The 54,394-nt window shown below is 39.8% G+C and overlaps 7 protein-coding genes across 14 annotated transcripts; 2 read left to right on the top strand and 5 right to left on the bottom strand.

Annotated features, from left to right (window-relative positions):
* Nucleotides 1-2,588: 2,588 nt before the first annotated feature.
* On the bottom strand, nt 2,589-17,886 carry LOC129093221 (up-regulator of cell proliferation-like). 2 transcript variants are annotated; one of them, XM_054601161.1, is made up of 5 exons: nt 17,798-17,886; nt 13,847-13,906; nt 13,603-13,717; nt 13,426-13,485; nt 2,589-8,498 (listed from the first exon to the last, which is right to left on the bottom strand). In XM_054601161.1, exons 2-5 carry the CDS (start codon nt 13,850-13,852, stop codon nt 3,817-3,819), a joined length of 4,863 nt encoding a protein of 1,620 aa, XP_054457136.1. In that variant the 5' UTR covers nt 13,853-13,906; nt 17,798-17,886; the 3' UTR covers nt 2,589-3,816. The 2 variants fall into 2 exon arrangements, with proteins under 2 accessions (XP_054457136.1, XP_054457135.1); XM_054601160.1 differs by lacking the exons at nt 13,847-13,906; nt 17,798-17,886 and having other exon boundaries at nt 13,603-13,744.
* On the top strand, nt 12,858-23,317 carry pop7 (POP7 homolog, ribonuclease P/MRP subunit). Of its 3 annotated transcripts, none has more exons than XM_054601162.1 (2): nt 12,858-13,016; nt 22,131-23,317. In XM_054601162.1, the coding sequence occupies exon 2, from the start codon at nt 22,184-22,186 to the stop codon at nt 22,637-22,639; it is 456 nt and encodes a 151-aa protein (XP_054457137.1). In that variant the 5' UTR covers nt 12,858-13,016; nt 22,131-22,183; the 3' UTR covers nt 22,640-23,317. The 3 variants fall into 3 exon arrangements, with proteins under 3 accessions (XP_054457137.1, XP_054457139.1, XP_054457138.1); XM_054601164.1 differs by lacking the exon at nt 12,858-13,016 and adding an exon at nt 13,710-13,747; XM_054601163.1 differs by lacking the exon at nt 12,858-13,016 and adding an exon at nt 20,994-21,139.
* A 113-nt stretch (nt 23,318-23,430) lies between these two features.
* On the bottom strand, nt 23,431-31,177 carry epoa (erythropoietin a). Of its 2 annotated transcripts, none has more exons than XM_054601624.1 (5): nt 31,068-31,177; nt 26,232-26,362; nt 26,001-26,087; nt 25,646-25,810; nt 23,431-24,900 (listed from the first exon to the last, which is right to left on the bottom strand). In XM_054601624.1, exons 1-5 carry the CDS (start codon nt 31,078-31,080, stop codon nt 24,748-24,750), a joined length of 549 nt encoding a protein of 182 aa, XP_054457599.1. In that variant the 5' UTR covers nt 31,081-31,177; the 3' UTR covers nt 23,431-24,747. The 2 variants fall into 2 exon arrangements, with proteins under 2 accessions (XP_054457599.1, XP_054457598.1); XM_054601623.1 differs by lacking the exon at nt 31,068-31,177 and adding an exon at nt 30,646-30,822.
* Nucleotides 31,178-39,777: 8,600 nt separating this feature from the next.
* On the bottom strand, nt 39,778-43,113 carry LOC129093588 (zona pellucida sperm-binding protein 3-like). 4 transcript variants are annotated; one of them, XM_054601649.1, is made up of 9 exons: nt 42,774-43,113; nt 42,460-42,590; nt 42,220-42,323; nt 41,551-41,755; nt 41,215-41,332; nt 40,853-40,944; nt 40,571-40,689; nt 40,363-40,478; nt 39,778-39,980 (listed from the first exon to the last, which is right to left on the bottom strand). In XM_054601649.1, the coding sequence occupies exons 1-8, from the start codon at nt 43,095-43,097 to the stop codon at nt 40,390-40,392; spliced, it is 1,182 nt and encodes a 393-aa protein (XP_054457624.1). In that variant the 5' UTR covers nt 43,098-43,113; the 3' UTR covers nt 39,778-39,980; nt 40,363-40,389. The 4 variants fall into 4 exon arrangements, with proteins under 4 accessions (XP_054457624.1, XP_054457625.1, XP_054457623.1 ...); XM_054601650.1 differs by having other exon boundaries at nt 39,778-40,478; nt 41,578-41,755; XM_054601648.1 differs by having other exon boundaries at nt 39,778-40,478.
* A 376-nt stretch (nt 43,114-43,489) lies between these two features.
* On the top strand, nt 43,490-44,762 carry ufsp1 (UFM1-specific peptidase 1 (non-functional)). The gene has a single exon (XM_054601760.1). It carries the CDS (start codon nt 43,806-43,808, stop codon nt 44,553-44,555), a length of 750 nt encoding a protein of 249 aa, XP_054457735.1. The 5' UTR covers nt 43,490-43,805; the 3' UTR covers nt 44,556-44,762.
* Nucleotides 44,763-45,435: 673 nt separating this feature from the next.
* si:dkey-85k7.10 (endonuclease domain-containing 1 protein) lies at nt 45,436-46,862 on the bottom strand. The gene is made up of 2 exons (XM_054601082.1): nt 46,539-46,862; nt 45,436-46,017 (listed from the first exon to the last, which is right to left on the bottom strand). The coding sequence occupies exons 1-2, from the start codon at nt 46,860-46,862 to the stop codon at nt 45,436-45,438; spliced, it is 906 nt and encodes a 301-aa protein (XP_054457057.1).
* A 1,830-nt stretch (nt 46,863-48,692) lies between these two features.
* On the bottom strand, nt 48,693-53,454 carry LOC129093165 (uncharacterized). The gene is made up of 4 exons (XM_054601083.1): nt 53,161-53,454; nt 51,710-52,256; nt 49,462-49,703; nt 48,693-49,283 (listed from the first exon to the last, which is right to left on the bottom strand). The coding sequence occupies exons 1-4, from the start codon at nt 53,452-53,454 to the stop codon at nt 48,693-48,695; spliced, it is 1,674 nt and encodes a 557-aa protein (XP_054457058.1).
* Between the last annotated feature and the right edge of the window lie 940 nt (nt 53,455-54,394).

A 54,394-nucleotide genomic window follows, 5' to 3' on the forward strand; every position in this document is an offset into this window, starting at 1 on the left:
ACATAAGAAGCACAGGACTAACTTAAAGTTACAACATTGTCATGCCCAATGACAGCCAATGACAATGATGTAACTTTAAGTTAGTCCTGTGCTTTTTATGTTAAAACTCCTAAAGTTGGGGGCGGCTGTGGCACACCAGGTAGAGCGCTCGTCCCGCAACCACAAGGTTGGTGGTTCAAACCCTTCTACAGTCAACATGCCGAGGTGTCCTTGAGCGAGACAACTAACCCCCGGGTGCCTCTTAGCAGCCCACTGCTCCTCTGGGATGGGTTAAATGCAGAGAATTGTAATTTCCCCATTGTGGGACTAATAAAGGCTTAATTATTATTATTATTATGTTACATCATTGAATATGTGTAAATATTAATAAACAAAATATGCATATACATGGTAAGTTAAATCATTAATATCAGAGGTAATTGTTCTTACTGAAGTTACTGTAGCTATTTTCTGGTGGATGAACTTCCAACCAGAGACTCATTCCCTAATATTCAAATCCTAACTGTTCATGCAAGATACATTATTTGTCTAACAGGGTTCTGAGTATAACAACACTGTTAATATCAAACTTGATAACATAACGTATAAAGGTGTTCATGATTGTAATTCAATTGTTAGTTGTTTTTATTATGTGATCAGAGAAAGCATGCTCCTATTTATATGGGGACAAAACGTTTTTACTGTTATTCACAGTGTGTTACAACCAAGAATGGTAAAAGATTTCAAATACAAGTCGCCAGACAAGAAACATGTACTGTGCCTATGATATTCTATTATAAAAGGTTAAAAATCAAAGATTGAAGATTGTACAATAGGAGTTGTTTACCCAATCTACATTACATACTTTAGTTATTTAATTCTCCACACATCTGACCCAAGACTCCAACATGCTGAAAGTAACACACTTTTTAATGAGATTCATTGTTTTTCTACAAACAAAAACTTGAGCCACCAGAATAATTTGGAAGATCCTTTAATCAAATAAAAATGATACGTAAAGTGTCTTTATTGTAGTTATACTGTACAGTGCTACTATTGACCCTTAATGTGTAGGTGGAGGAATAAATGAGACAACATATTTAATACAATGTCAAGCTGCTTGTTTCCTGTACTTATGAAAGTACTTGTACTTACAAACCTGCAACTCTAAAACCCTGTTCTTCTGGATTGCTGCAGACAGGTTAACATGTAGGAGAGATTTTGTAAGCCCTCTGAAAGGGAAATTTGCACAATGTAAAACACCAAACAACTGATTTGGGTCTTCTACAGGAGGATAAATGCTGTGGAACAGAAGATGGACAGTATGCCAAGGAAAGGTGCACGCTGTGGGAAAGAGACTTTGGGAGGGCAATGGAAAAAGACTCACAGCCTTAAATGTAGAAATCAGAATCAAAAGAGAGGATGAACTAATCACGAGCAAATGAGGACATTCAAAGGCATGGCCGTCTTTCTACCCACAATGTTTGCCAGGAGGATACCTTGCTTATCTGACCTACGGAGGATCAAACATGTCTGATCAGACCCATATTAACCCTTTTGTACTCACTCTTGTGGATAAGGAGGCAGTGAAGGGTTGTAACGTCTTGCCACTGATCATTTTTCATGCCATTACAAAATTACTCTTTTTCCACTACTATGACCATTGCCCATGATCATGTGGGCATCATGTAGCACCATGATTCCTAACCAGGAAAGTCACTGTAGCAGAAATACGTCTTCACTGCACACCCCACACAACAGAGAGCCTAAAATTATGGAGTTAACTTTTACTTGTTTCCAATTAATATTAGGTATTACAATTTAAAGATTATAATTTAAGTCTGTGGCTTTATTGCTCGTTGTTTTGGGGTTGCAGTGGATGGAAAAACTTCTCTGTTTCTTTTTCCCTGCTTTTTTTCCCTTTTATTTTGAAATATATCTTGTGATCCAACAATACTGCGGATGAGAGGCTAGGAGCCCTGATAAAGTCAGCTTTGACCAGCTGACTGATGTAATGGTGTAGGGACTCGGCCTGTGATTCATGGTCAGGAATCTAAACTGAGACACTAAACAAAGTGCAGCCAATTAAATATTCAGCCACCTCACATGTAGCAGTGTTTACATGTAGCTACTTAATCACATGTGGGACAGACATGAGGGCTTTGATACCATACATGCCTCATAGAGAAATGAGATCACACAGGTGGTCTGACTTTTTCCCTCCGCACACTGTGTTGCATTGTGGTTATGGAGGTTGTGTTGACCTTACAGTGATGTGATGTAGCAGTGAAGAGCTCAGTGAAGAGCTTGCTCTAAACAGTTGAGAGATTGGTAAAATGTTAAGCAAATCTGATAAGTCCAGTGCACTTTAAGAGTCTGAAGGTCTGTTGTCTTGTTTTTTCATTCTTTGTTGGATTCAGAAACCCAAGACTTGAGACAAAGAAAAATGTTAAATGAAGGAATTTAAAAAAAGATGATTATTAAAAAAAAAGTATAGTAAAACTATATAAATAAACGCGGTGATGATATTTCTGTTTACTTTAGAAGTTATTATACACTGTATGCTGTGATTCTGAACTGGGAAACATTAAAGACATTCATAGCCAGTCTGACAGTTTTGTCTCTTTATTGAAACAGTAAACAGGAGTAATTAAGTATACATGTTAACAAGAAAGAAAGAAAGATATTTTGAATTATTTTAAAATGTAAATATGGGCAATCAGATACTTCAAAAAAACGTAAACAAAGCAATTATTGAGTAAAAAAGTTAACATATCAGACATGATAAAAAAAATTCTGTCCACATGAAGCGACCCCACACGAAAACACCCGCTTTTTTTAAACGGGTGTTTGCATTTTTCAACAGATAATTTACTGAAACAAAGATATTCTAAGTTCAGAGTAAAAATAATTACATATCACACAAAACTTTATCAATGAAAATCTTTCTGTCATGTATAAATGTAAAAAAAAAAGATGTAATGTAAAAAACACATAAGAACCAAATGATTCAAATATGTAAATATGTGGCTGAAACAAAAAAAAAAAGAAACATTGTACATTTGTTGTGAAAGACATAACATGAACTTAAAATGTAATATTTGGAGCCAAATACTTAAATGAAATTAAAAAAAAAAGACTTGATAAGCTTAAAAAGTTGAGATAAAAACATATTATACTCAATTAGATGAGAAAGACAACTTCCACCTTTGATCTTTCAATAGATTGAATATGTAAATGTTTTCATTCAGATACTTCATAGAAAGAAACAGCTGGTATCATACTTAATCAGATAAAACCTCTTTTTTATGATATTACGACAAAAGACTGAGTGGTGTTTTAAAAAAAGTAAAAGAAATGTTAGTACTTGAGATTGGATAATCAACAGAACAAAAACACTTAATAAAAAAGGTATTACTTTTAAATCACTTTGACATCTTTTCAGTGACAATATAGTGACAATCATCTTCCACAAAAACATTTAATTCAAAGTCTGATTAGTATGTTTCTAACTTGTGCCCCTAACATGTATATTGACTCAATATACCTATGTATAACGAAGTATTTACATTTTTTCTGATCAAAATAAACATAGTTGAAGGAGATTATTTTTATTAAACATGTTAAATGTGTCTTATATTTTCCTATTGTAAGCTATTGTGGTGAAATATATTTGTGTACTTACAATATCTTCAACCTTGATATCTCCTTATGTCATGTTCGTATTTGTGATTCTCCTCTAAATCATATAAAACAAGTAAGATCTAAATATCCATGAGAGGATAATGAATATGTATGAGTATGTGCACCTCTAAAACCACAAAGCATGAAGTTCTCTCACTTGATGTTAAAAGAGACTTTGATGCTTTCTTCTGCTTGCTTACATGTGATTTTTTTCCACGTTGCAGGAATGTCAGAAGGCTTTGCATTGAATGCTTGGGCAAAATGCTCGTTGAACTTCGCCAATACATATTTCCAGTAGTCTGATGCCTCAAGGCTTACATCTGGAACAATTTTCCAGTTTGGGTAAATGTCTGTGTAATTCTTGTAGGGGTACCATTCACCTTTTGTAGCTTTGCACCGAAAACGGTTGTCACTGATCACAGAGGAAGAGCATACGTCAGTGACAAGTTTTTCCGTCCCATCCCATCTGTATCTACCCAGAGCTTTTGGCCGATGTAGTGAAGTCCAGTGCTGAGTGTGGAATTTTCCTCCTGCCTCACAAGGCGCTGCGCAGAATGGACACTGTTGACCACATCCTATCAGTTTGGTGAAAAGCTCGTTCTGAGGATTTACATTTAGTTTTATTAGTTTCATTTGGATGTTTGTTTTTTTAAACTTCACTCGAAGCACTTGTGCCATGTCCTTCACACACTGAGTCAGCCAGTGAGCAAACTGTTCCTGGTCGGCGTTGTTCAGGATCATGAAAGCACCAAGAGCATCTTGGGAAATGACCAGTTTATCACCAAGTTCCTGACAGACATTTTTAATGAATGACTTCAAGTTGCCACACTTTTCTGTTTTAGCTTTGTTGACAGCATCATTTATGCTCTTGATGCTTGACAGAACATGTTTTTCCTCAAACTCAAACGTTGTAGACCCATTTGAGAAGCGCTCCACTATTTGGTTGAGTATCCATTTCTTTACATACTCCTCATAAGAGCTAACGTAGCTCAGATAGTTTTGAAAGTCATCCTTTGCTAGCAACTCCAGTAAAATTGAATACTGGAGGAACATTCGTGTGCTGAAATTCTGTTTTGTCAGCATTTCACCAATGATATCAGGACCCAAGGAACGGTTGACAAAGTCTTCGACTGCAGGCCTCAGGCAGCGATTCGTGAATTCTTCTGCCTTCTTTTGACACTGGTCTCGTTTATGGAACACATCTTTAAAATCAGTGCGAAACTTTTCCTTGTTTTGATTCAGACATCTGTAGGGATCATTTGCATGTATGAAATCCTCATGCATTTTCTGAAACTGTCTGGCTGCAATTCCACAGATGTGCTGTTTCAGGGAGACTTCAAACTCGATCTCTATCTTAACACTCTGATTGTTTTGCAGCCTTTCGTCAATCATGTGAAGGATCTCCTGGATGTAAGTGCCATGGTAATTGTTTTTTCTATCCATTTTTTCAGTCACAAACTGTGTGCAATTTGCAATGATCCAGTCCGCTAGTTTTTGTAAAGCCATTACCTGATCTTCATAGTTGATGAGCTTGCTGACTTTGTGTAGAAGCCGGTTGAAACGTCCATCCGCAGTACATTTGAAAGGCAACAGTCCACAATCTTTCAGCTCTTTTTGACTTAACAATTGACATGCATGACTTCCTTTGTGTGATAGATTGTCTCTCAGGCAGTGGGACACATATGTGGTGACATTTATGGTCTTTTGTTCAGGAAAGGAGAGTTCATTTACTGTTTTTTCCCACATCTTATCAAATTCTATGTCGAGCTCTTTGTCTGCCATCTTGACTTTTTTTCCCCGACATTCGTCTATCAATGCACACACTCTGTCTTCTAATTGTTTTGTGTGGTTCTCCTTGATTCTGTCAAGTTCTGTCATTCCCTGTCTGATGTCAGCTGCTACTGTGAGCTGATTGAACACGGAGCTCTCCATTTCTCGTCGAAGACTCTTTGCACTGCTTGCAAAGTCCTCTCTGTATCCTTCAACTAGATAGACATGACCCTCTGTTTGCTTGAAGTACTGTGCCAGATTTTCAAGAAGTTTTGTCTCCCATTTAGACAGCACTGTGCAAGCTTCCCTTTTTAACTGTGTGAGACATTCTGACATGTCAGATATCTCAGATTTCCCAGCAACTGTACCAAAGTTGTGAATCCTTGTTTCTGCATTTGTAACCCACGTGTACATTTCTTTTTTGAATTCCCATTCCCACTTGTTGAATTCTGTGCACAGCCTCATGTAGGCATCAGCCACCAGGCTGTTTCTGAAGCTGAAGATGAAGTTTTCATGCTTTACTGCATTCCAAAGACTTTTCATCCACTCTGTAAACTCCAATATATCATTAGCAGATGATTCACAACTTCCCAAAATGTGGATAATGTTCTTCTTGAGCTCATACACAGCTTCGCTGTACCCTGCATTGACTGGTGCCATTGGTGGGTTTCCATTCCAGAGTCCAGGAATGTACCAGTTCCCAGTGTCTGGATTGTACTCCATCACATCAGTGAAGCTGTTGTTCTCCTCTTTCTTTTCCATTTTGGCTGCTGCCTGGGTCATCTCGTTTAACTGTTGCAAGAGCAGTTTCCTGTCTCGTAAGTTCTTCTCATGGGCTGAAACGTCTGACACATTCTGGTGAACAAACTGACATTTGGGCTTTTTGCCCAACTCTTTCATCCTGAGGAAAGCATGCACAACTATCTGTAGGATGTCTTTCATTTCTGTTGAATTCTCCATTGCAATATTGATGATAGTGATATCACTCAGCCCCACAACAAGTGTTGCAAGCTCATTGTCGTGCTCATGGCTATTGTCTAGTTGTGCAAGCTCTGGTGACTTCAGGCCCTCGGTGTCAATGATCACCATGAAGTCACAGTTGAGTTCTTTTTTGACATCTTCATTGATTTTGATGAGCAACATAAAGGCACCACGAGTGCATCGACCACTGCTGACTGCAAACTGCACTCCAAACATGGTGTTGAGGAGAGTGGACTTCCCTGTGCTCTGAACTCCAAGAACTGTGACAACCAGTATCTTGCTCTTAGGAGACATCAAGTCATTGAGCTGAGAAAGAACGTCACTCACCCATCTGAGAGGTATGTTGGATGCATCTCCATCTACAAGCTCAAGGGGAAATCCATCAAGTAACAATTGTGCACATAGTTCGGGCAGATGCTGTAATTGTTGACGTGATAGGTTTGTTTCTGGAAGGGAAAGTGAAGCTTCATAGATCTGACCCATTTCACGGAAGAAGTGTTCAGTCCCCAATGAGCTGTTGGAGAGTTGTCTGTCAATGTCTTTGATTTCTTCTTTGTTTTCAGAATTTTTGCATTTTTCTTTGTACTGCTCCCTGAGATCAGACAATTTCTCTCGGGACACGTTATCGAGGTTCATTCGCATCCATTTCAGGAAATAGGACCTCTCTGTCCCTGGGCTTGATATTGCATTGATGAAATATGTCATTGCATTTGATATGTCATAAGAGTTTTGTTTTTGCCGAAGTTTTTTTTTCTGCATCTGAAGATCACTTTTGTAGTCTTCTATTTTTTCAGACCCAACATTTCGAAGCCGAAATTCTTCCTTCTCTAAGCGAGTCAGTTCCTTCCATATTTGGCCTTGCAAGGGCAGCTGAGCTTCTTTGTATTCAAGGATATCTTGAATTTCAGCAGTAATGGCATCTGCCTTTTGCTTGGCGGCCTGGCACTCTGAAGAATCTTCATCAACCCAGATTCCCAATTCATGCGCAATGTCAGCCATCTGCTCAATCCCCATCTTCTTTTTTGCGTCTTCAACTACACTGCTTACTGTTTTCTCCATTATTTTTACAAAGTCTGCATCATTCATTTGTTTAGTCTTCAAAAGGATGTTGCTGTTTGTCAAGCCCAACTTGGTTGCTACCTTTATTAGAGCATCTTTACCAGAGTGATTCATTTGATGATTCCCAACCAAGAAGATCTGTGCCTTGTGTTGTTGGTTGGTAAGCAGCTCACACTCAGAGTCCAAAGTGTCAAAGAACACAAAAACTGCTGCAGATGTCTGACACAAAAAAGAATATTGTGTTTCAAATGAAGCAATGTCCCCACGAAGGTTAGCTACAGCTACTGGCTCACTGAAGACATCCATGTTTTTGTTCCCACAAGGAAGATACCATGTGATTTCAACCAGTCCATTGGATATTCTCCTTGGACTGTCACCACACTCCATGTTAGAGTGAACAAAGGTATCATGGTACTGCTGAGAATTGCTCAGAAGCTTATTGAGGATCTCTGACTTGGACAAGGAGCACTCACCCAGTCTCACAAAAGATATCATTGGAAGTTCAGAGAGAACAATTCTGTCTTCAATAAACCCTTTGGATTCTGAAAGTGACTGAGGTCTGTACTTTTTAACAATGTCTCTCATGGCCCAAAGCATGAGTGTGCACTGCTTTGTGTCACAATTAGGAAGTAACAGAGGAACAGAAAACTGACACATAGACATTTTGAGTGCCATTTCCTGCCGCACAAAACCATCAGAACACAAAAAGAGAGCAGTGATTATGTCAAGGGGGTTTAGCCTGTCACCTAAATTTAGACTTTCCAACAGATTATCAAAATTTAACTCTGTCTTTCCTGATGCAGCACCAAAGTTTGACTCACATGCAGATGTACATTTTGAATTTCTAGCTGTCACATTAACCATCATTAGCTTCTTCAGAAAATACCATGGAAGATCTGAATTACACTTGGCAGGTTCATCAGTGACGGTCTTCTGGTCAATCTGAAGTATTGTGCTCAGGGATAGCTTCTCAGGGTAGAGCTGCTCCAAGCCCAGATCTTCCATTAAGGTCTCTAGTTGTGTCTCTGTGGATATGAAGATTTTTGTTATTAAAAACAAATCCGAAGTGTTTCCACAAAACATGCATCCAAAGTACATTGACCCATAGAATGTATGATGACATTTCTGGTAATGCTGCAAAATGCACAATTTTGCATCCTGCCTTTTCATTCAAGCTGAAGGAAACTGCAAACCTCCTCCTTGTTGTTTTTTTGTTTGTCTTGTGTGCACAAGATTAAGATAAAGTATTATCTTGTTTGGGCTTCGGGGGCTCCACGGTAGTCCACTGTTCTCCTATGTACAAACTTAAGTGTCACATATATATATCAACATAAGGTTAAAGTTCAACCATCAAATCATGCGGAATTGTTCAAATTGAATTCAGTAAATTGTTCATAATATTCAGTGTCTTTAGCTTAAAATCTAAAGCCCAACCAACAGTTAACTTTTTAAAAGCAGTGTATGTGAAGGCAGCAAATTATGCAGATAGACCAACAATTCATGTTATGTTGCACAGCAACATGTTGGTCAGTCAGTTGAGCAATTTTTCTGCCAATTGTATTGTATCCTCATGTATCGTAGACATAGTATGACCAACACATTCTCACACCCAACTTGTCAAGTACCCAAGCTTGATCAGTGCCCCTAAGCTTCCAACTATCACAGGCAGGTAAGTTTAGGTACAGAACTAACAATATTAGCTAGTAATGTGTCTAAGCTAAGAACTGACAAAATACATCAACGTTGACTTGTAGTTTCACACGGAGGGCGTACTCATGGGTGACGGTACTTATCTTATGTTTGTTTGACCCATTCGCAGCCCTCCCACCTGCCTGAAGCGAACTATCGCGCAATTTTAACAATGTCAGTTGCTTTGACTGCTTGGCAGGTGACTATATCCTTCTGTTGGACCTTCAGCCCAGCTGTGAAATCTGCCACAGCAATGCCTACGCCAGGCTAGTGCTGACTACGCAGGCCTCATGCCAATTCTTTGCTAGTTTGAGTACGGAGGAGCTCTGGCGAGAGCGGAGGCCTATACAGCACTTTGTGATGAAGGTGTAGTGGACGGATTTCTCCTTCTCTGCAACATTTGCCAGCAGCTAGAGCACTTTTTTAGGTCCTACCGGGCATCATTAAAACGGCGGCAGATCTGTGAGGCATCGAGATGCAGCTCAACACTTCATAGACATACGCTGGCCACACAAAACAAAGGCTTGTTCAGCACAAAAGGCAAATGCTGGCCATCCCTCCATCACTGCAATCAGACCTTGCATTCTGTTCCGTTGTAGGGGGTTTCCCTACAACGACATTAGCGTATCAATAAACACTGTCACGTCCCTCTCTTGATGCGGTGGGATCAGCCAATGTCAAGTTTTGGGTGGAAATTGGGGAAATCCTCTATTCCTCTACATAAACTGTTTGGAGCTGTCCACGTTACTGAAAGAGCTGAAGCACTTTGCCCCTCTGGGGAAAAACTGTCATGTCAGGGTGGGAGCAGCGTAAATCAACAGCTAACGATTTAATTGATTGAGTAGTGTACATCCCCAGGGTACAGAACTGTGTGGTGGACTTAATGTCTCTCGGAGGGCCATACCAAAACGAGTGGAGTCCATAACTTGTTCAGATGTTGGGGGACAGGTTAAGGCAGGTGATAGTGAATCTTTTCACCTCATGATGGAATGCACTGTGCATGCTGTGGTTCTCCATGAACACACAAGACCACCTTCCACCTAGAGTGGATACCTTCTCTAACCGACCTTGACCCAGACCTCTCCTTTGTAGGTTTAGCCCTCTGATTCCTCACCCATTCCTCACATTCAGGAAGAGAATTCAGGAGGAGAAAATTAATTCTGGTGGCAATGGCTGAGGGTCTGGCTGATGAGCAAGAATTCAGAAGTCCAGTCCACATGTCAAAGTGTCCATCGGGGAAGATACTGAACCCCAAATCTCTCCCGGATATAAATATGCGTGAATGTCTAGATCATGTTGGGCAGGTGGCAACATGTACAGCAGCCTCTATCAGCAGTGTATGTATATGGGTGAATGTTAACATGTGTTGTGTAAAGGGCTTAGTGGTCGGAAGACTTTAAAGGCGCTTTTTAAATGCATCATGTTGTAGGTGGACATCACAAGTGAGATAAGGCTGTGACACTATTTGAAACTTTTCTTGAACTTTTTATTCAACTTAGTTTTTTATGTGTTTTTGCTCTTTGTTTGGCAAATGAATTGCACTCGAAATAGTGTGGGGAGCTGGAAAGAGAATCTGTAACCATTACTGTACAAAAGCATAATTTAAGAGTACAGCCTGACTGATACAGTATTTTCTGGGGTCATAGGGGAAAAAAACCTTTAACCTCATAAAATGGCCACATGGTCGCTCTTCCTGAACACAGGTAGGTATGCTTCTCAGTAGTCGTGTTTGAATGGCGTGTAGCAGGGATCCGGAGTGTATATATTTTCCTTGTGGCTCTGTGAGTATGTTGACATAAGTCAAGCATAATGTGCGACCTGTGAGCGGTCGAGCCAGAAGCAAGATACACGATGGGCCTACCTGCCTGCTTGGTGCTGGACCGAGTAGTTAGTAGATAATAGTTTGGGTTAATTTTTTTTGACGCTGTATTTTCATTATGGTGACTAGTTACTGTACACTCTATTGGACAACGCTGGTTACTTTTTAGGAGCAATAGATTATTTACATGTTTGTATCATACTGTATGTGGATTATTTATAAAATATCAATATTTCATTCTTTTAATATCACGTCAATACAGCTATTCATTCAAAGGAACTTTTTATTGGCTGTAAAAAAATGATTTTCAGTGAAAATAGTTTTTTGTGTAGAAACTTTTCTATTTTGGCAGTCTTTTAAAAGTTGTGATGAACATTTATGTCACCAATCGTTGTAATTTATTGTGTTGGAAAAGTTTTTTATTCAAAGGTTGTGCAAACTGTAACTCTGAACAACCCATAATCATCTTAAATTTCCATTCCACCTCATTTTCGTCAGCACTAAAGAACTTATTTTGTTTTAAGCAATATGTACAGGTCAAAACCTGCCATTATCTATCGAAATCAAATTGCACATATAGCTTGCGTAACCCGACATCAGCCAATTTGTGTTAAATTAGTGGAAGCTGGTAAAAATTGCCGACAGACAGTTTGATATTTTAACTGGTATAAGTGATGGCCAGCGCAGGCTAAAAAGAAGGTCCATGTATCATCTGATCATTCAATTATTAATTAAATCCGGAAAACAAAAATCTGAAAAACTTTAAAACTTCATAATTACGCTGATTTTTTTTCTGGTTTTGTAGGCTGTAAAAAAAATTATTTGACGCTGTGATTTCTTGTTTTAGTCTTGAAATAGGTAATCTAGTGAACAAGAACACAAAAAACAATAAACAAGTCTTAATTATTTTTTTCTGTTATTTTGTTTTGTAATATTTCTCCTCTGTGCCCATGAAAATTAAGGTAAATATGAAGGAATTTGAGAAAAATACATTGGAAAAGTTAATCAGGTGTTTGTTGCCTTTGTGTGTGTGATGTTTGTTTGTGGTGACATTTAGTTTAGTATTTACTAACTCCCAATATTTTCTCACTTCCAGAAGACTTCCTACTTTAAATAATCCCTGTACAGACAACTACGATTTTGGGTAATTTACATAATCCCTTGCAGTGTGGATTTATTTGTGGTCATGGTGCTGACTAGTGATGGTTAGGGTCACAAATAGAACTGGTTCACCAAAAGTTCTTAGGCTTTGGAAAGGCATCCAGGGTGGGTTACTATACTCTCTCACCAAGTCATGCAGAAATTATTTTACAGGTATAAAAGGAGAAATATACCATATTCATAGCATTAACATAGCAGAAAAAAAGTACTAGGTATGTAAATATATAGTGGAGTAATGTCTACCTGTGCAGAGAGTGAAGTCACTCTCCCTCTGTGTGTGTTGTAATCTGATCTCTCCTTGCTTTGTTTTATAGCCTGGGCGACCAAACATGCTTTTAGTGCATGTGATCGTACATGCACACCAGAGAAACATTACAAAACAAAACAACAGAAAGACTGAATTAAGACTTGTTTTTTGGTTTTCATTTTTATTCGATTACCTGTTTCAATAACGTTAACAATAGTAATTTTTTTCATTTTTTTCAATTAACAACTGGGCTTTTTTTGACTGGATAGATCATGTTAGTTCCTACTGTGAGATTTCCTCATGGTTTTCCAACATATTTTGTATAGTGTCCCAAAGTGTTCTGTCTGTGTTGGTCTGTTCTGAAAGGACGGTTTGGAGAGCCTCTCCAGGTTGAGTTCAAATGCAGTTTTCAACCTACAGCAACTTCAGAAGTCTGGCTTCATCATAAAACCTGCTGTGAATTCCATTCCTTACATGGCCCTCCTGATTGGAGTAAGTGACTCCAGGTGTGCTCAGGTATACACAGGTGGAGACTGATTACTGCAGCTCAAGTTCAGCCAGTTTACAGGAGACTGACCTGGCATCCAAATGTCTCTGGTGCTGCTTCCATAATGAGTTACTGACAATGTAAGTCTCTTTCTGTGAACTACATTGTGTGATAAAAGCTGTTACCATTCATTTGATAACATAACTATCTTATCTATGGATAGTTTGATATACTGTATTGTCCTTGGATGTATGCTGTTGTTTCCTTGATTATACAACAGATACCATGAGATGAATGGCGATGGTAATCGGTCAACTTTACCGCATGCATTCAAATGGCAACTCTTTTTATATTTTTATTTGAGGCTCTTTAGCGGTTAATCTACCCCATAACCAGATATCATGTAAAAAATGACACTTTGATTAGGTATATGTCAGTAAACAATGTATGGCCACATTTCAAAGTCCACAGAATGAGTGTAATTTAGTTGGTCACAGATGATTTCAATAGATTTTACTTGGCGATTACAAATGATCAGCTTTTACTTACTTGTGTGGACAGGATTTATGTTGACATGGCAGGCTGCCATCTTCACAGTGGGTCTTGGCCCTGTGGAAATTAAAACAATAATAATAATATAATAACTAATTGTTTTAATTAAAGCCACTTATGGACTGCACATCATTTAGTGCTTTGCTGCTGAACAGTAGACAGTTTAAAGCTGACCTTTAGTACACTTGTTTTGTTGACCGTCACCCTCGCTGTTGGACCATTGCATTGATGGAGTGTCCTCTTCTCCTGCACGGTAAAGATCATCAGATGAATCTTCATCACTGGGTCCCTTGATGAATAAGAAAACAGACATTTTCAGGTTTGATGAATCAACTCATAATCCCACACATATCGGTTAATAAGATAGTATTTCCATTTAATTTTCTTATTGTTGTAGATGTACAAACAGGCTATGTACCTCCATTGTGGGTTGTCAGTCACCCCACACTTGGTTTGGGATTATTCAAACGGCTTCTCACTGAAAGTAAAAAAAGAGACAAGTATTTAAGGCTTTATTGGCCGAGTACTATAATAAAGTTTAAAACACCTTGCGGCCTTCTTGACTGCAGTATGTAAGAGTAACTGCACACTTTAACATGATTTTTGTTGAGTCGACGTGCAATAAAAGAATATCCGGCCCCACCTTCTCACCTCTTCCCACAGCGCCTATTGTTTTTATATCGTGAGGTGTTTGAACAAACAAGTAGCATACATTAGACTGCAATTTAAAGAAACATTTTGCAGTTGCAGACTTTACTTTTAATGATTTATTGGGAAGATTCTTCATAACATTTACAACACCAACTATACTGTGGTTTGGCAATAGTGTTGTAATTAGTTCTCAGCGCTCCATCTTGAAGGATGTCCCAATTTCTTTTAAATGCTTATAGAGGAGCAAGGAGGCTAACCGGAGGAGCAATAGGTGAGGTTACACCAGCGTGATCTTGTGTCTTTGGCACCCATGACGTATAAAAGAGGCGTTGGCATAATGAAAAGCATCCTTTGTGTCTCACTTCCTCGTTATTGCTTGATGGCATGTGGATATATGCACTTGAAATATTACTACAATAATGATAATAATAGCTTACTTTATTTAGTTTCTCAATCAAAATGAATGAATATATCATAAATTGGCTATCCCTTGTACTGGCTACTGCGGTCAAAAAACCCAGTCAAGCCCTCCATGTTGGTTTGCAGTCGTGTATGTACTAGGCATTACGGTAAGTCCTTGTAAGAACTGACTTTAAATAAGAGCAAACTTCCTGGGAAGGTGTTAGGGCCTTTAACATTCATTCAGTAAGTCAGTCAATAAATCTGTCAATAATATAATTGGATAAGTTAAAACAGAAATGCATACATTAATAAAACAAAATGAATGAATAGAAAATAATACATTTAATGAATGATAACTCAAAAACATGAATAATGACCTCCTGCAAACTGATTTTCAGATATGTAATTCCAATTGTGTGACAACTTACTCAAACATATTAATAAAGGCTACTTTTCCAAAGACCAATATGACTTGAAAATGACAGTACACTACATCAAATTTAGGAAATTCAAGGTTACACCGAGTGAATAGTTTACCTTGGGATTAATAGTAGACCACCTCAGTTTCACAGAGATACTATCAGGACATCCTGATTTTAGATTTTTTTTTAAAAGCTGTTTAAAATCTCAATCATGAGCCAACTTTTCAAATTGAATCATTTCAGATTAAATTTAAAAAGAAATGGCCTATAGTTAAGAACTGATTTCCCTTCCGATTAATACCAGAATCCCTCAGAGTAACCCTCCGAAATAATCAGGACATTCTGGCGTTGATTTTCAAAATGAAAGCCCTTTAAAATCTCATTCATGAGATAAAATCTCTCTAAATTTAACATTCGATTTAAAAGGAAACCGCCAAAAGTCATGGACTGATCTCATTTCAGATCTATATCAGACCACCTCAGTGTCACCCAGAGAATATTATAACATTCTGATGTAGGATTTCAAAATTAAAGCCCTTTTTAAAATCGCAATCATGAGCTAATTATCCTCTGAACTGAGATTAGAATGAAAAGGAAACAGCCTATTGTCATATACATATATAGTTGAGAATTTTTTAATAGAACCATTTGAAGATTATGCATTATTAAATAACATAATCTGTCTGCATCACTCATGCAATTTTATTTTTATGAATAGATAGCATTCATCCAGTAGGCACATTGCTTTTACATTGCTTTTACTGCTGGGATTCCTCCTTAAATCCAATTGATCTCCACTGCCTTTTGCACAATTTGTGGGGAAAAAAGCTTGTTAAAATAGTTGCAACTTCCTTTTAAATCTGAACTAAAACTAGAGGTAAATTGGCTGACTAATGAGATTTTCAATGGCTTTGATTTGCAAAAACTACATCAGAATGTGCTGGTGTTGCAAAAGGTTCCTTCCGAAGTGGTCTGCTATCATTCTCAGTTGAAATTAGATTGTAACTATTGACTATTTCTTATTAAATGTTATCGGAAATTAGAGATAAATTGGCTCATTTATGTGATTGAAATTAGCTCATGAATGAGATTTTGAAGTACGACATACGACAGAATGTCCAGTATGTCCAGATATTCTCCGAACTACACTCTGATGTTGTCTATTATTCTGAAAGGAAATTAGTTTGGAACTAAAGACCATTACTTTATAAATATAATCCGAAATTAGGAGGAGTTTGGCTCATGGATGAGATTTAAAAGGGGCTTTTATTCTGAAATTGTACATAAGAATGTCCTGATATTCTTAATTGGTCTGCTATCAATTACAAATGTAACCTTGAAATTGCTTGTTGAGTTTGATGTAGTGTACTGTCATTATGTCTTTGTAGTCTTTATTAATATATTTGAGTATTCACACTTAAAGTATTATTGTTTTATTAAGTTATCATTCATTAAATGTGTATTTCTTCATCTATTCATTTTGTTTTATTTATTTGTTTTTAAGTATCTAGCAATTGTAATGTTATTGTCAGACTTATTAACTGACTAATTGTATAATTGTGACATGTCCCATCACCTTCACCGGAACGTTGCTCTTATTTTAAAGCCAGTGTTGACACGCTCTTACCGTAATGCCTAGTATATACGCGTACCGCAAAACAACGTGGGGCCCAGTGTTGCCAACTTAGCGACTTTGTCGCTGTATTTAGCGACTATTCAGACCCCTCTAGCGACTTTTTTTTTTTTTTTAAAGCGACTAGCGACAAATCTAGCGACTTTTTCTGGTGTTATTGGAGACTTTTGGAGATTGACGTGACAGCACGTATATGAAAGCCGCGAGGCTGCTGTGAGTCTCATGTCAGAGCAGAGAGGGGACACACAGAGCAGAGAGGGGAGCACCAGAGGGGCAGAGCAGAGAGGGGGACACACCCCGAGCAGAGAGGGGACACAGAGCAGAGAGGGGACACCACTGAGAGCAGAGAGAGAGGGACACAGAGCAGAGCGAGCAGAGGGGACACACCAGAGCAGAGAGGGGACACAGAGAGGGGACACACAGAGCAGAGAGGGGACACACCGAGCAGAGAGGGGACACACCGAGCAGAGAGGGGACACACAGAGCAGAGAGGGGACACACAGAGCAGAGAGGGGACACACAGAGCAGAGGGGGACACCCGAGCAGAGAGGGGACACACAGAGCAGAGAGCAGAGCAGAGAGGGGGAGCAGAGAGGGGACACACAGAGCAGAGGGGACACACAGAGCAGAGGGGACACACAGAGCTGGGTCCCAATCCAGCGGCTGCATCCTTCGGAGGGTGCATTTGTAGACCGATTACGTCACAGCGGCCGCGACGGGGCAGTCCCATTTCGTCGACTCCTTCTAATGCGGCCGACAAATGCAGCCTACTTCTACCAGATTCGGAGGATACAACTGATTCTTCGCGGCCCAACATATCCCAAGATGCATTGCGTGCCGGTGAAGTTTTTTAATTTTTTATTTTTTTTTTTTTTTTTTAATCGACATGGCGACTAGTGCACCAGCAGCGGGAGAACGTCATTTAGCGATTTTTAGGACAGCCAATAGCTACTTTCATTACTGGGGAGTTTGCAACACTGGGCTCGACCGCAGTTACTGATTGGTGCTGACAGTAGGCCTATGGCATGAATAATCTAATTAATGTATTTAAAGAACAAATGGCTGAATAGCTCGACATTCGCTCGTGTGTGAACGATTCAGTGTTAGTTATTACGTCAAAGGTTTAGGTTGATCTGTCAAAAAAATACACAACGTTTCATCTATGTCTGAGTCTGCATTATAGGCTGAGGTTGTCTCCGGTCCTCTCATTCGCCACATCCCGTTAAAATCACTAACAAAACAAAAGCAAAGAGCCACCCACCTTTTGTAGAAGACATGTGTCCATTGCAAAATATCAACCTTTCTATGCAGAAGTTTCTTCTCAGAGCAGTATTTCAGCGTGTGCCCGGCACGCGGAGAGCCCGAGTGAATAAATGGACCGTTGCAGACCTCGTTTTATAGAGCTGGGTGAAGTCACTTTCTCTTTCGGTTTCCACAAATATACAGTTTCATGATCACGTGGTTTCTCGGAATCGAAGATTCTGCAGTAGACTGCATTATAAAACTTGAGCACCACCTGAGACTGCTTCAGGCACATCGTTGTTTTTCCTGCTCTGCTGCACAGTAGACACATTGTTGGGAAATAAATGGTGAGTCCATGAGAATCACCATGTTTACACATTTTCCTCATAATTTTTTTTTATCATGCAGATTTCAGTATTACATTAAATTACATTGCACATATTTTATTTAAAATAGTTATATTTTGTTTGTCTTATTTTCCTTTTTAATCTTTAGTTGTTGTTTTTTCTCAGTGCTTTCCCCTCTTTGGCCACACCCAGGCCCTTGAGAGGAAACAAAACAACCCCAAAAAAGAGATATTTAGTTATTTTGAATAGCTATTGGTCAATTACCAGGGAAGGCATTGTTTATAGTTTTTCAAGGTTTTTTTTATTTTTCCAGTAAAATGTTTTTGTAGTTTCATTAAGTGGGTTGAACCATGTGGAGGGAGGGATGGGTGATAATAGGGCTGCCAGATTCCAGATCTCTTTTTGGAGAGTGGCAGTAGTGTTTATGTGGCCCAATTAACGAAGTAGTTTAAGATTTTAGAGACTCTTCTGAATAGTTTCATGTTCTCTACTCGTGAAACTTGTGGGTTCCGTTAAGTAGTGATTGACTCTTGGAGTCCAAGTTCATGTAGAATAGCAAATGAAAGGATCAATAGCCATCTCTGCATCTTTTATAGTTTCCTCATTGTTGAGTTAAATGATGAATATGTTTAATAGCATGTGTGTGATTATATATGTGTCTGCCTGTGATGAAAGGTATTTGATCAATATGTTTTAGAGATGGAGAGACTGCTGTAGATGATGACTGTAATGTTTGCAGTGTTTTCTAAAGTGGAATTTTACTAGATTCTACGGGTTCTTTGTCATTCTGAAGAACAGAATGGTGGTGGAGGACTGGAAGTACTCCAGGACCATCCTATTTAAAGGGCCATCACTGGAGGAGGAACCCTGTGTGGTTGGGAACCTCATTCAGTTAAGAAGGACAGGTTTGGGACCCTGGCCCCAACACTCTCAATTTGGATGCCAATATGACCCCTATAGTACACTAAAAGCACACAACTATATTTAAGCATCAATCTGACAATCTGAGCCGGCCGCATTAGTGAATAACGTAACATTGAACAACACTACTTTAACCTTAGCAAGTAGCAGGTTTGTTGGCCAAATTCATATCCAATCAATTACCGCTGTCAGCCTATCCCAGGTGAAGAGCACTCTTACCTTAAGTAACCAGTTTTATTAGTTTTTCTTACAATGAAATGAAGATTAAAGATTACAAAAATGAATCGTACATAAAGTTAGCCTTCTCTAGGACTTCAAAGGAAAACACAAAATTCCTCAAAAGCCAAAAGTTCCAACATTAAAAGCCTAAAAAGAACAGAGCTCTTGTTGTCTCCCCCTATTTATACATTTTCACTTGGAGCATCTTTCGCCTCCAGATCCATACATATGGTAGACGACTAAACATTACCCTAATCAAACAATAATACTGTTTACGTAGTCTTACAAGATTACAGTCTTGTTATTTAAGTTGGCACTTATTTGTTAGCCCTCCTGCAAAGGTTCCCGTCAGGCCTTCATTGGTGGAACATCAGTCAGGATGTTTCTCTAACAGTTAGCATTGTTGCAGTATCTGCACTTCCAACCTGTTTCCGATGCTGACTCTGACAATGATCAGGCCAGAGTTAGTTAAACTAAGATTACCGTTTTACTTAGACTTACCATTCAGTATGCGAAAAGGCGCATAGAGTATTACATTTTTCTATAATAATTGGCTTTGTGTGCTGTCCCCTTTTTTGCTTCTTGTAGGATGAATATGAGATCATTTTCCACCAGATTACTGTTGTTACAGTTTCTAGAGTAATATCGGTTAGTTCTAGAGAGTTGTTTATGTCCATGAAGGATGCCCCTCTCTCCTTAAAAATGTCTTGGTCTTGAAGCAATGAAATATTGAGGCGCCATCTGGAGGCGTGTTTATGGAATTGCTTAATGTGGCGATTTAAGGAGATGGAAGCATGATCATGTATTACAATTTATGAATCTGTTATGTCTTTGTGTGATTGATTTCCATTTAGAGAGATTTCTAAACAAGAGAAGAAGGAAAACATATGTAAATACATTTACTGTTGAATAATTAGTCCTCAACTTTAAACTCCCACATAATGTCTTGATGGATTGCCATTTCCTGCTAGCTAACTGCTCTTCGGCTTATTTCTGGGTTGAGAACTGTGTAAAAATCCCTACCAATGATAATTTAGAAGTCTGTGACATTATTTTAGGATGTGTAGATATGTTATGGTCAGATTAATAGTTAATTGATGTATATAATGGATCTGCTGTCTAAATTGGTAAGAGAGATATCAGTTTAATTTCATGATTTTCAGATTTTCATGTTAATCAAACAACCAAACTTTTCTTGAATAATAGCCAGCAGAGAACTAAATTCTAATGACTTAGTTTTTGTATATTTTTATTTACATTATTTGGTTAGTGTTTATAGGTCATTTTCTGTGCATGTAGCATAGAAGGGGCTACAATTGCATAGGTATGTGCGACAGTGTACCCATGATGGAAGTGGGAATACATTAAAACACCTGGTGTATCAAAGATGGGATGCCATATTCTTTTCCTTGACAAGATGTTTTTTTTTATTGAGCTATGTCAATTTTATTGCTACAATTCTGATTTTTTTTCTTAGCATTAATATTATTGTTATAACTATTTTTATTATTAGTGGCAAGTTGGAGTATTAGACTAGAATTTGATATCTGACAGAATACAATAAATCCCACTTTTAGAGAGGAGAAAGATTCATGGGACTTTTGATATTTGAATCCTAAATTATTCTGAAATCCTGTATGTAATCCTATGTCACGACCATAGGTAGCGACATGCTCATGGACAGGCTGCCAAGTTTAGTGTGTGACTTCTGTTTGAGGAGAATGACAGAGGTAGAGTACTTCCGGGTCACACAGGAAATAAACAGCTAGCACTAGTTGGCTAAAGCGAATGCCGCGGTTTCATTAATGCAACACAACTTAAGATAATAGCGATGATATAAGGTGTCTTTTCCTTCTTAAAATCAGCTTCTGAAGGTAAGTGTGCTCATCATATGTATGCACTACTCATGCGTCGCCGTAAAGCTAGCTAGCTTAGCTGACTCACTGCTCATGGGCTCAGTAGCGTTAGCTTGCTAATGTGTAATGGCCCAATTTGTCACCCCAGCAAGTTACTCAAAAATTCAGTCACATAGCGTTTTTATATTTGATTTAAACCTCTGTGCAAATGTTTTACCAGTAGTGGAAGACAACACATATGTGAGACCAATAATATACAGGCGAGAATGCAACCTGCTGCTGGATATGAGGCAAAAAACAACCTGTCTATGTTTTCCTAAATGTTGCGTGGTGACCGCTATGTGACTGAATGTCAAACATATGAAACATATACTAATGTGGCTCATTGTCTAGATGTCTCTATAGTTGGGTTTACTTACCAGGAACTGGACATCTTTTCTGTTTCTAAAGCAAAAGTTCTCGTTATGTGCCTCTTGCTGCTGATGTTCTTCACATTACCATGAATTCATTCTATTAGAAGTGTAGTAGTCTAATAATATGGGATTTCTTAGGTAATGTTTTTTAATTGTAGTATTCCTTTGTAGTAGTTCTATAGGGATGTTATTAACAGTTATTATTATCAATCAATCGGCTTATTATATTCCCGATTAATCCTTTGGTTTTAGAAATGTTCTAAATGTGTGAAAAATCACCATTTCCTGAAGCCCAGAGTGGAGTCACCAATTGTATGGTTTTGTCCAACCATAAGAATTACTGCAGGATTTAAAAACTACTCGGTGATACGTTGCTTTCCTTTGTCTAATGGGTTGTTACCTTGAGTTATGTTTGGGATTTGGACTGGTTGTAGATGTTAAAGATATTTCCAAATGATGGGAATTGTTTAATATTTACTTACTTCTTATATACCCTATGCAGCAGATGACGAGATAATGTTGCAACCCAAATAAGATATCTGTTTTGTTTGCTGGAAGGTATCATGAACATTTCATTAACTACTTTATTTTGGCAGCTTGCTCGTTTGGCCCAAGCTGCTGCCTAAACCCCATATATCCACTGGAAAACATGACAGAGCCACGCAACCCAGGAATGTCCTCCGTGCCTCAGACAGCCCCAGTGCACACTGACCCCACCTCTCCGGCTGTAGAGATGGACCCAGTGGAGTACACCCTTAGGAAGCGCCTCCCCCGGAAACTCCCAAAGAGACGGAACGACGTCTACGTCAACATGAAGACTGATTTCCGGGCTCAGCTGGCACGCTGTCAGAAGCTGCTGGAAGGTGGGGGTCATAAGGAGATCTGTGTACACGGCCTGGGCCTGGCCATCAACAGGGCTATCAACATTGCCCTTCAGCTGCAGGCAAGCAGCCAGGGGGCGCTGCAGCTGGCAGCCAATACTTCCACGGTGGAGCTCGTGGACGACCTGGAGCCTGAAGATCCTGATGAGGCCGGGGAGCCAATGACGCGCACACGCAACAACTCGGCCATTCATATTAAGGTTTACTACCCTGACCCGCAGTGAGCTGAATAGAAGTGTGTCAGGCACAGACTTTCCATAAGTCTTCAAGTCCTATTTGTTCCCTCATGATTATAACATTGTCGTCTGGTGGGACTGTGTGTGTGTGTGTGTGTGTGTGTGTGGAGACCTATGAGGACAGCAGCAGAGAACTGCAGAATGGACAATGTGTTGGCTGGACGGTATTCATTAAGCTGTGTTGGAACACTCCAAAAAGGAAAACCTTGGTTGACTTAATATATTGAGCTTGTTTGTCTTGTGATTTGTAAATTGCAAATTGTTGCTGCTGTTCCTTTTTCACTTTGCATGTCTTGAAGCAGCAGAAGTGTTTGCCAGGTTAAACCTCAGTATCATTTAAATACTTGTAGACATGGCTGTGCCAGAAGTGAATGTATAAGTGTCTTTATTTTTAAGGCCCAACTAAGGGACTGTTCAAGTGTTTACAGTTTCTTATCTGTATCTTGTCATTCATACAAATTATTAGAAAACTGAAGAAGCTTAAATTTCAAACATGTGTTGTTGTAAATGTCCACTAGATGTCAGCAGTCTAAATCTATTTAAATTTGGTTTCAGAACGTTGAACTGCTGGTGGTTTTCATGTTTAAAATGAATATGTGATGGACAGTTTTTAGGAAGACAGTGTATTTGATTTGTGGACAAGAAATAAATTGTATTAATAAAATATGCTGGAATGTATCTTTAACTCTCACCTCTTCAACTCCACTGACCTGAACAAAACCTAGATAATGAATGAAATGGACAGACTTCCCCCTGTCGTGTTTCCATCTATCCTTTCTTTATCTAAGAATAATATTTTGTATTTAAATAGCAAATTATACAGTGATGGGACAAAACAACACAAAAAATAACAGGAAGGAAAACATGTACAAACATCCTTAAAAACATCTTGCACAACAAGATTAAAAAATAGGGAAAAAACAAGGAAGAACACTTAACCGGTCTGAAGGAGTTGATTATCAATCTTATAGAAAGCCTCAAGTTCCCATGACTAACTAATTGCCTGCCTGCCGTTTGATGACGAACAAATAGATCAAGGCAAGAAACAGTGTTAACGTCAGATAGTGGAAAACAATTTGCAATTACAGCCTCGCAGGATGTTAATTGTAAAAGGCAAACAGCATTTTTCCGGGCCGTCTGGCTATCAGTGTGTGGAGACTGGCTGAGTTTTGGTTAGGCAGCAACAAAAACACAGATAAGGACATCTCGTGCAACCCTCCGACCAACTCCTCACCGACCTCTCGTTCACTGTGAACTGACTCTTTAGTCCTTTATTCTGTTAGTTGGAAGGAAATGCTATGTGAAACTAACAGCTAGCCGGGTACATAGTACATACAGTTAGACGGCAGCGTGCCATTGCAAATGATGCCAACAAACCGCTTTGTAAATGTGTTACACAAGTGAATGGCAACTAGAGCTTGACTAAAATCTTCAAGATTACGCACAAAAAATACTTAGACTGGAGCTTAAAAGTAGAAAACCTGTATAAATAGTAATCGCACAACTTGTACAAATATATATATAAAAATATTAATTGGAAAAAAAACAATCCGAGAAGTCACTGTGAGGCAAAGTTGAGAAGGCCTGTGGGATTAGGCCTCATTCGTTTTTTTCCTTTTTGCAGTCATATTGGAAATGGATGCCCTGTCACAACCTCACAGTACTCCAATTCCTAGGTGCAATCAATAATTTCTGGGTTTTTCACTCCACAATTCACTCAAAAGAGGTGAGAAGGGGTCAAACTCACTGGAAACACACACATGCGCGCGCACACACACACACACACACACACAGAAGAACATCCACACACAAAGTGCAAGAGAGTGCCAGTAGACTAGCAATTGGAGCGGTGCTTCCCACAGGCCTCATTTTGGTCAGTGTGTGCTTCACCGTGTTCGTGTTTCACATCTACATTCAAAGGTGCAATCATCTCCCGTCCATCCAAAGCCCAGCTGGGACTGTCCTCTCTTTTCAGAGCTGCATCTTTCTCTCTTTCTGCACGCTGCTTCCAGCAGCCAGCGTGCAGGTCAACAGTGTCCCTCCTCTCGCCTTCGGAAACACAAGTGAGTTCCGCCTGGAGTTGGGAGATCAGCTGATCAGCTGACATCTTGCTGACAAGCCTGTGCATCCAACAGAAGGAGGCGCACTTTGCCTCGCAGGAAGTTGACGTAGACTTGAAGCAAATCTGTTGCCGACGATACCGTCCATGTTGCCTCAAGCCCTGCTGCACTCGCTGGTGGGGTATATTCCTAAAAGTCAATACAAAGCAACATGTTGAGCTTGTCTTAATTTGGGAAAGGATTCCTCCTCTTTTGCCTGTAACTACAGCATGCTACATTTCCCCCTGTAGGAGTAAGCAAAGAAATGTGCATCTGATTGACAAGTTCCATGGCATTTCCTTCGGCTTGTAAGGTTAAAATTTCAGACATCCACACAATCTCACTAGCAATCTAATGTCGGAAAGGTCTCTGATGTTGATTATCTCTTGGTATTGACAAGATACATTTATAATCTCCCTGGGTTTAGTTAACTGTTTATTTTTATTCCATATTTGTCTTGGTTTTCATGTGTCAGAACCCTGTTAACTGTTCCTGATGATGAAACTTTCATTTTGGTGACCCTTGAGCCAGGACACAGGCTGCTCATTCATCTTAAGTTTGTCTATTCACAAGGCCTCCGCTTGGTCCTGAATCATTTCAAAGGCTGCATTGCCATAACTTTTAGAACAAACTCTTACAGCAGCTTCAGTGCCCACAGTCCAGGAAATGCTAAGGGTCACATTCCTAGAGAATGTCCCATAACATCCCTGAGTTTCTCTATAACTGGAGAAAACACAATTTTGTTACAAGAAAGCAACAGATCTTGTAAATAAATCTTGCTGCTGCACTTTCTGAACAGAAATCCAACCGTTTTCAGGCTCACTTCATACCATTAAGGTTAAAAAGGGCTCCCAGTAAACAGTGAATATGTACCTCTGAACTTGCTGTAACTCACCTGGATGTTGAGGCTACGCAGCACAGCGTTGATGCTGAGCAGGTTTCTGATGGAGTTATCTATGTGGCTGTGCAGTGCTGTGTTGGTGACTGAGGTCTGTAGCAAGCTAAAGGCCTGTTGTAAGAGCCATAAGCCAGACTGCACCTCCTGGGCTTGTTCTAATCCCTTGCCAAAAAAAAGAGACAGAGGACAAGAGTTTAAAGAGTCTCATTATGGAAGTGACTCAGAGCAAAGGAAGCAGGTCATTTTCTAGTCCCCAAAAGGCATTAATTGTCTATGGATTTATACTTCACAGCTGATCTAAATCGATTGTCAGCTGCTTTTACATCCAGCTTTTTTTTCTGTGATTACTTACATTTTTCTTCTCCCAGACATCAAAGTCGACTCTGGTTTGGGGAACAGTGACAGACTCTGACAGGCTACATCCTTCTCGACATGACTTCTAAGAAAACAAGAAACGCATCATGTTAGTGTTTAGGCTACGCTTATCCAGTGGTGCATAGACGTTCAGTATGGCTGATTCCTGGATCACACTATCTCTGCGGAACTAAAGCCTGAGATCAGAGTGCATTCATTTTCCTCTCACCATAGCGACTTCTGCGTCTCGTCCTTCTTTAATGAAATGGTTCAGGACCCTGAGGTCACAGATCGGCCTCAGCGGGGACGGTAGGCCTGGCCGGGTCCACTCCAACACCATCAACAGCAAGGCAAGCAGTCCTGTTAAAAAGATTCAGTCATTCAAAGGCTGCTGAATGTCAACACTGAATGAAAACTAGAATTACCGCCTCACGGTTGTATGCCTCTGCCCACCAGTCCAGTTGAATTTTACATCCATGTCTGTTTAAAATGTCATCACTTTATCATTTCATCCTATTGAACATTTTTGAACTCTTGAGTTATGGCCCAAAACGTGTTTGTGACATCACACTGACCCTTGACCCTCAACCATCAAATTGTAATTATTTTACCCATCAAATTCGAACCCCTTCAATCCATTCTAACCCAAAACAATGCCTCCGTGCTGGTGGCAATTTGATATGCACTGGCAAGTAGAAAGTAATGTATGTAATGTATGTAGCCTAAAAGATAGACCCAATCTAATGTGAGGGAGCAAGACAGTTCATATGCTTTGCAGAACAAGCACTTCTATGGAAAGTAGCAGTGAAGCTGTCTTCCATGTGTCTCACTTGTTTGCATCAGGACTGTTGTTCGAGCTTTAACAACTTTAATGGTAAAGTACCAATACAGAGACGGCAGTGACAACTAAAATAACTACAATGGCTTTATTGTTCCAGTTAATTCTGACAGAAAGCACCTATTATATTGAGATAAACCGAGAAATCCAAGAACTGTCAAACACTACTCAAACCTTTTCACGCAATGACAGCTTCCTAAATCCTGGGTGGCTGTGTACCCAGACACAAAGTTTAATGTTCACACAGTAAAGCCAAGAGGCAGAACAGAGGCAGTCTCGGGATGTGTTTTCACTTTCATTAATACTAATACTTTCAGATTCATGCAGTTATACACAGGCCAGCTCCTGTACATCTGGATTTCTGGAAATCTGCCATCTCAGTTATAGCTACTGAGGGGGATTAAAACCCTGTGATAGGTGACAGACTTGATTTAAGGACACATTCCTGAAGGGATGAGTCTGGTCACGACCGGCTCTCCTTCAGAAACTAACATCACCATTCTAAGAAATGTGATTCTTTTGAATTCCATCAATTGTAAATCCCCCAGATCTCTTATAGTACAGATTAAAGAAAAGAGAGAGTAACCATCAACCAAATCCTTTGCATTCATTTACACAGGTTAAAATGTATAGACTGGGCACGTTAGAAACAATCCACTTCTCATTTGGTTTGGTTTGAACACCACAAGACTTTAGGAACAATTGTGTCTTTTATAATTTGTCTCCACTTTCACCACCGTCCTCATCTAGTGATGTCAGCCATTTTTATGCATCTCATCTAAGGTCCTACCTTCAGGGGTAATTACTTTTTTTTTCTATCTTTAAATCTATTGTCTACAAATACTTAATTCCCAACCTTAACATCCTCTGACCTATTCAGCCATAGATTTTCAGATAAGTATGTATGCAAACAAATAATAATATTGCAGATTATTGATCTTCTTAACAAAATCCCAAATGTTTTGTTCAACCACTGTGAGGTCAGAGGTCAATTACAAAACAATACCCTTTGAGTTGCTCGGGACACTCTGCCGGTATTGCTTTTATCTGGATGATAAACATCATATAACATAATGAGACTTTTCTGTATATAGGTGTCACAGACGATAGATAACACACTGTTAGGGCTGTATCATGTGAAATCCGCATGACTGAGCAGTAGTTCAGTAGTTTCACACTTGTGTATGACGCCTAAGAAACCATGTGATATCCTGGATTCTGAACAGAAACCTGCCGATATCATGACAGTGCAGAAATGACAGTATTCCTAATTTAGAACAGGGTGGTTCTGTAATAGGGCCGCTAGTCAGCCTTGTTCAGAAATGTAGGCATTACTTCTAGAGAGCACAGCAAACTCTGAACTCGAAGGATGCACTTGGCTATGAGAGCGGTTTTGATGTTGTGGGTCATGTGGGCATCTGACCTCATTCCTCTGTGCCACATGCTGAATGCGTTCTTTCACAGAAGCCTGCATGTATGACGCAGAAGGATGATAGGAAATACAGAAGATCTTCCCAGGCAGACAGGTCAAACACAGGCTAGATTAAGTACCCAGATTCCCAGATAACAAGAACAAATTAATCTGAACGGCAAAAAAAAGTTTACACTAATTCTGCAGGTTTGTATAATCATCTTAACACGAATCACCTTCACTCTCATGTCATGGAGCAGACTGTCGATCACACATAGGACCAAACTGTACCAACCCTATGTTTCACAGAATCCTTGTTTTAGCTCTTTGTATGTTGTGTATAGTTATGCATAGTGTCCCACAACTTCACAGGTTACTAATGGGTGCAACAGCAGTATTACAGCCTCCTTGTTCCCCTGAGCAATCATTTATAATCCCTGCAGACTTGCGATCTAGTAAATAGGAACACGCAAACACCAATACATGCACTTACATGGTGTTGTCAGGTGTGTGACTTTCACTAGAACTTATGTGCAGTCATGATCTCATTGAAAAGTAAAATACTGAATTACAAATCATTTGGAATAAATCCTACTGCTGGGCCTGTTTTCATCCTGTTGGCTGGTATGTGGCTGTTCCACTTTAATGAGACGCTGGTAAAATTACTGTTAGACTTTTATAAACTTGTCGAATTAAAAGAAAGCACAAACACAAAATCTTGGTGCATGTGTTCTTTTTCAGGCCTCCTATGATACTCTTTCTACATTATGGGCCGATCAACAATGTGGTCCCAGGACTAAAATTATCTTTAACATATACCTTTATTACGATATTCATATAACAGTTTCAGAGGCAAAGTCATGTCTGCACATGGCCTCCTTCCCATAAACATTGGCATTTGTCATTTTCAAAAAACACGGCCACTTTAAATACCTTTAAATAAGTGTGTGTGACTCAGCTTGAAGATTATCACTGACCTTTTTAACTTGGCCATTGCCTACGTGAGAATGCATCAATCTAAACTGTGTACACTCTCTCTCTCTCTCTCTCTCTCTCTCTCTCTCTCTCTCTCTCTCTCTCTCTCCATTCTGGTGGAATTTTTAGTCCAGGACTGTGGCCAAAATAAAGGTTAACACCTTTATCTGTCAACGACCACTGCCAAAACCCTGTTGCTATTTTAAATTGTCCCCAAAGGGCAGTGCTTTGAATAATGGCAAGCTTCCCTCCAGGTATGTGACATGATGCTTTGGAACGATGGCTGGATACTCACATGAGCTGACGCCTTTGACATGTGGCACTTACAATGTTGTGTCAAACAGCTGCACATAGAGAGCTCAGCAATTTAGATCAACTAGTGGCACAAAAGACTAAATGTCACAGATGGCTGATAGGGGGATGCTTTTAATAGTGCATCTCAGGTTTGGGATAGTTGCTTTTGAATGCTTTGCGACCTCCTTTCTATTTTGAATAGGTCTTCCCCATGACAAAGTGCAGAGTTGTAAATAAGTAGCTATCAGATGACACAGGTGTGACATCATTTCCTGTCCAGCTTTACTGGAATCCCTTATAGCTGTCAGACTTTGATAACCTTTTGCTCTTTTCTGCTGACATAGCCAAAAAAGTGCTGATTCAGCTTTTCTCATTCAGTACCCTCAACTTTCCAGTCTGCTGTGTCATGCTAGAGAATAATGACAGAAAATGTGTTTTCCCCAGTAGTCAAGACATAAAAACATACAGTGCTCAGCAACCCCCCAGCAGACCATTGTACCTACAGTGTCTAACAGTAACAGGAAATAATACATATTAAGTGTGAGTTAAACCCGCAATTCCAACTGATTTAGTGCCTTGATCAACTCTGTAAGGTCCAGCTTCAGCTTCATCAACAGCTTTAAAAATACTTTCTTTTTGAGACTGAATACTGTCTATTCCCCACATTATTAAGTATGTTCAATGACCTTCTCCTCTGCTTTGGCTTAATTTGGAGAAAATTACTTTTGGCTATTGCGAGGATTATAGTTCAGCGGTTCAACCTAATGTACAGCAGCTTTCTAGGAATGGGAATTGTACAATCTATTCCAACGAACTGCGGTCAATGATCACAATCATGAAGCATGCAGGAAAAGATTTTGGCACAAATCAGAGGACAGCTTTTCGGAAAATAGGCATTTAAGTAAAAAACGATCTCCAGAGAGGCTTTAAACCGTCTCAAGATTCAGTTTTCACCCATTCACACGATTAAGTACTGAATGAAATACTGAATAGCTGCACGCATACATCAATATATCATTAACGTCATAAACGTGTTCAAAAATATTGCGCAAACATGACTGATGCAGCACACAAGCATTTCACACACAGTAACGCACGATACTATAATATTTCAGGCGCTCTTACCTCTATTCGTTTTCTGCAACATTGGCAAACAGGTGCCACATCTTTAAGAAACATTGTGTGTTTAAATACATGCACAAACTGTACGGCTCAAGCTAAAAGCACTCAATCCAATAAGTCCCAACATACAACCAAGTGTGCGGGTCCCAGCGCTAGTACGACCGGCGTGTTGGTCCGTGTCAAAACCATGTGTGCTACCAGACTTTGCATCACTGCTGTGTCTGGCAAAACCTTTTATTTACCTCCCCAAGGATAAAGCGATAACGTGATAGTCCGCAAATACGAGGAGGCGCCTTTTTACGCACCACGGTGGGCTATAAAACATCAACCCGTGCATGCAGTCCCCCCTTTACGCAAAGCGTGAAAATAGACTAACTACCAAAGCCGGTGAACAGAGGAAAAAAAAAATCATATCCATAACTCACTGGGAAACTCCATAGCGGTGTCCGCATAACCCCTCACAGGGTCCTCGCGGTTTGGCCCATAGGTCCGTCTATTGCCCACTAATTGGAAACGAAGCTCTTTTGTGGATCTACTTATCCGGTAGGTGTTTCTTAAACTGAACCTGTTTGATTTTTTATTGATGACTTTAAAAAAATAAAATAAAGATGCATTGTTTCTATGACAATCTTATCTACCTGGCCCCTTAAGGCAAAACTGTTTTCTTTCATTGTTATTGTCAAATAATAGGCAATCCCTGTTTATAAAAAAAGTTGGCCCTAAAAAGGTAAATAATGTCTCCAAAAAAAAACGTGCGGACACCTCCCATCATTGTTCGGATGGGTTTTTAGAAACCTTCATTTCAGTAGTATCTTTTCAAAAACACCCGATTGTGTAAATATTGAAATTAGATCCCAAATGGCCTATATTGTCCTGATTGCCAAAAGCATCACGTTTTATTATAGAACTATGCGGTGGTCAATTGATGCCATACAGAAATCCAAATTTTCCATAAATCGAATCGAATTTTCTGTATGTATAATTGTGGCAGCAGATCAGTAAGCATGTATATGTTATATATGTAAACTTTCAACAACCTCTCCCCTTCCTTTCTCACAGTGACACACATCCTGATCCAGCTTCCAAAACGTCCTACTTGTGCTCTTTACCCATGCGTTTCAATGACAGTGCTGTAATAAATTTGATGTGACTGCATGTTTCAATAAATGGAAAAGCATGTTTAATAACAGACTGCTGCTGCTAGTAGACCTATATGTTATACCATTATTATCTTAATAACCGTTGCTAAGGGTCCAAAGTAATGAATGCATGATGTACAGTTTTATATTAGGTGTCAATGAGTAGTTCTCTTTTGCAGATAAGTATATGCTGGCAAGCCTGTAGTTAATATGTAGATGGGTAAATCACACTTCTATACTGCAGGCGCTGTCTTGTGATCTTTTTTTTTTTTTTGAAAATGGCATTGAGGAGGACGAGACATGATGTGAAAATGGTCACTGGTACCTAAATTAGGCCTTGACAATATATGAATATGACTTTGATCATTTTTACAGTACCAGTCAAAAGTTTGGACACACCTTCTCATTCAATGGTATTTTTTTCTACATTGTAGATTAATATTGAAGACATCCAAACTATGAAGGAACACATATGGAATTATGTGGTAAACAAACAAATGCTCAACAAACCAGAATATGTTTTATATTTTAGATTCTTCAAAGTAATTGAATGAGAAGGTGTGTCCAAACTTTTGACTGGTACTGTACATTATCAACTTATTATTATTATACAATAGATCGATATCACCTTGATCATCTTTTCGTATATTATATGGACATGAACTCCATAATTTTTACGTTATTGACTTATTGTACGATGTATGGTTCACGACATCGATCATTTTGGTGACCCCGATATTCCCTGTTTGTTTGTTGACATAAGGATGTAACTAACATTTTAGCCAATTAATGCCAGAATAAACAGCACCACCATTATAGGACGTGCATTGTGGCGACACTGCACATTTTTATTAATAGAGCCCATATTTTATATATGTTGGATTTATTTAGGATTTAATTGGTCTTTGTAACGGTGTACTTGCATGTTTATGCCATTACATTATCATTAGATCAGTGGCATAAAATGGTCTCAAAATGATAATAATATTATTTATCACACATTTTCCGAACAATTTTCTGAATATATATACATTAGTTATCTTTAAAGGCCTGGCCTCAGTTACCAGTAGTTCCTCCCATGTCCACCGACATAAGAGTTACCTGATTTTCAAAACCGAATTAGTATAGACACTCCAAAGACCAGCAAGATACCTACAGGAACAATTTGATGCTTAGCAGTGCCTTTATTTTTCCTAAAGGGAGAGCATTATCAAAACAGGGTAAAACTCTGTCAGCCAATCGCTATAGTATATAGAAACAGATGACACGCCAAGACTTTGCTAGAAAGCAATTGACCTGCTGGTTGCCAAAACTAAAATGGTCCTTGTGGATGGGATCAACACTTATACCGTCTGTCCAACTTCTCCTCCACAATCAATTGCTTAATTATAAGTAACATTACTGTCTATCTGACAAATGTGGGTACAAACCCTGTCTAGTGAAGCAAGAAAGGGCCCCATACGGCCGCACTTTTACAAATTGAGGGCGTGTCACTTCAACCCTTTGCGTTGTTGCGTCCATATAAACCAAATCAACTGACGCTAAGTCGCTGACTCACTGAGGTGAGGTTTTGCGGTAGTGAAAGAGTGGCAACTTTGTTTGGCTCATTTTCTGTAACCGGTTTAGCAATAAATCCCGGTGGAGTTAGCAAGCTAGCTACCTAACTAGCGGGCAGATAGCGAGTTAGCTAGCTTGCTAATTCCTCCATGCTTACAGAAAATTTGCCTAATAGCTGGATGGAGGCCAGCGGGCTGGTGGTCAGTGGGCTGTTGGCCAGTGGCAGCGCTAGGTCTAACGGTCCCTCTGCCTATCTCCCCACCAGTCTGGGGAAGGACAAGCAACCAAGCTTACTAGCCAGCCATCCGTCTTCGGAGCTGCATTCGCATCTATGCTGGTGACAGTGTGCTGTGCTATACAGCTAGACAAACTCCAGCCCAGTGTTCGACAGATCCAACTTTTCTGTGGTGCCTCTCACCCAGCCTATGGGTTTGTCTGCTGCAAAGAAGATCAGGAGGGCTACATCCAACAGACAGAATGGCCTGTTATGGCCCCAGCCACTGCCCTAGATGACAAGAATTAGAGATGGATAGGTTTCTGCTCTGGCATCACAAGATTGACATCTACCCTGCCCCTCCCAAATCGAAGTGGCTTCCCAACCCAGTTTAATCCGTGGTAAAGAGTGAAGATGCTTACTGCTGCCTACTTCAAAAGTTGATTGTTGAATGATTTGATCTGTATGGAACTGTGTGACTCATATGCTACGGCTTTTGCGGTTGCTAGATCTCAAACCAGTTAAACGCTTTTGGGACAATTTGGAGTGGCATGTTAGTGTTCTCCGCCACCTTCTTCAATTTACCAAATGAGGAAATGTCTTTTGAAGAATGGTGTTCAGCCCACAAGAATACTGAAAACATTTACAACCTAGGACAGAATACATATATATCCTGTTAAGGGTCGCGGGAATATATACGTATAAAATAATTCTAATAGAGAAGATAAATGGGATTTCTCTATCCTTGCTGTGGCCTCCTTGGTGTGTTTCTGCTGTACCTGTGGTTCCAGGTAGTCTGAATAAAATGTAAAAAAAATACTATGGGTTGTTGAATAAATGCTTGATATATACACAGTATATTGGCAGATGAGCTGAATTGTCTCTCTGTCCTATAATAAGAAGGTCAATTTCTAGAGGATGCCTGGCCTGATGGCCAGTGGATACATGGCTCTAAGAAAAGTTTAACTTCAATGAAGTCAGTGAGAAAATCGGTAACTTCTCTCAAAATAAAAATACCTTTATACAAGATAGGCTCTCAGTATATAAAACTTTTCAACCGATTACAGTCCTGATTTTTAATAATACCTTTGCATCGCAGAGATATTAGTGCCTTAAGAGAAAGATATGTCACAGAACTGCATTCTTGCCTATAATTCTAAGATTACAAACATTAGAAACAATGCTGTTGACAGACTTTTATCCAAGACATATTTCAAAAACCCTTTCAGATGTTGAAGGTTCCACTGCAAGAATATACAATGCAATTTACATTTAATTACAATAAGTTTAAATACTCCTGACCCCCTCTTGTGGGTGGGGAGTAAATTAATTTCAATGAATTTTATATGACAAAATGACACCGACCCTGACCTAGGTACAAGGAGTAGCAATGATTTCTCTGTGTCATCATCAAAAAAAAATCATATGCTACAGGAATGTGCAGGCTATTTCAAGGAATCAGTCCGTGAACAGCATATAGTACAGTGATGGCATTCAGCCATTCTCGTCCCTGCACTCCAAGCAGGCCTGATTATGTCCCGAATATGACCCTTGAACGCCCCTTTGGAGCCAGAGTAAAGTAAACGTTAAGAAGTTCCCTGTAATACCCATCTGTGTGTCATAGGGGAGGAGGTGTCATCCAGAAGCTACATGGGGCTTTTGCATCAAACAGGAAGTAGAGAATATGTTTGCATATGCATTATCTGGAGCGAACATGCAATGTCAAGTGACCCACAAATACTTGGAAACACTGATAAAAGTTCACACGTCTGCAGACTTACTATTTCACAAGCCTATGTAAGGTGCATGTACACATGCTTGTGTACGCAAGTGTGCACTTAAATAAAATTGTGAAGGTACAAAATAGAAATTTACTCAAAATAATTGCAAAAAAATATGAACACCATTATATTGTATCTGATATATAAATAATGAAATATCAAATCTTATTTCTGGACTTTTACTTTCTTTCCATTCTTAATATTATGATGCCAAAATGCCAAAAATGTGAAGTCCTAAGTTTTGGACTTCTATGCATCTAACATTAATATTTTTTCAAGGACTAAAATATGTCTTGAATATTCTTTTCTTCTCTTCTATAATTGAAAGACATTATTTTAAAAACGTATACATTACTTCTTCTGATAAGAGCAAGCTTTAATCACTGCTGTCCTAAGCTGAAGGCAATGAAGAAAAAAAAATGTTGCACTGTTTGCTCAAAGGGCTGTTTGCTTATGTCTGAGCCAACATGAGGGAGAGAGAGTAGAGGGAGACAAGGTACGTGCTGTGAGCCATGCTCCATGACCAGGACATTGGGATTGGGGTGGGAGGCGGGGGATGTGTGGGGAGTGCGGGGGCAGGGGAGTCCAGTCACAATGACTCCGTGGCTGGAATGGGACACAGTCATTGAATTTAGGATGATTTAAAAGAGGATGGGTGATGCAAAGACGGTCATGAACCCAAATGATCTTTACCTGATGGGCAGGGGGCTGCAAACAACCTAAGGGGGGGAAGCTTTATCATGCTATGTAGAAGGCAGTAAAAGTGCACAGCTGTTATGTTGTGTGTGTGTGTGTGTGTGTGTGTGTGTGTGTGTGTGTGTGTGTGTGTGTGTGTGTGTGTGTGTGTGTGCGTGTGTGTGTGTTTGTGTTTGTGTGTGTGTGTGTGTGTTTGTTTGTGTGTGTGTTTGTGTTTGTGTGCGTGTATGTTTGTTTGTTTTTCACTTTCTCATCCAAGTTTAGGGCTTGCAGCCAGCGAGGTCTACTCCTCTGGCGCGACACAAGACAGGAAGCTGACATAAAAGAATGGGGGGACTGTCTGTGAGGAGCCAAGGCAGGAGTCAAGACAGTAGCCGCTGACGAGGTCGGAAGTTATTGTTTCAGCTTTCAGGCATCCACAGTGTGATGAATCGTATCCCTCTATTGAACATAATGTGATTCCATGGTGATTGCCACAAGCGTGGAAAACAGTAAAGGACAGCAACCTTATCACTAGAGTTTCTATCTGCACAAATACTGTCATGTGGCCCATGCGTAAAGTATTTAACCCCCTAAATACTCCTAAACGCAATTGAAAAAAAAAGAAGGTGTATAACTGTGTAGACCACCCATCCTGTAACTATCACCGGCATTTAGTAACAAAGTGTGTCAGAGCAAGACTAAAGTCCTTTACACACCTGTGGCATTTTTTTTGTGTGCAATTAATTCACATGTAAATACATAGTTATTCAAACTTTTCAGAACAAATTTGTTTTTAATTTTACTAAGCGTTCACACTGCGCAATTCTAAGGTAACCACCTAGACATGACCATAATCTGGCGGTATCATCTGGCTTTTCCTTGTATCTGGTATTCCTCTTGTTGCCTAGCTACCCCTAGCCTCACACCTTCTGTTATCCAATGGGCCTCTTAACATGTGTCATTTCCACTTCACACTCTTCCCCCCACTTTTGGCTGTCCTGTCTGGTATTTCCCTGACTTACTGGCCCTGACTGTTGTACAGCTAGTGCTGCTTCAGACTGCAGGTTTTACATTCCAACTCAACCTTTCACCTCCATTTTTATTCTGTACTTTGTGTTACTTGTAGCACAAAAAATATATCCTAAGACGTGACATTCTCTTATTTTGATGGGATATTGACACATTCATTTTCAACAATTTACTGGCAGCAGAAGCCAGATAGACAATAGGACAATTGTCTGACATTAAGTGGTAATCTGAGTGCTCCAGTATATGTGTGCTTTTGAAATGTGTAGCCAACACTAGAGCATTATTCTGGGCTCAACATCTCCATGTTATTTTGCATCCAACTACAATTTCCATCAATTTAATCCACCTTTTTTTCAGTTCCACACAACTGGCTGGCTGCACTGTAAAGGAACACACTTCCCATGAGATATGTTATCTCTAACTTTACTAATCTCTGAGTGTGGTCTAAATTCAGGCAGTACAATTTAATCTAATATACAACTAACAGACCTGGTTTTTCGTGCCAGGTGGTTTGTAACACAGTCATTGGAAACTTTGGAAAAGGGCAGGCACTTTCGAACCATACTTGGAACCATACTTTCTTTCAATGAAGAAAAACTCTCCAGTTCTGATATAACTGATGTTATTGGAGCATCTATGCTAATCTGCCAGCCACAGCCCCTATTCCCCTTCATTGCCATTTTCTAGATGCCCTCAGTATTTCCCTCCTTTCCCAATCACCTGACTGCCCCACCCATCTACACACCTGTTCCCACTTCCCTCATCTGTTCTGCAGTCACCTGAGCTACCCAGCCCATCTACACGCCTGTAGCTCATTCCCTCATCAGCCTCTTTAAATCTATACTGGCCCAGAACCTTTGTTGTAATTTTCGGTCATGTATGAACTCCTGTAAGTGTCCTTCCCTTGTTTGCACTTTCCATTCTTGTGACATCAAGCCAGATTTAACCGTTTCAATATTTAACCAAGACCATGATCTTTCCTGGACTTTAACCAATTGATTTGAGTCCCTAAACATAACCATAAATAATGTTAATCATGCTCATGTTGCGAGATGAGGATGCCGTATTACAAGACCAGATGTTGTAGAGAAAACCAGTGGAATGCGTTGTTAGTGAATGTTTTGCAGATGCATTAAAAAAAAACATTTGCTGTTGAAAATTAGTAATTAAAAAGAATTTCAAGGAGACGGGGTAGCCTTTTACTTACGCTAAACAATGATGGCCAAAATGGCTATAGACATTAACCCCAAACTCCAGGGTTATTCTGGAGTACTGCACAATATTCTACAAACATTCTGTCCCTATGTAGTGAAAAGTCCAAGCCGTGTTTGCATCCAGAGCAGTAAGTTCATCTTGTCCAAGGCGGGCGCTAAAGTCAACTGCCCGTCTTTATTACATTATGAATGGGATCTGAATAGTATCCAGTGTTGTGAACATTGCATGTTTGTTTTCATCCTTATACTGTATCACCATCAGGACAAGATCTCTCTTCGCACTGGATCAGTTTGCGACCAATTGTATAATAGGGCGGCCTCATAACTAGGAGGACCTTAGTTGGAGCCTCTCAACCCTGTGTGTGTTGAGAGGCTCCAACTAAGGGAGACATCAAACATTCACCATTATCTGATATGCCATGCCAAAACCAATACTTGCATCACACACTCTAGTGTAACATGAGTCACAATATTTGATATATGAACACAGGAGCACTTACCACATAACTGATACACGGGGTGAGAAGGAAGGTACAAAAACATGCCCTATTCCTTAAATATCATAGGGAAACTATTTATTAATAATCATTTAACTTAGCCACTGTGCATGTAAAGCTCCTTGCCAGTCCTGCACACAAGTCATTTAAAATAAAAACATAATTTATATGAAATTAATATTTTTGTTAATCATAAACGTAATGGCAAGATAAGACATTTGCAATGAAATCTACCCATCTGAAGTTCCCATTTGGCGTGTACATTGTATTTACATCAATGCTTGCATATAGCCATTTAAATATACAACAAAAAAACATAAATAAAATATCAAAAGCTGCTGGTGTCTATGTGAAACAGATTGCCAATTCTCCTGCTTGATCAAATATTTCTGTTAACCATGATACTATGCATCCTTAAGTCTTCTGAAACAGAACCCTATTTTTTTGTATTTAAAACATAGTCACATCTGTTCAATTCACAAGCTTACAACATTACTCAACAAAGCCTAACACCACAGGAGTTGATGTAACTACTCGGTTTCAACTGTTCACAAAAGAATTACATTGTTTTTTGCAGATCTGTGGAGCAATTTCAAGAAAATAATTTTGGATGAGAGAATAGCCAGCATATTCTAGGTCTAGAAAAGATCTTCTTTAAAATGGAATCGTTAATTACTTTAATACAGTGCCTTATTTTACAGTCTGCAGATCCATAAGTGTTGTAGCCCTGCTGTCATGGAACAAGACACTGCCATGTGGTCTGTCACGTTTCCTCTCACAGGACTAGACAAGTGTTTCTACTGCAGACAGGGGATGTAAAGCACATACAGTGCAAAATGCCTGGTATGTCTCAGATGAGCCGCATTTATAAATAGGATTTCTGTCGTCATCTTAAAGACATTTATAAGTATTGAGATACTCAAGAAAAATAGATTTACAACCTACTGTAAATGTATGACAGTAACTTCAAGACATCATTCACGAAATCATTTTTATTGTGTAATGCACAAAAATGAAACCATCAGGGTGAAAATTGGTCTGTGTTGTTTCGTTTATTTCCTCTGGGGTTAGGTAGAACTTCCTTGAAGTATGCACGATTGAGTTTTGGATTAGAAGCGTCCTCAGTCAAAACAGGAAGAGCACTGCGCCGGCAAACAGCATGGAAGTGTTGTACTACATGCTCACACAGAGTTCAGACGATCCCAGGAATGATGCCGTAGTTGGAATAACTGAAGTTTACAGAAACAATATTAGGTAGCATCCTTTATTGTTCATCTGTTGGAGATAATGAACACATCTGTGCCACAGAGAAAAAAAAACTCTATTACTCTAAGTCTATTACTCAGTTTACTCATCTCATCTCTTCTGGCAACAATTTCTGTTTGTAGCCGGCAGTTGTGTGTGGGGAGCTCTTGTGATGGTTATAGTAAAATACTGCTGCAGCAGGCCTCCATGGCTTCAAAGTTATGAAAAATAACTTGTAGGAGCTTTAAATGGCTTTTGTAGGTGCCTCCAAGTATTAATCAGTAGAGCCAAATTCTGAAAATGGTGGATTCTTTATCGTCCCTGACCCCTCACTCCCCTGGCATTGTTCTCAACAGTCATAGCCACCTTATTGTAGAGTTGGAAAAAGGCTCTTTAGTGATTGACGTAAAGACCACCTGTCCAATGGGATCGTGGCAGGGTGTGAAGTGGCCCAACTGTTGTGTCTGCCTCGTGCTTCTTTTCTGTCGGAAACAAACAACTGGCTAAGAGATCGTGTTTTTGTTTTTTTAAAACCTCCAAATGTGTATTTTATATATACAAAAATATAATTAACCTGTATCTGATTGAGTGATGTGTCCAGTGTTGCCACTGTTCTCCTCTCCGGCCGGTCCAAGGCAATCATCAGAGTCACAGCATCCACACAGAGCATTGTCTCCCTCTGTGGCTCTCCAGCTGAATGAAACATCCGGATATCACACCTCAGCTGTGAGGCCCCACACGATCCAACACACGTAATCATTAAACGTTTTAAACCGATACTCAAAACTACATACAAGAACGAATAAAGATGAAATGATTTAATCCCATAAGGTCACCAACAGCCTGGCAGCCTAACCTGAATGTGGGTCTGTGGAAGGAGCAGGCTTTATCGAGGTGGCTGTGAAAGTTTGGTTTCAGAGTGGCCCTCATGTGGCAGCTGATGAACATCTAGAATAAGAGAGCCAAATAAATGAAGTACATTCGATGAAGCAGGATTCATTTCATCGAAATCTTAATCATCTTTAGGCCAAAGATTTCGTAAAAAATGTGAAATGCTAGACAAACAATACCCTTTAGATGTAAAATGAATAGTAATCCAATAATCCTTATAAATGAAACACACAACAATCTTTATGCTAAAATGATGACTCGGATTACAAGTTTTAGAAATTCAGAAAGAACTGAACTGGCGGCTCCAGTCCAACAAGGTGTTGTTACCTGTTCCCAAGACTCCTGGTTAAAGTGGAAGGCTTGGACGCTGAAGCATAGTCTGTTTTCTTGCTTCCTTGGTAGGAATTTAGAGGAAGACCCCGGCAACACACTGTCCATTAGACATCTGCATCGGAGAAGCAACACAAACTGAAATCATTCCATGAATGGCATCAAATTCGGCAGATAAATGCTGATAGATGACCAAATTTGGCTGTGTGAGAATCCACTATAATCCTACATTTGATAATTGATAAAAAGCACTTTTCTGTTTAATAACCTTTTGTTGTGTTGTGAGTTTTATGTGCTGAGCTATCCACAAATGAGTATTATTTTATGAGTAACTTTTTTTGGTGAGAAGGAAAAATTGACCCATGCTTGGTGATAAACTTGTAGCTTGGTAGGGAGACAGGGTCCGTCTTCAGCGTAGCGACACAGTGGTCGACAAACAGAGTAAGAGGAGGGTGCAGCGGGGCCTCCACACTGGCCTCCAAAAACACTGCTTCCCCCTGCTGATACACCGAGGAACTACGTACAGCGGTACAGCCATCTGCATGAGAACAAACAGAATTTTTTTTTCAGTCCCAATTTAATTTATTACAAACAATAATACCACATATTGAGAGAACTCTGACACTGATACAGTCTAGATCAGTGGTTCTCAAATGGGGGTACGTGAAGGCACTCCAGGGGGTACGTGAGATTTTTAAAAAATATATTTAAAATTAGCATCCATTCAAAAATCCTTTAAAAATTGTTATTTAATAAATATTCAATAAAATATAAGTGTAACTTCATAAACTGAATTTAATGCAACAATGCAATCGTCAGTGTTGACAGTTTAATAAATCAGACACTGATGGCAGAGCGCTTAGTATTACATCTTTTTTTCAACCAAAAATGCTTTGCAATGGTTAGGGGGTACTTGGCTAAAAAAAAGTATTTCACAGGGGGTACATCACTGAAAAAAGGTTGAGAACCACTGGTCTAGATGCTATGAGATGTTGATCTCACCTGCCATGGTGCGAAGGGAGAAGTGCAGAAGGCCAAAGGCACTGATAGTGGATGTCATGGGTAGCCAGGTAGGGGTTAACGGTTCTCCATTCACTGTCTGCTTTCTGTGCTAACACAAAGATAAAGCACTGGTTATACAATTACAAAGTTTTGATGACAGTTAACTGACACTTGATTTATATCCTACACACAAGGATTCATGCAACAAAAAAAAAATGATGAAACCTGCCCTGGGCCTACCTCTTATAATGGCACTCAACAGGTATGATGACAGGAGATGTTCCTCTAACGATCACACTGCCTGTAGAGGTGGGAACCACAGCACCAAACAGTACCAGATGGTTGGAATACACAAGCCACTCACCACGGACCTGGATAATGGCAATTATAACGAAATGCATCAAACCATGAATGAATAATACATAAATTGCCTTAGTTCAATTTGTGCTTCAATATTGAGTTTTCCTTGTCTGAAAGTTATTTTCAAAGTGTGTCTCTCTCTTTTCATTAGAGACGTGATTATCAGTATAACTTTACCCCCCCCCTCCTCTTACACTGGACTCAGTCCCACATTCTTGCAGCCCTGCAGAGACGACCATGTCAGAGTCAGACACCGGTCCCTTTGCTTCGCAGGACCTCTGCTGTGTTGAGTTTGATCCAAGTCGAAGATTCTCAGGTTTGAACGGAACACGTTTCTCCTCAAAAAACTGTCGCTTCACTGTTATTGTCACTTCCACTTCTCCGCATTTCATTTCAAGTCCGACGTTTTCCCGAGTTCCTATTTCTACATCACTTTTTTTAGCAAAGGAAACAAACATACAGAGGAAAGAAAACATGAATATGGAGACTAATCGTGTACATTTTACCCGGGTCGCCATTTATCTTTGAACTCTTTTTTTTTTTTTTTTTTTTTTTTTTTTAAAGAAAAGCTAGTAATTTATTGATTCTCGTTAAATGAATTGCAGCCAGGTGTGTTTGGATGTGCAGTGCTCGCGTGCACTGGAGAGCGCTTATGGTATCTTTAAAGACGCCTAAAAACATTGTAATTCTCAAACATCCAAAAAAGTAAATAACTTTGTAGGCTATGCTGAGTCACGACTTCAAACGCTTTGATATTTTTTAATACTTATTGTTATAAAAAAAATATTATGCAGACTATACTTCAAAATAATGACAACTTTTAATCCTTAATCCTTTTAATGATAGTAGAATTTGCCGGTAACGTTACGCATTTTCTGCTTCTTATTACTGCAGCTTTATTCCACCTTGTATCCTAAGCCAACAGTTGTTCAGATAGATTGTTAAATGGGAATAAAGGGTAAAAATTAATTGATGTTCCAAAACAAATTCGCTTTAAAAATGACAAGTAACGAACGGCTCCTGAAGGCATCATCGTCAGGGGGAACAATTCTAAAGAGGAACAAATGTTCACGCAAGTGCAGCCAAGGGACAGATATCGCAGTTACACCAGAAGACTTCCGGATCAGTTGTTCATGTTATGAAGTAATGAACATCTGGGAACATTTTAAATTCAAATGAAGTACGTTAAATGTGAAGTGTGTGCTCGGTAGAGACAAACAGGTCAAATGGATAAAAATGTTGTGGTAGCGGAGATAGAGGAGATAGACTGGGGCGGAAGTAGAGCTGAAGACGGGGACACTGTGAACAAGACCAAAACATTATCAAGTAATGTCCACGACGGTCTACCCAATCCACTTACGGATCCTGTGAAATGTTCTTTCATAAAAGGAGACTATCTGTACTTCCATTATGGCTGTGATGGACAGGATGACAGAGGCTGGGGGTGTGGCTACCGCACCGTTCAGACGATGGCTTCCTGGCTTTGCCGTAACTACTTTCCATTTAAGGACAAACACAGAGCTCCACCAAGCCTCCACGAAATGCAGCAAGCCTTGGTCACCATGGGAGACAAACCGGCCTCGTTCTCGTGCTCCAGGGAGTGGATAGGAACATTTGAAGCCTCCCTGATCCTTGACTGTTACTATAATGTTCCCTGTAAATTGGTGCATGTCAGAGGTGGAGGGGCAGAGCTGGAGCATGTTGCAGTGGAAGAGCTCCATCGGCACTTTGAGAAGCATGGATCTCCAGTCATGATGGGAGGGGACAGGGACAACTCCTCTAAGGGGATATTAGGGGTGTGCACTGGGGACAATGGGAGCTACTTGCTAGTTGTTGACCCTCACTACTATGGAGGTCCTCTGGAGAAGACCGAGCTGCAGAAGCGGGGGTGGGTGGCGTGGAAAAGAGTGTCATCTCTAGATCAGTCTTCATTTTATAATCTGTGCATGCCTCAGACTGCCAACAAAGGAACATAAACTCAGTGACAGTCCTATTTCTGTAAATTACAATATAAGGACTAATTGTGAAGAAAAGCTATAGAAAGTGTCTTATTAGGATAGACTTTGTACTGAGCTGTAATGCCATCCTGTGGATGAAATCAATAATTGCAATGTATTTGTGACAAAACAATTTGATGAACTTTTTTTTCATAATTGCTATTCATTATTAAAATGAAGTTAATCTCAAGTTATATTTTCCTCGATGGTTTCTTTTGTCTCTTCAAAAGTAAATGCTTTAGTTTGTTTTCATTTTCAAAGTTTCTCCATGTGTGAATATGCAAATTAAGGTCAATCATCAACAAGTTTGGATAAGGATTTAGATGGGACATGATTGTTGTAGTGAGAGTGGTTGTAGTACTTATACTATTAAAATCGTTACTACTATTTACACAGAGATTAATTCACCTAAGGCGAACCCAATTGGCTTTGATTCTATGGTTCCAGCTTCTAAAAAATGAAGATTTTTAGCTTTTCTTTATCTTATTTGATGTTAAACTGAATATATTTTCCATTTTCAACTGTTGGTTTGACAAAACAAGCAACATGTAGACATCCCCATTTAGTTCCCGGGAGATGTGATGGACATATTTTACTATTTTTTGGCATGTAGACCTAACGATTAGTCCAGAATGATAAAGAGGAATTGAAATGAAAGTTATCCTTATATGGACATTTGGACTTAATGAGACAGACTCCAATCATTCCACATTTTATTGCTTAGAATATATATTTTAATTTGACAACTTAGATCCATGTATACTTCAAGAGTAAGAACCCTGTACCTCTCCAGAGTATTAAAGTATATTTCTAACACACTTTAAACTTCAACTTCAACAAAGATCACAGCCACTTTATCTCAGTTATCTGGCACACAATCACTGTAGAAGATCTGGAAGTTCTTATCCACATCCATCCTCCCCTTGAGGAATTTCTCCAGGTTCTTTAGAGGAACTTCAACCATGTGGTTGTTGACACGATCGTTCAGCCCATAAGCTGCAAACACAGGGAACTTGTAGCGCACAAAGTATGGTGCGTTTTGGTCAAACTCGATGCAGCAGTAGGCCGACCACATGTACTCCGGTACGGCCACCCTGTCCAGGTTGTTGCGACGGATCGTGTGCCCAGAGGTGGTGACCCCGGTGACCACAAAGGCTTTGCCGCGGCAGTAGTTGTTGAGACGTTTGCGGATGAGGTCCTGGTGTTCTGCCCAGGGCCCCAAGTTGAACTCTCTGGTCTGGGGTACCACGTTTGTCAAACTGTAGGTGGAGGCTTTGTCCAGAGGGTCAGCCTGATGCTCGTCAGGATTTAGCTGGCCACGTTCGTACAGAACCACATCAGCGTAGTCCTCCAGGACTGCCTGGGTATCCTCAAAGTTCATATGCATGCTTGAAGATTGGGGGAAGGGCTCCATGTTACTGCTGCTCTTCTCTGAGGCCAGCTAGGGAGAGCGACACAAGGTCATGCATAATATTACAGAAATTTACTAAACTGTTTTATTACTTCTGAACTTTAGAGCAAAAATAATTGTTTATTTGTAAGTCATAGACTTTTTACATTCTGACAATTTGCCACATTCATAATAAACATTTGCAAGTTATACATTTGAATACATAGCAGAGCATAAATGGTCAAGGCAACACTATCTCTTTGAAATACTATTCGTAACCAATAAAGCAGCTTATCTCAAGCTTACTTTGTTGCCAGGAGCAACAGTAATACATACTGCCCCAGCTCTCTAAACTACTAGATGTAAATATATGAACTATTTGTCTGTGTCTTTAGACATTATGAATTTAAATGTATATGAATGTATAAACATATCTATACATGTGATATGTTATTAACTAGTATATGGCACAATGCAATGTAGTATACATTTCAAAAATAATGTATTTGGATTGAAAGTCTGACAGTAAACAGACTTGTATTTATGTAACACACGCTTGAAAGAACACTCACCTGGGGCTCAAACATCCACGGGAAGTCCACCTTCTTCTCCCCATCTGATTTCTTGAATATATAGGCAGAATAGATGGGGATGTGCTTGTGAGGGTCGTACAGGGTGACGTAGCGGGGTTTGTCCTCATACCTCTGGCAGATCTTGGTAAAGGAGTAGCTGAGGTAGCCTCTGGGTGGAGTGCCCATGTAGAGAGAGTCCTTACAGCGCTCCACATGGTTGAAGTCCCCCACCACTCCTGCCCGAGCCCCCCGTAGCAAGGCACAGGTCAGCACGGCCATGACAGCCGCCAGGGGAGAGGCATAGTTTCCTGAAGCAGGTTTCATCACCGAAGCTCTCTTTCCCTCAACCTTTTTGTCCTGTTAGACCTCTACACCACTGCAAACCCACTATGGCCTGACAAGTACAGTACAAGTACTTCATCTGACCAGCAAACTGGCCTCCCATTGTAAAGTCTTTTCCATATATTCAAAGCTCCACAAGTGCCGTAGCAGTAATTCAACAGCAGTGAATGTTATCAATCATGGAGAGCACTTTATTACTGTGAACAGCACAGGATAAAATGACACTGACTTTATTCTCTCCCAGTAAAAATGAGACCTTTCATTTAAGTTGTACGTTTGGCATTCAGACTGTAGGTGTATCAAATGTGTTTTTACACTTGCATGTCTCACACAGCAGATGCGCTGTCATTGTAATATCTGCAGATGTCTGAACCTGCTCTGTGCAGCTGTCTGTCTCAGCTCCGTCACAGCTCTTTCTAATGGCCGTAATCGCGACCTCAAGCGTTTATTTAGGTTTCAGGTCTACTGAGCAAATTCCTTTCTACCACTGTTTCCCTGGCAGCAAAGCAGCAGCTGAGAGGCAGCGATGCAGTCAGCTGTGTTATGACTTGCAATAATAGTGAGTGAGGAATTAACAGACAGTAAAATGTGTTTGGAGAAAGTGTGAATCTCTGCAACTACAAGAGGTCCTTGATCATACAGCCATAAATGAGCCCCCAAAATATTATGCAGTGTACAGCAGCAGTATTTGAGATGAGACGTGGACAAACACAGAGATACTCACTTAGTCAGTCAGTTACTCACTCACTCACTCACTCACTCACTCACTCACTCACTCACTCACTCACTCACACACGTGACTGATCTCATGATCCTCCTGGCAGAGATAAAAATGCAGATCTGATCCCTTAGCTTTACTTTGTAGTTTTACTTTACCCAGATCTAAAGCAGTCTGTTTCAGCTGTGGCCTCTTAGTCCCCCCTCTTCATACAGTAGGAATTCCAACGATCTAGTCAATGATAGTCTGTGGTATATATCATACATCATATGGACTACAGCAGCAGTGAACCCATAAATGTTGTTAGTTGAGTTATAATGCTGGTGTGTGTGTGTGTGTGTGTGTGTGTGTGTGTGTGTGTGTGTGTGTGTGTGTGTGTGTGTGTGTGTGTGTGTGTGTGTGTGTGTGTGTGTGTGTGTGTGTGTGTGTGTGTGTGTGTGTGTGTGTGCGTGTGCGCATATATGTTTATAAAAATATGTATATATATACGTAAGGGGATAGGTATGAAATTATTTTAGAGTAGTCTTACCATTTTCATTTGAATGTGTTACTTTTGCAAGTGATCATAAGCAATTTACATAATATCACAGAAATGTTCTTGAATGTGTCAAAAATAAACTTCAAAGACAGTTTCATAAAAGTTTGCAAAGGTTTATTACCACAAGTTGAATAAAGCAGGTGGAGTTTTGTTGTTAAATCAAGGGTTCAATTTTCAGTAGGAGCACTGCTAAACAACTCAGTTTCTAAGTGTGTATAGTAACTAGTGAAATTTCCATGTTGAGCTCCTACATAAGGCTGTAGAACACATTCTGAAATTTCACAGCAGGAAATGCACAGGTGTGAATAATAGAATGAATCATGGCTCAATTCCATTTAGCTGCTTCTACCTCAGTGTCCTGGTACTTTGCATGCTGGCTCACTGTCACTGTCATGGATTCCTTGGACTCTTGAGCAGAGCCATTGTTACAATACACCTGTGCTTTTCTTACTATGACAAGTCAAAAAAGCCCAATTAAAGAATAATAAACAGAATGTGACCAATATTGTTAAGGCAAAATGGCCCATAGCTGCCTTATAGCTGAATATTTGACTATTTAATTTTTACTGGACCCTGGTGGGACACAGTCACCCACAAAGATCTGAAAGTTCTGGTCTACAAAGGTTGTCTTCTTGAGGAACTCCTTCAGCTTCTGGACGGAGATTTCCACCACCTCGTTGTTCTCCTCCTCATTCAGGCCATAGTGAGCGAAAGATGGGAACTTGTAGCGCTCGTTATAAGGTGCGTTGTGGTCGTAGTCCACACAGCAATAAGCGGACCACAGGTACACAGGGACTGCTACGCGGTTGATGTTTTGCCGGCGGATCATCTTCCCAGAGGTGGTGATGCCTGTGACGACGTAAGCGGTACCATGGCAGTAGTTGTTGAGCCGTTTGCGGATGATGTGCTCCTGTTTGTTCCATACTCTGTTGTTGAAGTCGGGCACCATGGGCACGACATTGGTGAGGGTGTAGGTGGAGGCCTTGTCATCAGGGTCGTCCTGATGCTCGTCTGGGTTGAGGGTGCCACGCTCGTAAAGGATGGCGTTTGTGTAGTCGTCCAGAACAGCTTGGGCATCTTCAAAATTCATGTGCATGTAACCACGTGGGAAGGGCTGCATCTCTTCTGTATCAGAGGATGTGGATAGCTGTGTGGGCAGACAGACAGGGACAGTGAGAGTGAGATGATGAGGATAGGATGGTAGAATGTGGTAACACAACATCTGCATGAGTTTTTTCTTTTAAATTTGGAAAAAAATGATAGCATGCTGCTCATGTTAAAAACCTTTCTTAGCACCACGTGTTCAACATACTATTCATCCTTACCTGCGGTTCATACATCCATGGGACGTCCACGCATTTCTCCCCGTCTGAGCGTTTGAAAGTGTATGCAGAGTACACAGGTATATGATCCACAGTGTTGAACAGTGTCATGTAGCGTGGCCTCTTGTTGTAACGTTGGCAAATGAACTGGAGGGAGTGGTGCTCCAACCCGGTCGGCGGTGTTCCCATGTAGAGGAATTCTCTGCACTCTGGAGACAGCACTTTTTCCACTCTCCCTCTTACCGCTGATGTTATTAAGTAGACGAGCAGGAAAGTCTGAGCCCACAATGCCATAGTCTGTAGAGCTTTGAGCAACCCTGGTGAAAACTGTCAAACTTCGACGAGTATGACTCTGTGAGCTGCTACGAATGATTGAATGTGTCTATCTGGCTGACCATGTAGCTCAGTAGAACACAGGATTCACACTCTGCTGTCTGATATCAGGACTCAATATGCAAACCAATGCCCTTCTTTCACCTCAGCAGATCCACCCACAGCTAGAGGAACAGCAACAGTAGGTAGCCCACAGCAGAGACATCAGTGTTTTCTCATTGACAAAAAAAGTCATTTTACTGGTCAACCACAACTCAAATACAGTAAATTTGAAATATTTCAAATTCTACTCAAGTTCCAAGGCCTTTATAAGATTACAATGTATATCATGCTTAATTATATATATTGTTAATCGTTTGATTGAAATATTTCATAATAAATGTCAATTTCAATGAGCAATGGAATATTCTATGTGTCTATATTTCAATTTAAGAAATAGAATATGAGGACAACTTATGTTGGAGTGCAGCAGGGGCAACTTATTCTTGAGTTGACTGTGCCTTGGCCCATGTTATTGAGCTGTGAGCAAGTACCTTGCAAATACAGCTGCCTAGAGTCGGTGTCCAGGTTTTTTTTAATACAGATGTGTTATTCATCTCAAACATTGTCAGTCATCAATATATACAACTTAAGCAAAGGTAGAAAAATTATAGCCTGTTTTAAATAGAATTTATTCATAATCCATTCACAAACAGGAACCCTAACTTATCCAACATATTTTCAACACTCTCTAATGTCGTGCATTACGGTGCAGGGTGTAGTGGACTACTGAGGGCCGGAGAGATGGTTTCTAACATAATATATTGCATTCACTGATCATAGTGTGGGAGAACCACAGAACGTCAGACGTTCTCGTTGTGTTCAAGCCACCATATGAGCTAAACTCCCCATAACGATATTGTTTTATCACACTTTTTTCACAAACAGTATACCTCACTTGTGTTAAAGATAGTAAATACTTCTCATAGAGTATTTTTTATTAAAAAAAGAATTAGTTAAATATTGAAGCTTTATTTGTTCAGCTCTGCCCTATCTACAGTATATGGAAATTACATAGACTAAAGCCTTATCTGATTTAGCCAACATGTGGTGGAGTTTTTTCTCTTATGAAATTCACATGAATTAGAGTTGCATGATGGGAAATATAGGAGTTATTGGGGATTGGTTGATATTTTACAGCCAAGTCAGGATACCAGCAGCTCTGCTGCTTTTATTTTTTTTCTCTCTTGTGAAAACCCCAAACTTCATGGAAGTGTGATAGTAGTGTGCACCTTTAACGTACATTTACAAACAATTTGCTTTGTTGATGCTAATTGGTCAATTGTACCATGGCCCATTCTCCCATACTAGCACTCAGACAATCTGAATCTAAAGGAAGAGCCATGTTAGTCATTAAATAGATTTTTATTCATTCCTTAATATGATTACAATTTTATTTATTCCAAAACCAAAGGTGCTAAATTCCAAATTCAGAGCATATGGTTGAGAGATTGCCTCCACACTGCTCTTAACATGGCGAAGGCTGAGCCAGCCCAGTGTCCGGTAGCTTACACAGACAGACAGCTAACACAGACAGTGTTTACCTGAGGGGGAACAGGAGGGTGGGTGCTACGCTTCTGCGAACCACAGCGTTATCAGCGCTAACTACGCCAACAAAGCAAAACTCGGATTACAACACAAACATATTCTCTGCTCAGGACGACATTACTCCACTATATCTTTACATGGCAAATAGTTTGCTGTTATATTAATGATCTGGTTTTTGAATTCAGCACCTTTGAGACTGCCTCTATTGTAGTTTATTTGAGTTAGTCCTGTTTGTACAGTAGGTAGGCTTTATCCCATCATAGTGAAACACTGGTCAGGTCTCTCTTCTTCCTAAAGATGTTTTCTGACACACAACCCTTGTAGAAAATACTCAGGTCACTGTCTACGTCTGTCTGGCTCTTCAGGAAGCCCTCCAGAGTCTTCAGAGGGACTTCCACAACACTGTGGTCAGTCTGTTCATTCAGTGCATAGCCCCCATAACCTGGGAACATGAACCTCACAGCATAAGGAGAGTTATGGTCAAACTTCGGGCAGCAGTAAGCCAACCATAAGTGTTTCGGGATTGCCAGGCGGTCCCTGTTATCTCGATGGAGGGTCCCCCCTGAAACGGTCACCCCTGTCACCATGAAAGATTTGCCATGGCAGAAGTTGTTGAGGCGGCGGCGTATGATGTCCAAGTATGGGTTCCAGGAAGTGTCCAGGAAGTTTGTGATTAATGGGACTACATTGGTCAGAGTATATGTGGAGGATTTGTCATCTGGTTCTGATTGGTGCAGGTCAGGATTCAGTGGGCCACGTTTATATTCTACAGCATCTGTGTAGTCCTCCAACACGGCCTGGCTGTCCTCAATCAGAGGGGGGGCGTCCTCAGTAAGGGGAAGTGCTTTCATGTTTCCACTCTCATCATCTGAAACCAACTGTAGGGAAAATAAATTAAAGGAATGTGCTGTTTATCATTTTGAATGTCCCTGTTTTACAAAGGTCAAGACACTTAAGCCAATGCAAAAAAACCTAAAACTGAAGTACCACTAATCTAATCTGACTGAAATACGATTCCACTCATAAAGTTTCAACTTCTTTCAAAAATCTAATGTGAATAGTGATTGGTTAGTTGTATTACCTTTGAGACAATAATTATACAATGAGTGATTATTAAAAAAAGATTAGTTTTGAAGAATGAGCTTATTCACTTTTTGCCAAGAGTTAGATGAGAAGATCTCATGTTTTACAGTCGCTATGTTATGTATGATTTTGTACGCGTAGGTTAGCTGTCTTTGTGCTAAGCTAAACTAACTAGCTGCTAGATCCAGCCAGATATTTATCTTACAGAAATGTAAACTAAATATTTGGCATTTCACTCTCTTCCAAAAAAACTCAAATATTTTCTTTATAAACTTTCTCCATAGACTTTCTCTAAAAGTCTATTCCTTCATCTGTAACTATTCCTTTAAAGGGAAGTGTGTTTGGGGATATGTTTGGGTGATTGACAGGTGGCAATTGTTCCTTGTTTGTTCATCATTAACTCCATGCAGGCATTGTCTTCTTTTCCAAATTCTGGCAAAATTGCAGCAAGCAGTAGTCCCAAATTCAATCTTTAAAAGGTCCCTTTGCAAAACTATCTGGTGATGTCACCAATACTTCTGTTTGTACTGTTGGGTCTTTAATAACAAGCGTACTGGCTGATCTTCACTGCACAGCAGCTGGAGTGAAATACAAACAGGGATTGTACTAAAGTGAATCTTGTTATTGTCATTTTTGACAAAAAAAACTGTAAGTTTCTTAACACTAAGTGATAAGTAAAACTAATACATTAGACTCTACCTGTGGCTCGTACATCCACGGTGTGTCCATCCTCCTCTTCCCATCAGACTTCTTAAAGATGTAGGCTGAATAGAGGGGGAGGCGGCGGCTACTGTCATACAACGTGGCGTAGCGCAGTTTGTCTGCGTACCTCTGGCAGACCCTCCTCAGGTTGGTGCCCTTCATCCCTGCAGGTGGTGTCTGCATGTAGAAGAAATGGCTGCAGTCTTTGAAGTTGTTCGACACACTGGCACTCACCAGGGGGGACACCGTCAGCAGGGAGAGGGACAGGAAGCAAGGGCAAAACAGATGCATCGTCACACAACTGGAGGAGATGAAAATAATACAAATATTGTGGGGGTGTCCTGTCACACACCTCTATGAGTGAAGAAGCTCCATGTGGTGAGGAGGGAATTTTCTGGTTGATTTGTAATCAAGCATTGGTGTTGCCGTCATAATCTGGTAAAGTGTAATGACAGTTGGAAAGAACCCTCAGTATGCAAAGCTGCAGCAGCTCAGGGTGGATCCATTGGCTGGTCAGTTGAGTTATCTGCTCCTACAATGTGTGTGCAGCCATGCATCGCAGAACAGGCTGGTCAGGTTGTACACATGTTCTAGTTTATCTCATTAATCCACAGCCATATAATATACACTGTCAATCTGACTTGATGGTTCCCAATGCCAAATTATAGGCTGATAGATCTTCCCAGATACCCAGATGGTTACTCTTGCAGCTACATTGAGTTTGCGTCATAGATATTACTGGTACTTATCAATTAACTACACACAAAGGTGCAGGTGGTACATGTCAATTTGATGAAGCCAGACTTATGACAGGAAAACATATGATAAGTAATATGATAAGATTAAGTGTAGTCTTTCATATTTTGACAGACCTGGAGTGACCTGTATGAGAGGATATGACTGATTCTAATATGAAAATAAAGTTAAGAATCATGAGGGTTTAAAAAGTTCTCAAACGCGGTAAATATCTTAATTAGCGTTTTTGTTTACATTTGCTGTATATTTTTTTTTTGCAAGCTTTCTTACCTACTATAGTAGTCTTCTATTTTTTTCCCTTAAAAAAGTGTTATTTAATTGTAATTAACACCTTAATATTTACACAAAAACAGTTGACTTTAAATTGGTGATATATCATCTCCTTTTTGGTTGTTTTTGTTCAACCCTATTATGCATGATGATTTAACACAATACCTTTATGGTTGGTAATAAAGCCTTTCTTATTAAGATTAGT

This window comes from Anoplopoma fimbria, chromosome 7 (assembly GCF_027596085.1).
Source record: "Anoplopoma fimbria isolate UVic2021 breed Golden Eagle Sablefish chromosome 7, Afim_UVic_2022, whole genome shotgun sequence".
Lineage (NCBI taxonomy): Eukaryota > Metazoa > Chordata > Actinopteri > Perciformes > Anoplopomatidae > Anoplopoma > Anoplopoma fimbria.

Coding starts and splice junctions, on each gene's coding strand:
- LOC129093221 (XM_054601160.1), bottom strand. CDS start 13,741: ATGTCTGTTTTCTTATTCATCAAGGGACCCAGTGATGAAGATTCATCT. Junction 13,486..13,602: donor ACAAAACAAGTGTACTAAAG/GTCAGCTTTAAA, acceptor TAATTTCCACAG/GGCCAAGACCCACTGTGAAG. Junction 8,499..13,425: donor CATAAATCCTGTCCACACAA/GTAAGTAAAAGC, acceptor TCATATCCACAG/AGACACAACTAGAGACCTTA.
- pop7 (XM_054601162.1), top strand. CDS start 22,184: ATGACAGAGCCACGCAACCCAGGAATGTCCTCCGTGCCTCAGACAGCC.
- epoa (XM_054601623.1), bottom strand. CDS start 30,667: ATGTTGCAGAAAACGAATAGAG. Junction 25,811..26,000: donor ATGTCTGGGAGAAGAAAAAT/GTAAGTAATCAC, acceptor TTTTTTGGCAAG/GGATTAGAACAAGCCCAGGA. Junction 24,901..25,645: donor TGCGTAGCCTCAACATCCAG/GTGAGTTACAGC, acceptor ATTGACTTTTAG/GAATATACCCCACCAGCGAG.
- LOC129093588 (XM_054601649.1), bottom strand. CDS start 43,097: ATGGCGACCCGGGTAAAATGTACACGATTAGTCTCCATATTCATGTTT. Junction 41,333..41,550: donor TTTCCTTCTCACCAAAAAAA/GTTACTCATAAA, acceptor TCTCCGATGCAG/ATGTCTAATGGACAGTGTGT. Junction 40,479..40,570: donor CATCACTCAATCAGATACAG/GTTAATTATATT, acceptor TGTTTCCGACAG/AAAAGAAGCACGAGGCAGAC.
- ufsp1 (XM_054601760.1), top strand. CDS start 43,806: ATGGATAAAAATGTTGTGGTAGCGGAGATAGAGGAGATAGACTGGGGC.
- si:dkey-85k7.10 (XM_054601082.1), bottom strand. CDS start 46,862: ATGAAACCTGCTTCAGGAAACTATGCCTCTCCCCTGGCGGCTGTCATG. Junction 46,018..46,538: donor CGTGGATGTTTGAGCCCCAG/GTGAGTGTTCTT, acceptor CGCTCTCCCTAG/CTGGCCTCAGAGAAGAGCAG.
- LOC129093165 (XM_054601083.1), bottom strand. CDS start 53,454: ATGCATCTGTTTTGCCCTTGCTTCCTGTCCCTCTCCCTGCTGACGGTG. Junction 52,257..53,160: donor CGTGGATGTACGAGCCACAG/GTAGAGTCTAAT, acceptor TTTTCCCTACAG/TTGGTTTCAGATGATGAGAG. Junction 49,704..51,709: donor AGACGTAGACAGTGACCTGA/GTATTTTCTACA, acceptor TAATAACATCAG/CGGTAAGAGGGAGAGTGGAA.